Genomic DNA, 72,089 nt, shown 5'->3' with positions numbered 1-72,089 from the left:
AAGATAGCACCATCGCCTAAGAGACACATGAACTCTTGTCAAACATGCAAAGAAAACAAATTAACTAAGCAACCTAAGTCAAACGACGACTGACCAATACATGCCACAAAGCCCTTACAACGTATACATACCGACATATGTGGACCTAACGACCCGGTATTGAAAAAAGGGTACAAATATATTGTGAACCTTATAGACGAATTTTCTAGTATGCTGTTTGTATATGCAATACGCTCAAAAGATGAAGCTAGCACAGCACTAAAGACGTTTCTAGCCGACATTGCACCGATTGGAACCGTACTCAAATTACACAGTGACAATGGTAGTGATTATCTGAGCAGTGACTTTCAATCTATTCTTACAGAGAAAGGTATTGTAAAGGTTTTGTGCGACCTTCACTTTCCTCCACTAGTACAAGACTCGTGCATGAGTACAATACATATATTTCTGCTTAGTTCATCAAGGTGTACAAGAAATGAATCAAGTGACAAGCAATGAACAGGCCCAGAACAGCTCTGCTCTACTAGACAAATGTTCGGGCTTATATAGCTGATAAACTCCGCCCCTGTTCTGCTTGGTCAGACCCAGCATGGCTCGGCCCAGCTCGGTCCAGCTCGGCTCGGTCTTCAGTCGGTATGGCTCTGGCTTGGCTATGCTTGACTCGGCTGTACATCAGCTTGGCTTGGCTACATGTAAGGGGACGCCATCCACCACACACTCCACCTATTGGCGACTAGGGTCTCCAATTCACATCCTGTGGGAGAACTAGCTGGGCCAGAGCCTCCTGTTTGCGGGCTCCATAGCGGAGGCGCTCTAACTCCTCCAATAGTAGCTGGTGTTCCCGGCATAACTTCATTCAGTGGCTCCTCTACGCTGTCCTCTGTCAGAGTGGCATCCAGCAGCACCTCTGCTCCCTCCTCAGTAATCTCTAACATGGCAGAATCTGGCCGTCGTGCCTCGTCCCTCTCCGTGTTACTCCCTTTGTAGGCCACCACGTTTGCCGGTGTTGGCCTACCCACTCCTTCTCTAGTCAGGGTTCTGTCCAGGTCCTCCACATCTGTGTCTGAGGCAGCTGCCCCGGGGCAGCTCGTGCCGGCCTTGGCGGCCGCCTTCTCCCACTCTCGATCTCCCTGGTCTGCTGCAACATCGACTGGCTTCGGTGCACTTAGGGCTTCCTCAGCTTTTTCCAAGCTTCTGGTGATCAAAGCCAATAGTTCCGGCAAAGACGCATCACATGCGTCATCCAAGTTCTCCAACAAACTGAGGGCGTCCGGGGTGAGCGAGCGCTCCAACAGAAAGGCCCTGGTAGCGGCGGTGAGAACTACCTGGTTGTCCTCTTGTCCCACCTCCGGGTCGTTTGCCGGTGACTCCATCGAGTAGCACACCCCATTCCCGTACCGGTCCGGCCTTCTAGTATTCCGTGCCGGCCTTGGGTTGTGACGGACAGGTTCCGATGAAGTCTCTGGTGTCGAAGCCGTTCCGGTCTCCTCCGGGTTTGATTTCGGTTTTCCCAGAACTTCATCTAGTGGAACCAGATTGGCTTCTACCCAACTTGGAGAGCGTCCTTGGCATTCTCCTTCCTCCGGTCCAGCTGAGTTTTCTCCTGGAGTTACCTCCTGTCCTTGCTTTTCAGCAGCCTCCCGCAGCAACCTTTCCCAGCTGGGGGGCGGCATTATCGGCACAGGGTCCACTCTGGCCTCTTCCTGCCTTTTCTCCGGCCTGCCGTGTCGAGCTCCCTTTATGTTGGGACCCCTCCTTGGCTCCAGAGTGGCTGGAGCCTGTCCCAACCTCTCTGGGCAAGCATGATAGGGTTTTAGCCTTCCTTCGCTCTGGATGGAAAACTGGCCTGCCATTTCACCAGATATGTGTGGTTCCCCCAGACTTTTAGGACCTGGTATGGTCCCACGAACTTCGTCTGCAGCTTGGGATTTTCTCCCCGTCTCCGGCGTTTGCTCGTGAGCCATACCCAGTCGCCTGGAGCGTACAGCGGTGGCTCTTCCCTGTCTTCTTGCCGTACCTCCATCTGGCTTCGCCGTAGTGCCTCATGCACTGTCTGCAGTCTCCGCTGCACCTCCAGAGCGTGCTCGTGGGCAGGAAAGAACTCGGTCGGTGGGGGTGGCTTTCCAGCTGATCTGGCAGCCTCAGCTTCCGTCCCAACATTAGCATGTTGGCCATTTCTCCAGTTGCAAAGGGGGGGGATGCCTCTGTATGCCCTCATCAGCTGGGGAGCAGTAGGTCTCACTCGTCCTGTCCCCAAGCCAGGAGCAGCGCCCTCAAGGAGTCTCCGAGTCCCCGGTTATTCTGCTTCACGATTCCATTTGCCTGTGGATGATACGGAGTCGTGTGGGTCTTCTCCACATTCCAGAGTTGGCACAGTTCGGCCATCAGTTGGCTTTCGAACTGCGCCCCCTGGTCCGTGTGGATCTGCTCAGGCAATCCCAGGTAGCAGAAGACCCGCTCATCCAGTGCGTTGGCGATCACCGGGGCCGTGGCGTCAGGTAGTGCCAAGGCGTCCTGCCACCGGGTGAAGTGGTCGGTGAAAACCAGCACCCACTTGTTCCCCCTTGGCGTGACAGGAAATGGCCCCACCAGATCCATGGCCACCTTCTGCCAGGGTCGTCCTGCGCAGAGCCTCCTTTTTTCTCCGGCCACCTTTGTCCCTCCATGCTTTGCGGCCTGGCACACCTCGCAACTCTTGATGAGTCGTCTGACTGTGGACATCAGTCCGGGCCAATACCACATCAGTTGGAGGCGACTTATCGTCCTTCCCACCCCAGAGTGAGCCAGGGTGTGCGTTTGCCACACCGCGGTTTCTCGCATGGCAGATGGCGCACCATCTGGCGTGGCCCTGCGGGGCCACGTGTGCTTCTAGCACGTCGTCCTGTCGTATGCGCAGAGAGTCCCGCATGCGATGCAGGATGTCCAGCTCTCTGCTCCCTACCTCCAGGTGTTCTGCTGGCACCTCCTCTCCTGTGGCGATGGCACTGTACATGATGGCCACTGGTCCCTGTCCAGTAGCCTGTGTCCTTGCCAGTTCGCCCTTTGGTCCTGTCACTCCTGGCGGGGCTGATAGCCCCTCGGGGGAACCTCCGGCACCCAGGTTCAATCCCGCCACTGTTGGGGCAGGAGTCCCATGCGAGTTGCCGGCCAGCCCCCGGGGTATGCGACGTTGCCCAGGGTCGATCCCGCTCTATCGAGGGCGGGAATCCTATCCAGGCAACTGGTCGGTACCCACGCGGCAAATGGCCCTTGTTCCTTTGCTAGCTCTTTCCGTGAGGGGCCCCCATCCCTCTGTTCAATGCTCGCGCATTGCCGGCAGTCCTCGCAGGTCTGCCTGCTTAACCCATTCGCATTCCCGTGGCGAGTCCCTGACCGGTGCTCCAGGATGTAGCGGAACTCCCCCAAGATCTCAAGCCACCGGGCTACTTGGTTTGAAGGTTCCCTCCGGCATAGCCACTGGAGTGACGCGTGGTCTGTCCGCAGGAGGAACTCCTGGCCATACAGATACGGCCGGAAGTGCTTGACCGCCTTCACTACTGCAAGTAGCTCCCGTCGAGTGACGCAGTAATTGCGTTCCGAGGGGGTGAGGGTCTTGCTGTAGTAGGCAATGACCCTCTCACAGCCCTCCTGTACTTGAGACAGCACGGCCCCTACTCCACATCCGCTGGCATCCGTGTCCAGGATATACTGCCTCTGAAGATCCGGATAGCCCAAAATCGGGGCGGTGCTGATGCTTTCCGTCAGCGTGTCGAAGGCGGCCTGCTCTCCTTCCGTCTATCTCCAGGGCTCTCCCTTTGCAGTCAGTTAGTGCAAGGGGTGTGCTATAGTGGCGAACTCCGGGATGTATTGTCGGTAATAATCGACCGTCCCGAGGAATCCTTGGAGTACCCTTACTCCGTGCGGACTCGGCCACTTCGCTACTGCCTCCACTTTGTCAGGGTCTGTAGAGACTCCGTTCTGGCTTACTATGTGCCCCAGGTAGCGAACCTGCGGTTGTAGTAACTCGCACTTGGAGGGCTTCAGCTTTAGTCCGGCCTTGTGGAGTCTCTGGAAGACCTCCTAAAGCCGTTGTAGATGCGTATCAAAATCCGGGGCGATGACGATAATATCATCTAAATATAGCTGCAGCATTCTCAAGTGGAGGCCATGTAGGACGCGTTCCATGAGTCTTTGAAAGGTGGCGGGGCGGGCGTCAGTCCGAAAGGCAATACCTTCCACTTCTACAGCCCGGACCGTGTCGAGAAGGCTGACTTCTCCTGTGCTTTTGCATCCAGGAGCACCTGCCAGTACCCGCTCACTAGATAGAGCGTGCTAAAATAGCGACTGCCAGACAGGGCGTCCAGGCTGTCGTCGATCCTGGGTAGCGGATAGGCATCCTGCTCCGTGACGGCGCTGAGACGCCGGTAATCATTACAGAAGCGCCATTTCCCGTCCTTCTTCCGGACCAACACTACGGGGGAGCCCCAAGCTCCTCCGGCGGGCTCGATGAGTCCTCGTTTGAGCAGGTCCTGGACCTGCCTCTCGGCCTCCGCCTCCTTTTCTGGTTCGAGTCTGTGAGGGGGTTGTCGGATTGGCCGAGTACCCTCTTTAAGTGGAATAGAATGTTTCACCTTCGAGGTCCTTCTTACATCGTCATCACCCATACTAAATATGGTGGCATACCGACGCAGCAAGGTTGCCAGCCTGGCATTTGTCCCCTGTCCTCACAGTTTGGCCGGGCCGACTGGAACAATTCCTCAAGGTGAGCCGGCACTCCATTGATTGAAGTCGGACCGGCATCACACAGTAAGGAATCGTCCTCTTCAACCTGTGGGGTCTCCACTCCCGTGTAAGTGCCGATAGTGGCTCCGGAACGGAAGGTCAAAGGTCGCTCCGTAGTGTTTATGCAGCAGGTGATGACCTGTTCCTGGCTACTGGAGGTCCGTCGGGAAGTCCCTCGATTAGTCCCATGGGGCAATTGTTCCGCGTGGTGATGTGACAGTGTATCGCTATTTCTGTCCAGGCGGGAACCACTACCCCCCTTATCACCTGTACTTTGCTCTGTAGCAGCCGCCCATACCGGTCCGTGCAGACTATCTGTCTGCCATCTACTCGGACCAGCGGTTGCTCAAACTCGAGAGCCCGTTGATGGGCCACGAAGAACGGCATTCCAAGTATGGCATCTACGCTCAATCGGCTAACTACGAAGACTTCCTCTGTCTTCACATCCCTCAAGCGGATAGTCAGACGAATTATCCCATAAAAAGGAGCCGTGTTCCGTCAGCCAATAGTCCGTGGCTGTCACTCTCCTCGAGTCGGTCCCGCACGGCTCCTGGCAATCGATCAAATATTTGTTTATTGATCAGATTGGTGGTGCATCCGGTGTCCAACAGGAACTGGATGGGCTGCCCCTCCACTTTTCCCGGGAGGAAATAGCTGGTGGAGTGGAGTCGGCTGAAGGCTTGCGCCCTGGTGGGATCCTCCAGGACATCCTCCGTGAGGCCTGAAAGGCTTCCTTTTCGTGGTGGGGCGAGGTCGATCCCTCGGGCCATCCCACATTCGGAGTAAATCTGCTGCTCCCATGATTGCCACCCTCAAGGTGGAAAAGGGGGTCAGCCTTGCCACTTCCAAGGCAGGCTTCCGACTGTCCGGTCCGGTGGAGATGGTTCTCAGTGTCTGGGGTAGAGGGGATTTGGGGGTCACCCTCCTGCGTTTTGGGTTGCGTCCCTGCCGTTCGCACGAAGGGGCGTAGGCAGTGTCTGGGACAGAGGGGCTGTCCAGACTAGTCTCACCCAAGGACTGGTAATAGTTCCGTGTCACCACAGGCCCTTCCTGTGCTCGAACTTTCCTTGGTCTAGTCCTTGCTGGTTGAGACCAGCCGCCAGCAAGTCCCGCAAAATCCTATTGTCTTTCCGTGTTTGCTTGGCCTTGACACAGCCAGTAGTCGGAGCTACTGCTGTGGTCGTACTTCGTTTCCCGAAGCCGGTTTGGTGTGGCAAGGGCAATTTTTCCATACGTGCCCCGAATGACCACATCCCTAGCAAAGAGTAGCTGGCTGGCTCCTCCTCTCGGTTTGAGTGCGAACCTGCTCCTGGAGCCGTTCCACCTTGTCTGCGAGAGTTTGAACCAGCTGGGCTAGTTGTCCTATAACATCAGTCTTGGCCGAGTTCACCTGGTTAAAGGCTCCTCCTTCCAGGGCTCGTACTGAAGATCCGGTGGGTCTACACTCGCCTCCTTGAAATTGGAGGAAGTCATTCCCGGCCCGTACAGCGTCCGCCAGTGTGGGCAAAGGTACGGCCAACAGATGTTTCTGCAAGACAGGGTCCCTCAGCGAGCTTCAGAAGGTCTCCATAGCCATGTTATTTCGGTGGCAATTCGGTAGGTCCCCGTTCGCAAAGCGCACCAACCTCTCGACCTCCATAGCATGCTCCTGCAGTGTCGTCCCTTCCTCTTACCTAAGGGTGTTGAGCTGGCTTAGCGCCTGCCTGGCGGATAGCCTAATTCTTGCCCGGAGGGCATTGAAAATGGCCTCCTGGTCATCGGCCCGCCCGCAGTCCTCAGCTTGTTCGCCCAGTGGTTCCCGGAGGTGCAACAGTGTTGCTCCGTCCGTCCACTGGTTAGCATCGGCTACCTCTGTGAAGCAAGCAATAAAATACTCCACATCTCCTTTCCCAGTATACCGGGGAGTCCTGAAGCGTGGTGCCAGTTCCTGAGCTCTTGGCATCAGTAACACCCGCTCTAGCGCCTCGACTAGTCGGTCGGGTCTCGGGTCAGCGCTCCTGGCTCTCCTGTTGGCCATGTCTGGCTTCCAGTAGGTTTCTGCTTTTCTCCCAGAGCAGTGCCTCTACTGTGTCCGCGGCCGTTGGCCTCTTTCTGGGTTTCTTCCTGTAAGAAGTTCTTCCAGTAGGAGCACGCCGCTTCTTCAGGCATGTCCTGTCGGAGCCCTCAGTAGGTTTCTGCTCCTGGAGCAGTGCATCTCCTGGATCCGATTGGCAGGCTTTCCACAGCTCTTCCTGGGCTTCTTCCGGTAAGAAGTTCTTCCAGTAGGAGCTTGCTGCCTCCTCAAATAAGTCCTGTCGGAGCCTTCAGTAGGTTTCTGCTCCTGGAGCAGTTTATCAACTGAATCCAATCCTGTAGGGCTTTTCACAGCTCTCTCTGGGCTTCTTCCTGTTGCCAGGAAGTTCTTCTAGTAGGAGCAGTGTCACTGTTTTGCAGGCAGCCCAGTTCATCCAGAGTCCGGTGATCCAGATGCGAGTCCTGTGGTGGAGTTCTTGGGATCTTTACCAATCCCACTGCTGCCACCAGTGTGAAGGTTTTGTGCGACCTTCACTTTCCTCCACTAGTACAAGACTCGTGCATGAGTACAATACATATATTTCTGCTTAGTTCATCAAGGTGTACAAGAAATGAATCAAGTGACAAGCAATGAACAGGCCCAGAACAGCTCTGCTCTACTAGACAAATGTTCGGGCTTATATAGCTGCTAAACTCCGCCCCTGTTCTGCTTGATTAGACCCAGCATGGCTCGGCCCGGCTCGGTCCAGCTCGGCTCAGTCTTCAGTCGGTACGGCTCTAGCTTGGCTATGCTTGACTAGGCTGTACAGGCTTGGCTACATGTAAGGGGACGCCATCCACCACAGTATTAAACAAGCGACTACGACACTAGTGCTGCACGATAACACGATATAATTCGATTTGACGATATATTTCAGTGGATGATTTTATATTTGGTCAGTTTTCCAGTTGATATGAATATCGAAGCCGATATTTTATCGAAATATCAGCTGATTTTATTTTGCAAAAACGGAGTTGTCTATTCTCTTTATTGTAATGAGGTGGCAACTCCTGTTTTTCAACCGATATTAACCAATATCCTCTCATATCGTTCATGTTAAAGTCTAACACTATATATCGAAAGAAGACAACTCCAATGTTCGATATTTTTCGATATTCGATATATTTTGAGACTAAATAATCGAATGTACATGCAAAGATAGCGTGCAGCACTATACGACACCGTACTTGCCGTACCAAAATGGAAAATCTGAACGTTCTTGGCATACTATTTTAGAAATAACAAGCTGTCTGATCACGGGAACTACATTACCGAAATCGTACGGGTCATACGCCGTACACCATGCTGTGTATATAAGAAACCAATTGTATAAAAGGAGAACTAAATCAGCTGCTTACGAACTATTCTAAATCAGCTGCTTACGAACTATTTACAAACATAAAACCTGATATGACCAAACTACACGACTTTGGTTCATCGTGCACATTCTACACAGAAGGACGCAAGCAAAAGCTACAGCTTAGGGGTCAGGAAAGTATCTACCTAGGTGTTAATCTTAGAAATCAAGGTCACTACATCCTTGATACACAAACCAATAGAATTTTAACGTAGAGAAATGTACACATGTACAGACGACTCCCCGACAACAACACAGCTGACCCACAGCCTCTGACTGATGACTATAGTACCGACAACCCGCTACCACTACAACATAAAAGCAGAAAGCAAACAGTAGTAAACAACACCGAAACTACAACTTCAAACAGTACAGAAAACACCGAAGCGCCTCGTCGATCTAACGGTGAAAGAAAGCCACTTACATATCTAACAGATTACTAACTGACGACCTCAGTAGATTATGCATATGCTGCTATACCATTTATACCTAAAACCTACGATGAAGCAGTAAGCTGAGAAGATGCTTCAAAATGGAAAGCAGCAATGGACAAAGAGATGACAACTCTGACAGACAATGACACATGGAACATAAAACCGTTACCGAAAGATCGTACCGAAACAAAAGGCAAATGGGTGTATACACTCAAACAAGGTACAGTAGCCGATGAAGTACAATACAAAGCTAAATACGTCGCCAAAGGCTACACACAACAAGCAGAGATCGATAAAGACAATACATACTCACCTACTACACACACGACGTCAATCCGCATACTGCTACAAAAGGCGTTTAATGACAGGCTACAGCTACATCAAATGGATGTCAAAGGAGCTTACCTCAATGCTCCTATCGATAAAGACATTTACGTTGAGCAACCAACCGGGTACGAACAGACCGATGACAGTAAACGCCTAACATGCCATCTTAAAAAGTCGCTTTACGGACTAAAACAGAGTAGAAGAAATTGGCATGCTACGCAGACAGACTTCCTTAAATCTCAAGACTACACACCGAGCAAACCGACTCGTGCGTATACATCAAACATACTACCGACGACAGCTCTCTAATCTCATTTTGGGTAAATGACATAATAATCGCCGCCAAAAACATAGAAACCATAAACTCTAGTAAACAAACTTTAGACAGCAAACTCCAAATAGATGACCGAGGAGAGCTGAAGTGGTTTCTTGGTATCGGCTTCAAACATACTGAAGATGGCAACTACGACATAAGTCAAGAAAGATATGCCGAAGCTATTCTAAAACGCTTCAACATGACAGATGCTAATGCAGCAAGTACACCCGCCGAAAAGAACATACAACTACAAAAGGCAACCGATCAAGAATATCAAGCCTTCCTATCGAGTTAGTTTTCGTACCGTCAAGCCGTTGGTAGTCCAATCTACTTGAGTGCCACACAACCAGATATATCTTGAACTATATCCAAACGATCACAATACCTAGATAAGCTGAGTATGAAGCACGTTACAGCTGTCAAGCACCTGTTCCGGTACATTAAGGGAACGAAATCGTATACAGTAGTATACAAACCTACTGACAACAATCTGAAAGCATATAAAAATTCAGATTAGGCTAGAAGCATAGAGGATAGAAGATCAACAACTGGCTACGTCAGTACACTAGGTAGTGCGCCAGTATGTTGAAAAACACTCAAACAGCCAACAGTAGCTCTATCTCGCTGCGAAGCTGAATATATGGCTCTAGCTGAGTGTACGAAAGAGATACTTTACCTACAAAGCCTCTGTGCATCGCTAAGCATAACAGTCCCTACAATCAATCTGACAATCATACATTGCGACAATCAGGGCACGATTGCTATAGCTGACAATAATGCAGAACATCATAACCGAACTAAACACAGATATCTGCTACCACTTCGTAAAAGAGCAAAATGACATTACCTACATATACGTAGAAACTCATAACAACCCTGCAGATGTGCTCACTAAACCTCTTAGCAAACTGCAATACAAATCTGCAATTAGTCTGCTCTATATTGAGGGGCGTATTGAGAGACAATCTACAGCTGATTGACTAATTAGGAGTTACCCTCTCTGTATAGACAACTCCATATATTATCCATTTTATTACACTTACCGTATATGTTTATCTACATTAGCCAATCAGATTATTAAGTTAATTAGCTGCCGACTTAACTCTCTTCTTGTTATGCTGCAAAAGCCGATAGTTGTACAAATAAATACACGATACGGTATGTTAATCTGAATATTACATCACTGATTCCTATCACCTCTACTCAGAATGAGTACCCAAAGCAGAAAACTCACTGACTTAACAGTATTTAAGTTGTGAACAACTCTCTAGATTAAGTGGTTTTTTGTCCTGTTATTTTTTAATTTAAAAGTTGTAAACTCATTCTACTTTCAATTAATTATGCGCAAATAAATATACAAAGGTAATACACGAGCCCTAGTGAAAATCACGGCAAAGTGGTAAATGTACTCTGCAACGTAATTAACCTCAATTTAAGAGCTTCTCGTATAACTATCACTTTTTTTCAATCGATAATAATCCGAGTACATGAATAGTATTAATGGCAGCAGCTAGAAAATAAAAAAAGCCAAGTCTGAAACTAATAAAAACGAAAAACAAACCAACGTTTGCTAGATCACGTGGTCTGCAGTATGCTAGCTGGAAACTGCCCCGTATAAACGCTTGTAGGTTTCAGAGCCGTATAGCTCAGTCCCGTGCTCAAAACCGGAAATAAAAACACTCGTTTTTAAACAAACTTACCATTTTGTTTAAGCATTAATACATGTAGAGAGCTGATAACCATTGAACTTAAAACCCCTGAAATGGCAATCACGTGACTTTTGTTGATAATAATACGTAACGTATGCGACATATTGGAGAGCTAATCAAGTGCTAGTTCCGTTTGTAAACAAACGGTGAAAAATGACAGAAATGTACATGTTGAATAGATATTTTCCAGCTGGGTGTTAATGAAAACTCCTCCTACACAACGTTTGGAGTGCCGTGATAGAAGAAAACCTATTTATAACATATGGAGCGGGATATATCAAATGATAAGTAGATGTAAAATAGATTTTCGTGGACCATGTTATTCATACAAACTGTTGTATTACAAATGCATAAACCCAGCAAATGATATATTCAGGCAAATAACAACTGTTCCATTATATTAAAATTTATATTTCATATGCATAAATGCATATGAAAAAACTTAGCACATGAAGTATTTCGATAAAAACAACACATAGGTATGCCGCCAAAACAGAAACTGTTTTCAAGATTTAAGTGATAATAGCTTATGAATGTATGATATGTATAATACAGTATCTGTTAAAGATGGAATGAACTACTGCAACAACTAAACGGAAATTAAAAACAGTTGTAATAGAGGATAATCAAAATAATGCAAACAAGGAAATGCAGGAATTAGTGTAATCAGATGATTAAACTTATACATACATGTTACAGAAACTGTGTAAAAGGAGATTTGTATAGCACTGGATATTGAGCCAAAGTGCATCAGAGTTTCTTAGAACTAAATCAGATTAGGAATAACAGCACAACAACAGCTGCAGATGAATATTACAGTGATTACATTGTTACTGGCCTTTAAAAAGTACTACTTTAGTATTGTATGCCACAAGGATGCACCTTGCAGTTTAAGTGTAGGATTTTAGCATAATGATGCTGTCAGAGATCATAAAACAACTGAATAAGATTTTTCATCAATGACGCAGTGGTTGGATATGCCATCTGCCGTATCCGTAAGGTGTTTCCCAAAGCATAACACATTGCTAGATCTTACACTACTGATAAAATACACCACACAATGGAGCGGATCTGGCTTTGTATGAATACGAAAGTATTGATCTGCAACTAGCAGGATCCTGATGACATCGTCTGATGGACGCACCAATCCTCCATTGTTTTGTAGCTTGAGTAGAGTATAGAGATGTCGGTACTGGATACTTGACTTGGTGGTAACCAGCAACTGACGGTCAATGTCACGACAGCACTTAGAGTTGGTTTTTGCACAATGTAGTTAGCTGTATAGACTATACTGTTACCTATAACAGAAATTTGACATCTGAAATCATTGAGTTCCACAAACTGATCAACTTCTGGAGTAGCCTGTATGATGAGAATCTCGTTTTGAGCAGTAACATTACCTGTCTTACTAGCATCTGATTCTGCACCACATTTGCTGATAAGCTTGCGAAAGGTAGCCTTAAACTGAGTAACAGTAGGATTATTATTCCAACCACCTAAACAAAAGCATCAATTATAACAATTACATAAAATCAACAAAAATGAATGTCTTATTCACATAAACATAGTAGGCCCTACCCTTAATATACAACAATACAACTAATAAAATAAACGAAAATAAAACAGCTCAAAATGCTACCATATCGCTATGTAAAATGAAAATGTGGCAATTTTCGCTAGAAGTCATTCATAACCCATCTTAGGCATAAAGCTTAAAGGTTGACTTGCAACAAAATTCACATTACAGTTATTTGATATGAAAAGATTCACCATGTCTTACTCTGTTGTGTTGTAGGCAGGATTGTTAAGAATCGAGGATTATTTTTTAAATCAAAAAAATCGATTTGTATTGATTTATTTGATTTTTTTAAATTTAAATCAATTTTTTTGATTTTTTTTTGTTTCAAAAAGATGTTTTGTGTTCTAAATTGCAAGTTATTGCTATCAATTTGGAATTTATGATTTGCAGGGGTATTATGTAGTTTTATTACGACAATTAGGAAATGAAAAAAACATTTACACAGTTAACACACGATAAAAAGGACAGCATAATTTATGCGTTGGACATTAAATCTCAGAAACAAAGATGAAGAATCACAGAGAACAGATCAAACAACTGCTAAGCTGCAGACATATTCATAGGCACTTGCTGTGGCAGCTGTCACTGTTTTGCGTGCTGTTTGAGGTTTCTAAATTTTTTTTAGATATATCTGCTTTAAGTTGAGCAACCTTGCAGCACTGTGCTTGACAATTTGGTTTTAAATTCAATCATTGAAAAGTATCATTCAACATTGAAAAATATTACTTTTAAATGACTTCAGTCGAACGTTTTAACCTGCTGTCAAAACAAGGATCATTGAAATGTTCGTTGCAGATAAGTGCTCAAGGATCAGGCTTATTCACTCTTCTGCGGTTGAGATATCATTGTAAATAACGAGAGTTCTCAGTTGCTTTGTTTGGAAATCTAAAAATTAAAATGAAACTGTTTTAGTTAGTTAGCAACAGTAGTAATAACAATAGTATTATTACTCTCATCTCCTTACTGCTAGCTATATCCAGGTACAACAATAAATAATATTATAGGCACGACAAACAGTTCCTTCAAATATAAATATTTAGAAATAACCTAATGGTTTGTAGTTCCAAAATATTAATATAAAAAAATTCCAAATTTAAATAATAAAAAACCTTCGTTCTGAAGAAAGAACATTTCACTCGCTAGCTTATAAATTTATCTAATCACCGACAAAATACAGTCAAACTCGTACACTCAGTAGTGACACTGATCGACTCTCACTCACCCAGTGACTAATGTAGTAGAACTAACTAGTGGCAGTACTAACTAGTAGTAGCACAACTAGTAGTAGTCGTAGATTTGAGTAATAGTAATAGAACTAGTAGTAGAAGTGACTCACTTGTGAAATGTCATGCCTTTTCCTTTAAAAGTCCATTCTTGCGGTTTTTGCAGTTCATGGAATAGCAATAGCACTGTGCACCTACACCCTTCTTCTTCTAAATTATTATTAGTAATCTCAGTAGTCTGTTCCTTTGATTGAGTGGTGTATTCGTGATCTTCCATAGCTGTTAAATCTGAAATTAGATTTCTTTCTCACATTGAACACAATGACATTAACTCAAACGCTACCTGAAAATGGCGTTGGCCGAATTTCTGTACTCGCAAATGACCTTTGCCCTTCCAGGGTTTTTTATTTCAATGATTATAACATTAAGAAACAAAAATAACTCCTATTTTTCATTGATCTAAAATTTGTTGTTTTATTATACACCAATTAGAAAAAACAAAATTCCCTATAAGATGGTACCAATAATTAATACTTTTATAATTTTAAGTCTAAGGAAAGGTTTTACCTAAATTGGCAAATAGCTCAAATTCTGAAAGATTTTGCATCTGCAACCAGTTTCTGATTTGGGTTTCCAGAGGAATTATGTGTTTTATAATCAAATTAAACAATTAATTAATTTTTAAACATGCATTAAATTACCAAATTCTTTATCAATAAAGCACATTCGTATATATCTATATACTAGTCGAATGTCCGGCGTTGCACGGATAATAGAATAATTACCTAATGAATTTGAGTAACTTACCTAAAAAGCTAGATATTTACTAAAACACTTGCTAAAGCAATACTGTGTTTTGGACCAGCTTAACAATCATTACGAGTATAGTAAACAGTCCTAGTTATTAAACCCCAAGTGCTTTAAGCGTGTATCTTAACCAATGTAATGACTATTTGCACAATGAATTTATTGTAAGTAAAATCAATTAATTGGAATGAAACGCGTAGAATGTGTATTTAAGGAAGTAGACAATGGTTTATATATAGCAATATCTTTTATCCATATAGAATACCAACAGTCCGTTTCAATTAGGAACACTTAATGACTATAAACGGTATGTGAGATGCAAAAAGTTAGATTGAGATTGTGATGGCTTTTGACTATGGTCTAATAATATGAATAATTTTATGGATTATAAAGAGTAATAAAGATGTTTAATTTTGTACACGGAACTATTTTGAACTGGCATGTGAAATGCATTACACATACATGTAATTGTAGATTCATTAGTCTTATATAATGCTGAGCAGTCTTATTGGAGTATATTTGAAGTGTGTGCATATCGATGCCTGTATAATAATATAATTCAACTTCTACTGGACAACAACAGGCGCCCATAGTTAGCCCACAAACCAGGCCTCAAACTTCAGATTGCGGCTTTTGTAAACGCATCTTTGGAATTTATAGAAGGTGTAAATTCGTTGCTAGAAATTTGTTATCAATTATTTTGTATCATCAGTAATTATCACATCCAGATATTAATAAAATTATTAAAAAGTATGAATGGAATAGCTGAGCTTGTGTTCATAACACAATGTCCATGAATGTATGATGTCGCTCGAAGAGAATGCTGTGGAGTTGTTTTGTCCATTGACATTTTATCTCCCATGTAAGCCAATGTTACAATGGCCAACTACCATTTATGTATTTGTAGTGTCTAACCCAAGATAGAAGCTTACCTTTACCGCGATAACAAATACAAAAATTATACTCAATGCAGAACATGTTTGGCACTGATGTTAAATATTAGCTAGTCATAGCCAAGTTAAAAGATGTTAAAGAGAGAAGTTCCTGAATCACTGGCTGTGTTTTTAAAACATAGAGATAATCTTTGTTTGAAAACTTTGACCTCAAGTGCCTCAATATTGAATAATGGCTTTAAAATGGACTGTATGTGCTTTTTAACTATTGCCAACTTGAAGTAAATATTTTGCAAACGTGCAGGATGTGCCAACGTTATGCACAATGCAGTAGATAAGGTAGGAGAACACAAGCTATGAGCTCAAATTTTTCACATAAAAGTCAACCAATCATGTGAAAGGCCTACAATTATGGATGATTAGTCCGAAGACCCGACTTAAGGCCCGTTCACACTATTGCTCAAATCGACACTTAGCGATTAGCGAAGGCCTTACACTGCAAGGTATTATTTAATTAAAGCGCTGAATGACAGTCACTGCCTTATGAATAGCATCTGATTCACTGCTAGCCTTTGTTACATTCTAACTGGTTCATTTTTCAGTCAACCAGCACCAGAACTTGTATCACCGTATGTTTCATCTTCACATATAGTCTTGTGACTGTTTTTGTAATTTATGTTCAAACCGCACTCTTTTGATCAACTTTTGCTACTTGTTGCAGCTTATGTGGCGTGTTTATGAATCGTTACTTGTTAATAAGTACCAGGGGTTAATGTGCAGAAATAGCATTCTCACCAAAATTGCACGAAAATATCAGCATTTGCTCAATGGTATGATTATGCTCAACTATGTCAGTTATTGTTGATTATCTGTATAACAAAATTAAGCAGCCGGCATACATTTCAGATCTTCAGATGAAGTTTGGTTTGTGAAAACAAAATTTTTGCTAGTGAACCACCCTCATTGCAGCGAAGTACTTTTTGTTACTGTTTTCAAATAACAGAGCTGACTGTTTAGTCAACAGTCAGCTGGTATAAATATGGAATGCTTTTGCAAAAAGTTGTACCAGCTGCTACGGATACGAGATAAACCTTCCTGCTTTCCTGAAATATGAGATTTTGGCTGAGTCCATCCTAGCTGGAAACTCATTTTTTTATGAGACATTAGGTAGAACCATCATTACCTTGTGCCTCATACAAACGGTCTATGGTGTTACCTACAATTACTGCTATGACGATAATTATCACAGCTGTTGTCTAAGTGTATCAGCATTGCTTACCTCCCTACTTCACTGAAGTCTTCTGCAAGACTAAACATCCCTTTCAATTCTTTTTGGATTCACTGGAGTTTTCTCGTGAGGTAGCTTTGTTCCACTATTTCATAATTTGACAGAAATGCCTACCCGTTCCGACCAGGAAAAACAGTTTTTGATTATCTGTGATTTCACTGGCCCTTTACAGAAATAACTTTCTTTTCAGTTATCTCCTCCTTCACTAAAGTCTTTTGTAGAGACAACTTCCTTTAGGTTAACTCATTCATGAACTGAGGTTCTGAGGCATGTCTTTTGCTGAAATTCAGGAATAAATTCACTTTGTCATATAGGCACATATACTACCACAGAACTTGGTAAAAGGGCTACATTTTGTAGTTTATATTTTCCAAACTGTGATTCTGCAATGACACTTGTCACTGGCAGTATCATGCTTACCAAAATTTTTTTAGTTACACTCGACAGCGTAGAGAAGAATGAGAAAGGTTTCCTCTACATGCTTGATGACAAACACATAGCTGGAAAACAGGTGCAGGCTATGGAATACACCAGGGGTTTTGTATTTAGTTAGTTTAGGTTATAGGTAACCTACATGTACACTATATAGCAGCTCTCAACAGAGGCTTTCTTGTAAAGTGATTGTTACGCACAACACTTCCGAAGCCAATTATATCGAGAACTTCGTGCTGTCGGGAAAGCATTTGGAAAGTTGACATCTTAACTGATTAGGTTGAATATTCTAGCCTTGCTTATAGCCACTTCCTGGAAGAAAATCGATAAAGTTTCTAAACAAAGTTCTTTTAATTACATAACCAAATCATGTGACTTTGCTGGTTATCTAGCTATATTCTATAGACTAAATGTCATATACATTGGTTTGACTCAGCAGTTTAGATAGACACTGTGACAAAAAGTAATTATGGAACTCATGCCACTATAATTGTGGCATAAGTTCCATGATAATTATAATTAATAATTACACATGCAATAATAATTATTCATAACTAGTATAATATTATTTTACTAGTACGATGGCGGTCCCATGCGCTGTGAGAGATCATTATGTGTAATAACTATGTGCACAATTATTCCATGACACTGTAAAGTGCTCCAGTGGCGCAGTTGGTGATGTGTTTGGCTGCAAGCAGGATATTTGAGTTGAATTCATGAGTGATACATTTTTGCTAACCTCTTCAGTGTGTCTACGGACATGACTAAAATTATAGTGAAGATTACCATGACGCATGTAATGCAAAGAATAAATTATCTTAAACTATTAATTTAGTTACATACTGCCAACCTATAGAGTGACACATGCAATTTCCAACTCCTCGTCATGCCGTAACAAGTAGGAACTAAGCTTTCATTTACTGTGTTTAACCTAATCAATATTATAACTATATCTTCATTTTGCTTAATGTTATATTTCTACTAATTGATGAAATAAAATACACACACAATAAGAATAACAGAATATGAGTTGTCAATACCGTAGTTTTAAATCTCTTTTAAGCAAACTATCTTTTGTTATTGCATTCTGGTTTTTTCGTTTTTGTCTTATATGTTTGTCTTTGATAGTCAGTAAAAAATACACATATTTCTTGTCAGCATTGTTGCTTCTACTCTTCTAGAGAAATTTATTTGCTTTTTTGTTTTTTTTTACTGACACGATGAATCTTTGACATACTACATGTGAAGACTCTGTACACAGCGCTGTGAACATTTGTCATATAATAACATGCTAATATGCATGTAGGTGACCTCAACCATGTAAGCAAGCATAAGACACATTGTTCCTTTATTCTGTAAATTCTTGTAAGCTGTGAGAACATTAAAATAGAACTCAAATAATTATAAATGATTGAGCAAGTGAACTTCAAGAAAATGTATAAAATATCTTCAGGCGCTGAAATCCAGATCCAAATATAAGCAATACTCATCAAACTATGTCATAAAAATTGTAACACGAGGTTATCAATTATGTTACTGAGTTGTGACTAAGGTAATATAATGAGTATGCAATACACGTATGTAGGCTATAAGATACAAATATCTTGAGAAATCTTCCCACGTGGCAAAATTATGAGGAACCACATGACAAAAGATAGAAAAGTTCTGACTAGAGGAAATTGAGAAGAAAGGCAGTGAGTAGGAGCAGAGAACTCAGCATTGCCTGGACCGGCGCTGAACACGTCTCTGCAGCAATTTCTTTCTTCGGCAGTTTATCATACACATGCACCTTCCAGCCCAAGCTCTCATGTGTGTAACACTGGGAGAAAAAAAGAATGTGTCATCGATACAATATGATGGCAGATATAGACAGGTGACCGGGTATAGCAAAAATAAAGAGAATCAGAGTGGCCTTGTCAGATAGATGGAATGTGATACACTATATCTGGGTGCATTTATGGCAACGTTGTGCTTGCAGTTGTATAGTTGTAAAAATGATCAGTGTAACGCAACTATCTATGGTGTATGGTCCATGAAGAGAGTGGAGTGAATAAAACTGTTCTTACCAGCCGTGTCTAAATTAGCAAGCCTAAATAATTTTGTAGCGTGTCCCAACAGAACAAACCGTAATGGAGCAATTAAATTTCTGGGTTATTATGGCTGCCAAAAGCAGAATTGTCCACTTGATTGAATTTATATATGCGTTTGCTCAAAATCTTACCTTGTCAGGAAGAGAATATAAAAACTGAACGCCAAAAATGCACTTTAAGAAAACAAGATTTTATAGCTTCACGAAGTTCAATGTTGGCTTATAAAACTGAGGATTCTAACAACATGTAAAATTTTTATATCGCACCTCTTTGGTAAGAGATTTTAACTCATGATAATTTTTTAAAAATTAGTATATGTAGTTGTGAAAATGTGCAATTTGTTAGGCTGTTTTACAGGGCCGTATTGTTCTATGAGGCAGCCTCTGCTGTGCAGAGGCAAAATTTCAGCACCCAGAACAACCAAACGGTGATTTTCTTGTTGTTTAGTGTCGACAATGTTCGGACGAAAAGTGCGAACGTATCGTGCAGAGCCCGTTTTCAGGACATTACTAGTGGTTGCGAATCCATTTCGACACCATTTTTTACTGCTGAGAAGGGAACGGAAAACAGACATTTCGGTTTTGTCTGTTCTGGATTCACATATTTAATAATAACGATTAAGTTTAAATGTGCTAGACGCTGTTGAACTGAAGAAGAGTTTTGATTTTGACGACTACCATAAATTCTGGTCTTCAAAACATTTACTTCCACTTAAGATGAATATCTTGATAGTTATGGGAAGCCAATTACTTACGGGATCATGTAGAGTAATTCTTGGTTGGCTTTACTAGCCTTATTCATATTTATTTATTTATTATTATTCTTTATTAATATTCTGACGATAGTGGATAGTCACTGGACTGATTATAATTTGCAAATGATATTTGAAATGTTTTCTTTATTATTATTGTTATATCGACGCTGCGCGAAGCAGACGTGTTTAGAACTATCTTGAAACTTTCAAGAAAAAAATGAATTTTCCGCGAGCTTTCTTCTTATTGCTCATATATCGAGTATGCTTGCTAATTTTTTTCACACTATCTTTACGTGAAAACATCTACTTCATTGCAAAGAAATCAATTCAGGATTTTCTGAGGCTGCATACACGTAACAGCTGATTTAAACTTTTCGTAATTTTGTGTTTTTTTTAATATCTGCTTGACAAGCTCTAGTCACGTATTATATGTCTATAATTTTTTGTTTAGTGAGCTATGTTATTATTTATATTTGCATGGAAATATTTATTGCAGTTTTTATTTTATGCTCACTCGTTGAACCTGTTTATCCATGGGTTAGGGTAGTACCATCAACGCCAAACCTGATCACCCAAGGCTAAAGAAGAATCTTTAACTTTGTTAAATTCCAAGTCTACCATCTTCAAATTTAAATAATCTTCAGGAAAGAACTTTGATATCACATTGAACTTTGAGTCACCCAGTGACTGGTGCTCTTATTATAGATCTAGATAGCTTAAGTTAGTTTCATTGTTCTACCATTATTTCTTCTCAGCAGAATCTCAAACCTTCTAATATTTAATTTTAAATAATCTTTAGTCTTTTATTTATAGATTTGCTGTTTAGAGTTTATTATCAAATCTTAATCAATAGTCATAATATTTTTCTTTTTTACCTCTGGCACAAGTTTACATACCACATGACATGTATTCAATAATTCGTATGGAAGGCGATACACAGCAATCTTCATGATTTTTGAGAAATCTTTTTAGTATTATGCTTGCTTGTATAAGTTGCAATAATACAATTAAAACTGCTCTCAAATAGGGTTTCTTGTGTGTGTTCTGTAAAATTGGTTCGATATTCGGGAGGGCGTTGCACACCTCTCGAACCCACCCCGCTAGCCACTCGGGCCTACAGCCCTCACAAGTCGCCTAAGGGGCTACTCAAGATATTGGCAGAGGCATCCTAAAAATGAACAATACAGCCCTGCTGTTTTAGACGTTTCAGAAATTAGCAAGCCGAGCTACAATACTCTATACCTCAAAAGTGCGATGGTGATATTATGGTCGATTTGTTTGAAATAGTGGCACATTTCCTAGCATTTTACTAATAAAATGTTACAGATAATATACGATTAGATTTAGATTAAGTTACAGGAATGAAACCCATTAGAACTATCCACGCACTTTTCTGGCAACCAGCCTTCAATGAAGTAATGCTGAACTTATTTGGTTATGAGAGAATGCCTTACGCAGTCTAATCCACAGTAAAAAAACAAATTCCTTACAGCTTACTTTATTGATATAAAATAGGAACCAGCCAAAAGTAACAGTAGCCGAAACAAAGGTCATCTGAGTGATATACTGAGTGCCGAGGATAAAATGGCATAACATAGAATGCATCAAGATAAGCCTATTTCTGCCTTATGAGCATGTTGAAAAAAATGAAAATTTCATCCGACCTAAAGGCGAGTCTCATGCATGTGATTAGCTATAACAAATATATACCTTAGGAGACAAGCGTGTATCTTCGGGGTCAAAACATTATTTGAGTTCAAATAACTATGCAATTTGGTTTTACCTCTTATCTTATAAAACAGTGAGGCAATTTATTTAATGCGTCAATGAATAAGCAAATCGGAAATCTTTGTGGGTCGCTGTAAATTTGAATTGGAACAACTATGCCGCATGTGGCACAACTTTAGTTACAAAACTGTTTACCAGAAATTAGAAAAATTACAACTAGGTTAATAGGGGAGAATTTATAAGGAACTAAACCAATGATGCGCAGTCTGAAACTAGAAGAATATATACAGTTTGACTGAGATACAGTCAAACGTCTACATTCTAAGCTGATTTGTTCCGAAATCTACTTCATATCTTAAAATGTCGTAAGTTAGAGTAACTATTTCTATAGGGATGCACTGTAATTCATTTAATCCATTCCACAGCTAGGAAACCAATAATAAATACTCTTCAATACCTCCTTAATAAATACTGAAGGTGATTACAGATTACATTATAACAAATACACTATACAAAACTATGAAAAAAGGTAAGTATAGAATTCTCAACTATATGCAAAAAAGACGTGAACAGAGTGTTTGTTCACTTATTTTAAAGACACATGAATGTAAGTTCAGAGGTGAAGGTCGTAATAAAGAAAATAGAATAACTTACTCTATCTTCACTATTTGCAATTTAAAAATTTAAACTAATTAAGTTCACATATTTATTATTTGTATATTTTTATACATTTGATTTTCAACTTTCATTAGCCTTTTCACGTTCACTTACAAAACTATAATGTTTAAAAAACTGTGAACGCTATTTGTTGAAAACTACTTCAAATGTTGGGTCAACTATCTGCTAGCCTTAGATTGAAGTGTTCACAATTAGAGGTTTGGTAAATGGGTTAAAATCGTTGGATTATTCGCTAATAGTGTTTGAAAAGCAAAAGTCAGCCAATCTACAAACTTACATTTTGAGAGAAAACTAATACAGTCAAGTGATCCAGTAGACTAGACCAAAAAAAGAGCAGTACCTGGTAGTACAAGAGATCTGGAGTATTACTATCAGGAGTGAATACAAACTCTGTGTACTCCTCTGATCCATCCGTACAGTCGAGGTACATGTCAGCTTTGAATGTCTCAAAACATTCATAAACATTGTCATTGTCCAGATCAGTGATAGCCTGAGATGTTAACTTCCACTCGCAATATCCCCCAACTGCATAATAAAGACAATAAACCAATGACAAAATGCATAACAAGGCTGCCACATTCAAAGACGTATCTACTGTATGATATATTCTAATGCTCATCTAAAAACCTATCAGACACGGTAAAAATGAAATAACAGTACAGTAATACTTCAATACTTCGCACCTCATTTTGTACACCCTTAAGTGCATCACAGATTTTCAATAGCCACAGTTTTATAGAATGTGACATGAAGGTGGGGTGAGAGTCCACATGCGCATAAAAATTGTTCAAATGAATAAAAGAGCGAGCTATTAGTCTACGAGCCTCTTAGATTAACAACTAGACTAAAAACACAAAGATCAGTGGGCAGTTATACGTATATCAAAGGCTACATAAATGAAGGTTATTGACAACAATTGCTTCAGTCAAAGGTTTCCATTATCATTAAAAAGACGAACAAGTAATAAGTTTTCAGGTAAAGCAACACGAGGAACCAAATAACTTGGCTCACAATATATAAAGTTTTTGATCTATTATATTATATGTAAAAAGAAAGGTTGATGCTACTTTGTAGCTTTTTACTTTTAAGGATTGATGCTGGACTCAATAACCATGATAAATGAGGGACCACTGTTACAGTATTCCTCTATAATATTCATTTCATACAGCCTTCTATGTTTGCACAAACAAGCTCAAACAATTATACTTAAATAAATGAAGTCAGCTTGATCTTAGAAAATGACTTACTATTCACAAGTTTCTCAATATGACTTTTATAAATGTACATTGTAGGTTATATTGATTGTTCAACCCAGAGATACATAATATACTTCATGGAGCTAGTGAAGTTATACATATACAGTGGAACCTCAGTTCTCGAACGCTTCGGTTTTCGACCAATTCGGTTTTCGACAAAAGAAAATTGAGATTTGTTCATCTCGGATTTTAAACATAAATTCAGTTCTCGACCAAGCCAGAGCATGCGCATTAGCATTAAACTTTCGGGATGCTCCGGAAACAGCATAGAAACATTTGTTAATAAAGGGAAAGCAAGTTACGCTTCATAAATTTTTTACAAAAAGGAAGGAACATCTAGGACGATGTCCCTCTACCGAAGAGATTTGCTAGAGAAAACTCCTCCAGTCAAGTTACCCTATATTGTTTTGGAGGAGGATTCTTCTTTAAAGATGTGAAGTAAACGTGCCATTGCTGTTTATATTTTCTTTTTCACACGATTTTTGATGTAACTGATCTGTTGTATTTTTCACTGTTTCGTTATCAATTTCTGCAATTTTTGGTATTATATCTTAACGTAGAATGTTTTCAATGTTTTAAGAGCAAAACATACGAAATGTTTACTTTTTGTTTGCTGTTTTCATCATCATAGATAGAAAATCTTTTATTAAAAATAAACATGATCTATATCTACCCGTTTTTATTTATAGTATGCAGTATACAGTACAGTTTATGGTGTAAAATGTTAAAAAAATACTTGACCGAAGTTGTTATTTCGGCTTGGAACGGATTAAAAGTTACATACATTAACTCTAATGGGAAAAATATTTGTTTTGGATCTCGGACAACTCGGTTTTTGAACAACCTTCTGGAACGGATTATGTTCGAGAACCGAGGTTACACTGTACTCTACATACCTAACTATAATATGATAACTTTTGACACACAAAGGTTTTCAGCATTACCTGCATAATTTACTGTCTCCCCGTCGACTTTTCCTGGATAAATAGTTCCATTAGAATTCTGCAACAGACAGGCGAGCAGTTATGACTTTTTATCGGAACTAGAAGCAATACAGGTAAAACAAATTTGTGCACAGCTTCACAGTCCGAGATATTCATAGAGACCACATCAGCTAACTCACTGTCGCATAGCCTCCTTTAATGTTGTCTGTGAAATAGAAGGGGTGATACATAGACCCCTCTGAAGGGTCTGTTCCACCACCAACAAGAAAAGTATAGGACACACCCCTCTCTAGATGCAGCTCCGGAATAAGGACGCCGTTTATATACCAGGCAATACCCCAGGATGGAAGTCCTGGAAAAGTTAACAGTTGTGCTGAACTGTTGTAAGATTTAATGTAGGATATTAGAAGGTATATCAGAACGTGTAGTATATACTCAGAGGTATATGCGAAATTGCTTAAAGAACACCGCCAGTGACATACATTAAAAAGCTTACCATGTAGTAGAAGCATCTCATTGCTGTCGAGAAGTAAATAATAAAGTCAGTTTACAGAACACTTTTGAAGCTTTGAAATTAAATGTCGAGCAGCTTAAAGATAGACTTTCTAATTTTTAAAACATTCGGAAAGGATAAAAATTGAAGAGGTTCAATTGGCAGAGAATTTTGAAACAACACTTCTGAATTTTACTAGCTAACAATTCAATTGCGAAGAGCGACAGGCAAAGAGGTGATGAGAGGCTGATAAAACGCCAGGTGGTACAGGAAATATTTGCACACCGTAAGCTATGACTGGTTTTATCCTTGGATATGAAACTAGTAGATATTACTATCTAACAGCTTCCTAAATTAAGCTTACCCGTTAAAGCCTTATAGCCTTGTTCAGAGCCAGCTTGTCCGATGTCGACGGTGAACACCTCCTGCCCCTTCTTACCATACAAATGATGAGCTGTGAATTTAGGCAACTCCACTTCGGTTTCAAGAGTAAAACTTGGGCAGTTGTCGGCAATATCACGGTTAAAATCAATTGCCATGGGAGCTATTGAAAAGATAAATTAGAGCGAGTTTTTTTTTGTAACACTTGACACCAAACCTAAAAGTTAACTGCATATCTTTTTGATATCACTAGATAAGCATAACATGTAATTGTATTAAATTTATAACTTTGTCAAAAGACAACATTAAATCATACCATAATAAATACATAAATAACTTAAAATACAATTGCGAACTGTACTTTGCAAGTAAACCACAAAACTAAAAATACAACTCACAAGAGCTGCGGCCATTAGTATAATGTTTTGCTGCCTCCATCTTTGTGTTAAGAGGTCCGACAGCCCAAACAACCTGTTGTTCAGTGCCATCAGCCATGTACTCTTTATCCTTCGAGTCACCTGAAGTATGATACGCTTGAGATATAGTGAGCGATATGGAGGTCAATGAGAATAGGCTGGCTTGATTCACAGTAAAGTTTGTGTTAGTATATTGTGGGTATTCAAAGGAATAAAATAGCTCTATATAGGCTTATAGAAATCAGATGCAATTTTCATAGAAAGGGACTTACCTGTGTTAAGGGCTCGGGTGTATTTCACTCTGGTTATACCGTAGGTAACTTCAGCAGATACATCTGTGACATCATCAATGGCAGCATTAGCAGTACTTGTATCAGGGCAAGTTCCACCGTTAGATGAACACTGATGAATAGACAGCGTGTAACATGCACATCATCAGCAAGAATAAACATAACAGCAACTAGTTGTTATGTTGTATGTTATTATTAATCAACATAATATCAACTAGTTGTTATGTTGTATGTTATTATTAATCAACATAATAACAACTAGTTGTTATGTTGTATGTTATTATTAATCAACATAATATCAACTAGTTGTTATGTTGTATGTTATTATTAATCAACATAATAGCAACTAGTTGTTATGTTGTATGTTATTATTAATGAACATAATATCAACTAGTTGTTATGTTGTATGTTATTATTAATGAACATAATATCAACTAGTTATGTTGTATGTTATTATTAATCAACATAATAACAACTAGTTGTTATGTTGTATGTTATTATTAACCAACATAATAGCAACTAGTTGTTATGTTGTATGTTATTATTAATCAACATAACAGCAACTAGTTGTTATGTTGTATGTTATTAATAATCAACATAATATCAACTAGTTGTTATGTTGTATGTTATTATTAATCAACATAATATCAACTAGTTGTTATGTTGTATGTTATTATTAATCAACATAATAGCAACTAGTTGTTATGTTGTATGTTATTATTAATGAACATAATATCAACTAGTTGTTATGTTGTATGTTATTATTAATCAACATAATAACAACTAGTTGTTATGTTGTATGTTATTATTAACCAACATAATAGCAACTAGTTGTTATGTTGTATGTTATTATTAATCAACATAATATCAACTAGTTGTTATGTTGTATGTTATTATTAATCAACATAATAGCAACTAGTTGTTGTTGTATGTTATTATTAATCAACATAATATCAACTAGTTGTTGTTGTATGTTATTATCAACCAACATAGTCAGCAAGCTATAACATAATCGATCATCAGCTCAGGCTTAATATACTATTTGAACAAACTATCAAGCAACGTGATTTACAGTTATGCCTCTACACGCAAAGAAAATTTGGTTCAAAATTTTTTTTATATTAAAATCCTCATACGTTGAAGCAGAGACTTCCATAATAATACACTGTAATTTGTTTAATTCATTACCTCTGGTAACTCCTTTATAAATACAACAGGTAATTACACACAGCATTATGTACAAACTATATTATATATAAAAAATACACTGTAATTTGTTCTCCAGTCCAAATACCTCTGGTCACTCCTTTATAAGTACAACAAGTAAACAGTCGTACATAAACCTTTTAAAACCTTATAAAAAGCTCTATACACAACAATGTGAAAGATTAAGGTAAAACCTACATAGGACATACAAATACTAGAGCATTTGAGTGATAGTCAAAAGATGGTTTTTTTCCTGTTTAGAGATAGATTGTTCAGCAATATCAATAATGATGGTTAGGAAATAGAAGTAGTAAAGTTTAAACTAATTTAGTTTATGTATTTTCCATGATTTTTATACCTTTTATTTTAAAGTTTCTTCCCTCATGAAACAGCTTAAGAAACTTCTGACTTCATATGTTAGAAATTACTTCTCAAATCAAGTGAAATACTTCATATGTTGGAAATTACTTCTCAAATCAAGTGAAATACTTCATATGTTGGAAATTACTTCTCAAATCAAGTGAAATACTTCATATGTTAGAAATTACTTCTCAAATCAAGTGAAATACTTCATATGTTGGAAATTACTTCTCAAATCAAGTCAAATACTTCATATGTTGGAAATTACTTCTAGTGTAAAGTCAAATATTTGCTTCACTATGACAACAAATGTTGCAAAATGCGTGTTGAGGTTATCGTAAGTAGATTTTTTTCTGTAATCAGAAACTATCGATTGAATTCTAAAAAATTTCAAAAATAACTGAAAGCTAAGAAAATGCTACCTGTGCCTTTGATGTGATAAAATAGTCAACTGCTCTCGGGGTGGAGCCTTCTCTGTAGTCAGCTACAACCACATCAGCGTCATTCATTTGTGGTCCAGCCGTGCTGCCACTCAGCCCAAATGCCATGTAGTCTTCATTTCGATCTGTAAAAATCATGTAATAGAACTAATTAATTAAACTGAAGGCAGAAATAGTAATATGAATCATAAATGGTTTATATTGACAAGAGCAATGTTATTTACATAATACACTGTCCTTTTCATAGACACAAAACATTGGCTAAAAAAAGAACATATTCTGCATTTACAGATTGATATTATCTATTGATTGACACATAGTCACGATTGACATATACTGCAATACTATACTATGGCATCACAATATTATATATACTTTATTGACATATTATACTACTATACTATGGCAGCACAATATAATATATAGTTTATTGACATATACTACTATACTATGGCAGCACAATATAATATATAGTTTATTGACATATACTACTATACTATGGCAGCACAATATTATATATAGTTTATTGACATACACTACTATACTATGGCATCACAATATTATATATACTTTATTGACATATGCTACTATACTATGGCAGCACAATATTATATATACTTTATTGACATACATGTATACTACTATACTATGGCATTACAATATTATATATACTTTATTGACATATACTACTATACTATGGCACCACAGTGGTATATATTCTTTACCAGCCGAATGACTGGTATTGCACAAGTATTAAAAACAGCTTATAAACAGTGGCAAGTAAAGTCTGGTATCCATATCGAATGCGAGACACTGGCGGTAATCTCATGCAAAAAAACACTTGCGGAACTAGGCTCAGCGGCCTAGCATAGAAATGGCCGCTAGCCATGCTGTCTCGAAAGTGCTGACCTTCACCTGTACAGTGCATTTTGGAAAGGTTTTGCCTGCGGCTCTTCGCGAACGTTGGACAGCGCTGAACTGTCGCGCTGATTGCTGAGAACTACCAGCAGTATTCAGTGCGTAGGTTCACATTTCACCGCTGATAGCCTGCGGTGCTGTCGCTGGTGCTTGCGGGGTATATGGTAACTGGGCTTCATGTAGTTGCCGGCAACTTGGCAATAGCCTGGCACATTGCCGATGACTGATTAGCGTAAGCTACTATCCCTTATGCTAAACTTACTAATAGAAGCCGTGAGAGCAAACTTTAGTGATGTTGCATAATGCAGAGTGCTATGCGTATTTAGACCGGCACGACGACTCTTATCGCCTAATCAATTCATTGCATTTCGCGTAGCTTAATTGGTAAGTTTAATGCCTGATGAACAAAAGGTTCCGAGATCAAACCCAGCACGAAGCGGATCTTTCATTCCTAGATTGTAATAGCTATAGCTGACCCACCGAACGGCGAACTCTGAGATTCATATAGATTAACATCTATCTGGCAATGTGCCAGGGTAATGGCAAGTGGCAGGTAACTACATTACCTGTCACTGTTTATAAGCTGATTTTTAATACCCATGCAACACTGAAAATTCTGCTAGTATACTACTATACAATGGCATCACAATAGTACATATACTTTATTTAAATGTATTACTATACTATGGCAGCACAATAGTATAAATACATTAATGTGTACTTACTGATATTGCCAGCTAGCTCAAATGTAATGGAGTCATTGGTGATGAGCCAGGAGACCTGCAACTGTTCACTCATTGCCTCACAGTTAAAACCTTCTCTGTTTATATCTGAAACAGTCACTAGAGAGTTAACTTAATCAGTTGAATACTTCTCTGTCTATATCTGAAACAGTCACTAAAGAGTTAACTTGATCAGTTGAATCCTTCTCTGTCTATATCTGAAACAGTCATTAGAGCGTTAACTTAATCAGTTGAATCCTTCTCTGTCTATGTCTGAAACAGTCACTAGTGAGTTAACTTAACCAGTTGAATCCTCCTTTGTCTATGTCTGAAACAGTCACTAGTAAGTTAACTTAACCAGTTGAAACCTTCTCTGTCTATGTCTGAAACAGTCACTAAAGAGTTAGCTTAATCAGTTGAATACTTCTCTGTCTATATCTGAAACAGTCACTAGAGAGTTAATTTGATCAGTTGTATCCTTCTCTATCTATGTCTGAAACAGTCACCAGAGAGTTAACTCAGCCATAGCTAGCTCCCTTTCAATGACTTTTATGCTTTTAGTGTCATCAGACAATCATACCCTTACTAAAGAAGTGTCTCAAAGGTCTCATTGAAAAGTTGGCTGATGTATTACTACCTATGTTAGTAAAGTGTTTCATAAAGATGCCCTTTACCAATACAGCCTCAATGTAAAAACACTAGTGAGTTTTTGCCAGCAGTTTAGCATCGAGTAAGTGCACTCGGCGTGATAAAAATGTTCAAATATAGACACAGACAGCAAGGCTGATTAAAATATATCCATTGGAAACCAATCACACAGTAGTCGATCTACGTTAGCAATCTTGCCTTGCAAAGAATAGACTAGAATTTCTTTTGCTCATTTTTTGCGGCATGTTTCAAGAAAAAGAAGACAAAAAATAGAAAATTTAGTGAACCATCATAAAATTAACTAGTAAAGCATAACAAATTGTTATAAGGAATAAAATGAACAGTGATTATGTTGTTTAAGTTCATCAAGTTTCAGTATCGCAGATGAGCAAAATACAGCTATTCGCTATTGTCTAACTTGAGTGTTTCAACAAACTACATTGTATGTCTAGTTGTTAAATTTTACAGAAGTATTTTTGTAGTCAGAATTGGTTAGATTGTATAAAGACAGGTCGCTCTCTCACCATTTGATAAACCTTTAGATATAAATTGTTTTGTTAGTTACGGCACAGTTGGTTAGGTTTATTCCCTGGTTAACCAATCAGTGAGGTAGATGCTTGAGCGATTATCATGAGTAATAATAGATGTGCCAGAAGTAGAGTTGGTTAAAGTCAGTGACATGTGTTTACACTTACCGCATTAGCAAATGTTCACAAATCTGTTAGTATGTTCACAGTTAGAGAGAGAGCCTAGTTTTGAGCCAAAACTTTCATACCAACAGAAGATAATGGCTTATCAAAAAGGCAACTGCAATGCAAACATTGCAAAAATACAGCGCAAAAGAAAAGGCTACCAAGATAATCGCCACAATGCACTGAAAAAGTTTAACACAAAAATGCAGTAAAATTTGAGCTAACAATTTTTAACTCAAAAAGACATTCTATATACAAAACAGCTTTCCAAACACAAAACGAATGCTCCGTCTGTTGCTGAATAAAGCTAGCTCACAAAAATGTCAATATCACTACTTCATTGTTAAATTGTTGTGCGAATTGTTTTAAGAAAATGTAATGGTAGTTTGCATAAAGTAACAATCCATCAATTTTTCCTAAATTGGTATATTTGAATTACGGAATATACCTATTTGTCATTTCCTCTTTTTAGAGTGCTAACCTTATTTATATGTTACTTCAAACTACTTAACAGTCTACCTGCTGCTGTAGCATTCATGTGCCGGTAACAATATAGCTTCGAATGCCGCGTAGAATTCATGTGCTGGTAACAATATAGCTTCGAATGCTGCATAGCATTCATGTGCCGGTAACAATATAGCTTCGAATGCTGCATAGCATTCATGTGCCGGTAACAATATAGCTTCGAATGCTGCATAGCATCTGTAAACTAGAACCTCAAGGACAAAATTATTCTTAGCAATATTAGCTAAAAAATCCTAGTCAACAATTGTATATGGGGTTGTCTTCCCGATAGAAATGAATTACTACAACATTGTTCTGAATCTGTAATAAAAAATTGTTAAGGATAATTAATCACATCAATTAATTATTGCTCAATGGTGACTTGCATTTCTTCAGGGAAAAATGTGGTTTAGGTGTTGATACGGTTTGTGTGCTTTATGAGCGAGAATGAGGAAGAATGATGACTCAAACATGCCAATTCCAACATGTTTTGAGTGTGTCACGCTACAGATGAAAAGCAAATCCAAATACATCTCTGAAATGTGATTTGAGCTGCAAATTGCAATTGCAAACCGCAAATTGCAGAAAAGCAAATTCTCTCACCTATTTGTCCTATGTGAGGAGGTACATTGAGGTCATCTGGGAAGGTGACCTCACCGAAATTGTGAGAGTAGGATATGCAGAACATGCTGAGCCATTTTAGCTCTGTTGCCGAGATGGCACTGGGTAGGGTGAGCAGCACATCCCTGTCAGCGTACTGGGTTGCCTTTCGATCTCTACATGGTATAAACAACGGGAATATAGCACATGTATGCAGTTTGTCATCATCAGAAAATAATGCTAGGTGGAGAGAATGCCTAGACGAATCTTTCTGTTTATTTGAAGGACAAAGCAATGCAAATGAACAGCGACCATGAAGACTACAAGCCACCACTTTATGGTCACACATTTAGACCCCTTTACAAAGTTCAATTTACTATTGATGACAAATGAAACTGACTTACGACCAAAAATGATGCTTGACTTCCACTCGGACTTACCAAACGAGATTTTTTTAATCAGAAAAGAATCAAAAAAGAATTTTTCTCATAGAAATACTTATAAGCAACATCGAATTAGAAGCCTTTGTTAAATCATAAATTAGGTGTTGTTAGCCAACTTTTAAGACCATCATCAGCACTGCAGTCATCCCCAAGCCTCAGATTTGTCAAATAAAAGGCCAACTATATAATCAGCAAAAGTTTATAAAACTTATGCTTAAAATCTACTAAAGCCTGATAGCTTTTCTTACAAACAGACAGAACTCAAAATACTTCTTATTTGATAAGTCTCTTTCGCTATACAATGTTTTGTATTCAAATAACATACATGTACTTCTAACCTAATAAAATACACAACAATATTTGACTGATATCAAAACTTTAACAGCTCGTTATACATCAGAACACATTGATCTCTCAAAACACAAAACTCACTGATAATACAATCCTTTGCACCTCAAACTGGCTAATAGCTTTGGCAGATCTGAAGACCTATCTGATAAAATTAAGACTAACTCAAACAGTTGTAAATGCAATGTTCTAGTCTAATAGTTGCACGTAAATACTGTTAAAATAAAAATTAGGATATTAGTTCATAACTTCATATACTTACACGATACCATTCTCATCAGGAATCTTTCCATAGGGAGCTTGTTGAATCTTCACCTGATCAGTCACACCGACATAAAAGAATGCATCTACAAACGATACCCTTCGTGTACACTTTAGACCCTACACTTGTCTTGTATGTATGTGCAACTTTTTATTGGCATTTAATTAGTAATCATCAACAAAATAGAAATCTCACGAAAGACCAAACAAGAACAGCAGCAATGTATGATATACGAATAAACGGAGGCTGGACCAGAAGGCAGTTCTTTGCATCGCACCATTGAGCTGTAATAAGCAGCTTTACAAGCTGCAGATGAAGTCATCCACATGTATTTAATCTATCCATCGACTGAGACATCAAACCAGTTATGAGCTAGTTACTCCTTACTTTTTACACAACATTATGCTAGGATACCAGCTCTCAAGGCCAACTTGATTCCCTTCAATATATAACTGTGCCTAGTCTACCTTCAGCACAAGTAGCAAGGGAACAACATATTCACTTATACTTGAAACAATGACAGGCTAGGTAGGGGTGAGAAATGGACATGGCTGAAAGTGGTCACAACAATTTTAAGATTTAAGTATACTTACAGATTTTATCACATTCATCCACGAAGAAAGTGAAAAATAGACAAAGTGGAACACAAACTTCCCAAATACTAGTTGAAGAAATGGGTGACAAGCATTGAAAACTCCTACATAGAAAATAGTACCTGACCTATAGACTTCAATGCAGCGCCCGTATTGGGTAAACCAATCCAAATGTCATCAAATGCACAGCCTCAATTGAGGTGATTAAGCTGACTTCGAGCAGTTAGCCATCATCTCAGATGTCTATGCAACTAGAATTCTCAAGTGTTTTTATGTACCTGGTCCTTGTCCATCGTACCGGAAGCTTCTAATCAGAATTGTTCGATCATCAATAACGGTTACTTCCTGAGAGCGTACCTTGTGGGCCCGAGAAGTGAATGTGCCGATATCCTGCTGAGCTGGTGCTACAAAGCCTTGTGGAATGGAAGCTCCTCCATACAACTCCTGAAATGAAACAGTGAGATACCGAGTATATTACACACATTCAGATGAGTAGAATAAAATGCTTGGAATGAATAACTGCAGTGAGAGAGGAATGCTAGAGTATATGGTGTGAAAGAAAACAACTCTGGAGAAAACCATGGAACAACAAAATTGGCTAACAAAACAAACATAGCAAATGGCATATAACACTATACGCATACATACTAGCGCAAACATCATAAAAAACTACATGCACCTGATGTAGTATGAGCACACTACAACTATATGATACAACCACACTATAACTACACGATAACCACACTATAACTACACTATAACTAAATTATTAACTACACTATAACTACACTATAACTACACTATAACTACACTATAACTACACTATAACCACACTATAACCACACTATAACCACACTATAACTACACTATAACTACACTATAACTACACTATAACCACACTATAACTACACTACTAATGAGACGTTAAAAGGAAGTGTAATATACATGTGGTAAACTCATTTGTCCTTCAATGTTGCCAGCTGAAAGCCAGTTACAGCACCGACTTTCCACTTAATCATCGACTTTCCACTTAATCATCGACTTTCCACTTAATCATCGTCAAAGCCACCCTCCAAATAACACTAATTTACCTCATAATATGCCATACTAAGTACCGCATACTATCGATCCTTGTATTTATTATGCTAGATACTGAAGCCTATTCCGAACTAGTTACACCAGGGATACCATAAATCTACATGTTGTGTTGTATGTTATGGAGCAGATAGCGCAGCAGTGTACCCACCTGGCTGTCTGTATTACCAACAGCGATGTAACTGAAGTCTGAGATCTCATCCCCGTCGGACAGGTCAAATATAATGTCTTCACCGTTGTAGCTTTTCAGCGGGCCCCTGACAAAGATGACACAAGTTCATTCATTGACTTTATACTATTTCATGAATAGCAGCAATATTTCAACAGCCTTCTTTAAAAGCTCGCTATAAAAAAAGTTATAAAACTCTAATGTGGAAACTAGCTTTTTTACACTCAAATTGAACAATAAATACAAACAATTCTATTTCTTTTTATATCAATGGAACAACAGCTCCTACTAAACCTTCTATATTCGGATAGAAATTAATTACGGTTCATAACATTATGTTCATGAGCCTACAAGACCAAAGCGGAACAGTCCCTAGGTATGAATAAAAATATTGCTGCGTCACGAATAGCTTGCAAATTCAATTGATGGTCTTATAAAAGAGCTCATTCATGAGTGAATACGCATGTATTGATAATTATAATGACATCAGTGTTGTACAGCTAAAGATAAAGAACGGTGTAGGAAAAATGGAATGCAGTTTGGTTAAGAAGAATAGCCCATAAACCTTAATCATATACCGTACTCATAGAATATAAACTAGGATGAGATTCAGAATTTACTGAAAATACACGCCTGACTATGACTACTCCCTATACGGATGGCAGAATAGATGGAATGTTGAGTCAAGTAACCATGAAATCAACATAATAGTTTCCTCTTATTCAGAGCCATTTTTAAATCCATAGTTTCATTTCCACACTAAGAAATAAAACTTTTATTTTTCACACCTTCTCACTGATCAATTACACATCTGATAGATGTTTATCTTCAGCCATAACAAACCATGCAGGAGATAAAAACAGTCTTGTATCAGCAATTGATTGTGTTAGCAATAGGACTGCAACAACACTTACGCCATTACTGTAACTGTATTACTGAGGTCTCCTGAGGTCTTTGCATTCTCAAATGTCTTTCCTTTACCCATGAGAATCGCAGTCCCTGTAAAAAATTGTATAACTCGTGTAATTCTGATGTAAGTCTGTACATAGAGGAGAAATTTACTTGTTTTTTACCAAGATAGTGACAGACCATGAAATACACATTCAGAGATCAACATTTACAATTTACTACGGCCGAAGAAGGTATCAACGCATGCCAACAAGCAGAATGCATTGATAGCGTAACATTTCAGCATGGAACTCTGAAGCTGAAATACTTGTGGAAGCAAAACCGCAAGTATAGCTGTTAAAACCAATCTCATGGTTACTAATGACTGTTTTTAAGCCATCAATTTGCTCTAGTTTACCACAAATGCCTCTTATTAAAAAACTGGTAGGAACAAGGAAGACGAATTGCTACCAACTTACCATTTGTGATTACAAGTATAGAAACCTATACCTGTAATCACAAAAAATGAGCATGATACGTTCACAGCATTAAAATTATGAGCTACTCATTCAGCCAAAGAAATCTTATGGAGTTTCAGGTCTCGGAAGCATTTTCGTGAAAACTGCTTATGAAAAATGGTTATTAAATTAGGCATCAGATGTATTTACATCATAACTGCTGTCAGAGAAACATCAAATAGTTGACAGCAATCTAATACAGAGTAAAAACTACCAACCTCCAGTGGTGATATAAAAACCCTCTATTCTAAAATATGGTAAAGCCAAAGGAGAGCACCAACAGTAGAGTCCTATGCTTCAGATACAAAATGATGCGCCGGTAAAATTTCCACTAAACCTAATTTTTGAGTTTCTACAAAATGTCCACAATTGAGCTAGAAATAATGTTATTGTAGTCAGCACAATAGTAATATAAGTGTTGACAAGCTGTTTAAATGCTTTCATACAAAATTTGTGTCGACATTCAAAGATAATTCTCTGTTTTAGCTAAAGGTGCTGGGTTCTCTGGGTAATCGTTTAGCGTATAGTTAAAATTATCTATTGTTGACAGAGACCATGCAGACATACAAATAAACTTGGAGTTATCGGCCGCATGTGTCACTTTCAACAAAAAGCGATTGATACGGGAATTACCCTATTAATTAGAGGACAGTTCACAGATGCATCCACTAAGAGAATGTTTAACATCCGCCACACAGATCTAATAAATAGCAAGAAGTGGTTGATTATTTTAGCCTAAAAAAATTAACTATTCACAAAGACCTGGGCCACAGCTTTAGGGTTCTTGCATTGTAAGGTGTGCCTCACAGAGAAATGCAATAGATGCTGCCTTTATAAAAACTGAGTAGAGTAACGCCCATTGATAGAAAACATGCATGCACCAGCAAGAGCTGTCATCCGGGATTAATAATTTTGGGATCAATTATTGGATTAATTTTAGGATAAATAATCTGGGATTTACAGACTTCGTAATGCTTTTAGTCCACTATAACCAACGCTTACCTTATAACAACTGTCTTCGGTGTATGTGTTTTATTGGGTCTTCGATAGGGTAATTATTGTGTAGGTCACATACCGCTGAAAGCGACATGCAAAGGATAACTCCCTGTTTAGGAATAAGCATGGGCCTTAGTCTATAACAATTCTTCCAATTCAATTATTATATAGCTGTGAAGAATATGCTATTGGAATCCAAATGGCAAATGCTTACCTCAAATGCATAACCTTTATGCATAGAAAATCTGAAAGCGCCATTAATTTTATGACCATAGACTAAAAACTTCAGTTTATATGACAGACTTTTATTTAGAATAGAACTTTAAAAGGGATGCCAGCAATCATTATCACAACACAGCTACCATGTTATTTTATATTTACACATGGGTTTATGTGAATGTACAACAGTGTGCAAAAACATATACCTGTATAAACATACAGTGGACCCTCGGTTACGGCATCCCTGTCTTACAGTTCTTTCGCCTTAAAATGTGGAACACGAAGCGCTTCCGACCCTTCATTACGGCATTTTCGCCACCACACGACATTGACATATCTCTCCAAAATTCAAATTCGAACTGCATTGCTCAGTTTTTCTTGTTGAAATAGTTTGAAAAAAAAGTTTTAGTAAAGTCGGCTGAAAGATACAGTGAAAGCGAGGCCAAACCGGAAACAGATAATAAAAATGAAGATGGTGATCAAATTTAAGTTTAGTAAAATATTAAAACTTAGCTTAAAGTGTGCGTGGTTAATAAGCTAAATTTATTTAAGGTAAATTCAGAGCTTATGTTATGTTACGTAGAGTCACAAAATGCTGCACTGAATGCACTGCTGTTTGAGTCTCTCACACCGCGGTTAGCGACTACGTCTGTCCCGAAGGTGAGAACTCCATACTGTACTTTGCAATGTCACAATTTATTGCCGACCATAACTACTGAATAGGTAGCTATAGTTACTAAGGTTAACATACTATTTTGTTACTAATTTTTAATATGTACAGTACTTGTATGTAAATTTTTGATGATTTTTACCGGAGGAGGGGATTTAGATAATTAGATAATTACTATTGGTTCCTATACCCCTTCATACAAAATTTTTGCTTTACGATCCCAACACTAGAACGAATTAATGTCGTACGGTGGGGTTCACTGTATTTTTATTGTTTATTAATCTACTTCCAGTTTCACCTCATGCCCTTATTTATAGAGAACCCAAACCTGGAGTTACCAACCTGCACCATCTCCAGAAGGTGAGAAAGAGAAGCCTATTATCTGAATGGTATTCTTATCAACTGCGTAGATGCTGCCGGCCAAACCATTAGAAGCGCTGCTTCCCCAGCCCGTCGCTATCTCTTTTCCATAATACTTCCCATCAACTGAGAGAACAGTCACTATAAAAAAGTGAATGAATCGTAAACAGTCCATTATGTGAAGATGAAATACAGTACATAATTCGGAGAAGAATTTTACACAGCTAAAGTTAATGTACTAAACATAAATTTTAAAATCAAATAAAATTCCATTTCATTAAGTTTATTACACAACAACCAAAAATCATACAACGAAAATCAAACTCACCGCACAGTACAGCCAACTGAATAAGAAGTGCCATGACTGTAAACATACAAACAATTCAACATGTCAGTAATATGTCAGAATGAGCTAGACAGTTCTTTATAAAATCAGGAAACTCATCGCAGATATCCAAGTAATGAACAAATTACTATATAGTCAAAGTCATTGAAAGTTGCAACAAGTGGTAGTTGTTGAATGTTGCAATAAGTGGTAGTTGTTGAATGTTGCAATAAGTGGTAGTTGTTGAATGTTGTCGCAAACAGATACAACAACTGATATCTATTGAAGCTATATATTTCTATGAGTAAAAGATTGAAACAGTGTTCTAGAATTAACATGCCAGTTGTTGAGTGCAGCTATCAGTTTCCAATAAAGATTTTAAACATTCTCTTGCTCACAACACCAACAATTATCTATTTTTTAATATCATACAAAGAGAAAACCACTGAGATATTGTCAAGGTTGAGATATTCCCTTGAGTAGTGACACTAGGCCATTAAATTCATTGCCCTGGTTCAACCTCAATCAAATACTGGACTTCTCCATGTGTTTAGCAATATACTGCCAAGGATACTCGTTAGTACTATACTTTGGCTCAGTCTTACCAACAAAGAAACAAAAATATATTCATTTTACTCAAGTACAAACATAGTTTCCAAAGGTTAGTCAAATTTGATGCAAGATACAATTCCTTCTTTATATAATAGGGATACTAGCATACCAAAGACCAGCATACAGCTTCCTCTTTAACTAGATAAAGCAATAAATCTAGTTTGCTATAAACATGGCTATAACAGAAGACCTCCAGAAGATATTTTAATTGCTATGACTTGACACAGAGATGAACAACAAAAAGACAAACACTGAGATTTATATATATAGAAGAAAAATGCTTTACAAGTGATTCAATATTATTGTCCACCTGTTAAAAATTAGATGGCATCTATCAACAGACCCAAAGCATCCTCATCATTGTTTGCTAGTTATTGAGAACAAATAGCAGAAATTTAGTTTGAAAGTAACATGCTGAAAATTTGCTTGACAGTTGCATAATATATTTCAGAATGTTTACAAATTTCAAAAACCAGAGAACTACAACTGCTTGGAAATTGTGCGTTAGGGTTTTTTCTTTTAACATTTCTCGTGTACTAACAACAGGGTATTTATGAAAAAATGGCACCTTAAAGATAATTTTAATAGCTAGCTACATTTGAATATGTATCATAAAAGGAAGTAGTAGCAGAATAGTAGAAAGAGTATTGGTTTGATATATATACGTTTTAAAGATGAAAAAATATAATCAAGCGAAGACCAGCTGTACAACTGTATAAAACTAATAGAGAGATGAGAGCTGTAAGGCTACGGCCAAACCAACACAGTAGACCTCGTGCTAAAAAGATGACATTAATGGAGAGATCAAGTAATTCAAAATGCAGTCTAAACCTCAAGGGCAAAAACATGCAGCTCTCTAGTATAATTGTATTGAATTTACAAGTGGGGTTGATAAATTGTTTATAAAAAAATTTAATAAGCGAAATTTTCAAGCCAAGTACGCTATACCTAGTTTGCTGACATCTTGACATACCTAGCTATAGCTGCTTCTTGAATAACCTAAACTTAACTAGCAATTACATGTACAAAGAAATAGTACATATCCTCGCTGATGTGATTGGAACTTAGCAAATGAGTATTTCTCCTCCTGAGCTAGGCATCTATATCGACCCTTATAAAATAACTAATAGAAGCAACCTTCATAAAATACAAAATAACTGGGTTAAGCAGTGAGCAAAGAGTTACCAGGAATATATATCATTACTAATAGGACATCATCCTATTACAAGTATCTGCAAGATATTTAATTATTTTTAAGAACACGAAATAGTTAGCTTGACAATTCAGCTTGACAGCCTATATCACAGTCTTTAATTGAACCAACTACAAAAGTGTTTGTTCAAACAAAATGTCAATGGAAATGTGATATGCTACAGAACCACTATGGGAATTTGTTAGAAACATTAGGACATCCACTGCATTGAATCTATGGTGATAGGATACAGCACACCTTTTTTGGGTACTAATGAATGGCTTTAATTGGTGAAGTTATTTCACCAAATGACTCGAAAGAAAGCAGACATCGTTGCTAAGTCTTGAGAACGGTTAACTTTTCTTTATTTTTGGTAGAAGATTGCTAACAGATTAAGATATGGTTAGCCTATGTATTCCAAAATTTTTAGGGTTTATGTCTTGTGGCATTATAGAAGGCCAAAAATTTGCTAAATACGTTACCAAGATTGCAGGTTATTCTCCTATTCCGTGCATAGAAGTAAGGCACCGCTGCGACTCGGCCACTCCGAATCTTCCTAGATTTACTGCCGCAAATGCTCAATCGCTACAATACACTGTATTAGTCGAACTAAGCTTACTGAATCCTGAATTTCCTGACTCGAATTGCCTAAGATTCAATGGATAAAATATAGCCCAGTGATCAGAGTAATACCTACAACGTCACGTGTTGGTCTAGCAAGCCGATCAAGTAGATATTTTTCTTAACAAATATTTAGAGCAACCGGGCGACAGGGAGCTGTTTGATCAAGATGGTTTTTAGAACCCATACGTTTGGACTAGCTTGCGTAATCATAACTTATTTATGCATTGGTTATGCTGATTATGTGGTCACTGTACATATGATTGGTGGCTCTTTGTCTTACAGGTACAATACTTAATTTATCAACCAAAAATCGAGTTTGCTTTTGCTTTTTACCTGTTGAGCTTTATTTGGTCGATGAACTAAGTATATATCGGTGTACGTAGCCATTTAGAACAGATAGTTTGGTTTTTTATTTTAATATGTAGTAATATGTATGTTAATAATGTACGATCTTTACAATGTTTCGTTTTAGCGTGTTTGGAATGATGAACATAATCGCATTCAATGCAATTCTTGGCCTGATGGTTCTCTCGCACATTCGTGCGATGACATGTGATCCTGGAATTGTTTCTACGCTGCCAAACAATCAAGCTGATTTAAACTTGGTTCAATCAGATAAATACAAACAGTCGGTAAGTTCACAATAATTATTATTCATTGTTCACTATTCTCTTAATCGATCACAAGTTATAACATGTTTAGATTGAGAAAAGTCGAACAACCGCTGTCGAGATTGGACCAACAGTTGTCGATATATAAACTCGTCGAGCTTCAAATCCGTCGAGGTTCGGACTATAATCTGTTTAGATCACTTAAAAATGCATTGTTTACCAGATTGGCAGAACTGTTTGTTAGCCATGTATGATGAAAATTACTATTTTTTGTCATAATATGATTGTAATATCTCCTATAATCTGGTTAGTATTTAAAATATCTATAGATATGTCTTGATGCATAATATTTTTTTGAAATTACTTGTTCCTGATTTTACTTGGAGAAGAAGTTTTATGGCAAACTTTACCATAAAATTTCTGCACTAATAACTGCTGCACTATGAAAGTTGAAATTAGAATATTGTTATAATACATTGGAAAAAATTGCAAAAAATAACAAACTAATCAGGATTTGATTATTCTTTACAGTAATGATTTTATTACTGTTCTATCGTATTACAGCGCACCCTCGAGATACGATTACTCTGATATTCAATTTTTTTCACTTTACGATGTTAAACATTGTGAGATTTTTACCTCACCATACTAATTTTATTTCACCATACAAATTTGGGAAAAGTTTCATCGGAGTTAAAATTTGGCGATCGGTGTGCTCGTAACGCACGTTGAAATAACAAAGACGCCGAAATACAGTTCGCCGAAAACATTTTCGGAACGATTATAATAGACATGATGATCGACTTCTCTCAGGTCAGCATTCCGCGTGGGAAATTTCATGTAAAATACGCAAGCGAGAGCAAATATTCATTTTTAGCGTTAAACAGTGCACCCTCGAGATACGATGTTGATCCGTTCCAGGGTTGGCATCGTATGATGAAAAAATCGTATGTAGGGGTATAGAGACCATTGGAATTATACAATGCAAACATCCCTTGGTAAAAATCGTCAAAATTTTATAAAAATGTGTATATATTGAAAATTAGCAACAAAATAGTTTGTTAACTTTAGCAATTATAGTTATCACAGTAACTGTATTGTATTTAGTGGATTTTAATGGTTATGCTCTGCAATAAAATGCAAAATTATAATGTGTGTACCAAATGCAGTACGTACGGTGAGGAGTTCTTACCTTCGAAAGGTACGCATAACATAAACTTTGAATTCACTTCAAATAAGTTTAGCTTGCCAAACAGTTTTAAGTGTGAGTTTAGCTAAACTCACACTTAAAACTAAGTTTTAATATGTGTTTTGAACTATTTTACTGAATTTCAACTTTTTATCATGAAATTTTATCGCCCATCAGTTTCTGTTTTCACTTTCACTGTAAAATTTAGCGTGTCTGTATGAAACCTTTTTCAACGTAATTCAATAAAAAGGCCAAGCGATGCAGTTATCGAAAGCGGCCTCTCGCACACTTGACCATTTAATGGCTACCGAAAAGAAAAACGAAATTTTATTTACTATTCAGGACGCACATACCTTTGGATTAACGTGACTTTAGCTGGTACATGTAGCGAGTAAAGCAGAGAGGAGGCCAAATACGTATCAATGCTAATTATGTTGCTGTATACTTGAAAATAAATTTAATACGTAATGAAATGGAATTTTTAGCAGGCTAAAAGAAGTTGTCTACTCCTGTCCAATTTTTCTACTGATTTAAAAGAAAAAAATGCTGTTGCAATGCAGAAAATTGCTTGCTAGCTAACGCTTGTAAAATAGTCCAGAAAAGATGGTACAGTAGTTTGTCTTGTATGAAATGTGCACAAGAATCAATGTAACCATACATACAAAGTTTGTCCGTATTTATAACCTAGAGGACAGGGCTTTAGCAAGTTCTAGAAAGTTATGTAGATGGATCAACTATCATGAGTAGCTAGTTATATATGAGTTACATACATACAATAAATTGTATTTACGTAGTAGAGAACAAGCCCGCTTGCAAAGACATGGTTAAACAAGAAAATAAACCATAAAATCAAAATGAAATAAATAAAACATAAAATGAAATGAATAAAAGATAAAAAACATGCCACACAAAGAAGATAAATAATGATATACATTATACATGCATTGTTCGTATGTACCAGTCCACATCAGTGAATTAAACACTTGAAATATTTCTGCGCCGATGTAGGTTTTTCTGTATCTTCTACTTCCTCGTCCCACTAAATGGTTGCTCCTCTTGAATGCTGATCGCGTGCATGGCCTTCCATTTCCTTCAAATCGTCAGTCAAAAGCTCCTCCTTGTGCTTGCTTAATGGAGTTTTTGTTTTAACAATAATTGCAAATGTTGAGTGGTTGCGACCATATTTCTTGGCAATATTAACAATACATCGCCTTCTTATTTTTTATGACCTCCAACGTTGTTGACACGGAAATCACTTTTCCTTCTTTTTGTAACATTTGTATTAGTCTCAGATTCCATAGCTAACGAATTAAATATAGGTGAATTAAATAAACGTATGCTGACTAAAAATTGTAAAAAGTAGTAAAAGAGTACAATGTAATATCAAAGCTATTTTTGCTTTAATGTTATGAAAGTAACGACAACCGTATAATTATAACTGCTAGGAATTCATATAAACAAATTGTGGTGAGCGCGAGAACTCAACTTACGCAGCTTATTTTTAGATACATGTAATTGGTTTTATATCATAATCAACACATTAGAGTCTGTAAGAAAAGACCAATGGTTTTGTATCATAATCAACACATTAAAGTCTGTAAGAAAAGACCAATGGTGACCATGATCGAAAACAATTTTGAGAAAAACACAAAATGCCATAACGGAACATTTAACCAACTGTTAATTAAACTATAACATACTTGCGTCACTCACATTTAACACAAAGTTATAATAACTAGTCTGCTTGGCGGTCCCGTGGGCTGTAGAGATCACTTTATTCATAATGATTTCATTCTATTTATAATGATTTCACAGCGAGGTGACGGAGTTGTGCAGTAGTATTGCTCCTTTGAAGTATTGCTGATTTGAAGCCCAGATTTTAATTCCCATGCTAGGCAATCTTTTTTCCTAATGCTGTTAGCGTGGCTTTGGATGGACACGGCTCTTATTATAGTAAAGATTTGTGGCAGAAATTGTAATCAAACAAACATAAAATTTACTTCACCACTTGGTTAGAGTTAACAGTTTAATGATCAGAATGAGTTTCTATCATACTAGGTTGCAATACTAGGTTTCAAGATTGTTAGCTTTTAAAGGTGTTAAAAGTTTACAAATTGCTTGCATTAAGAGCAGGCCTTCAAAAACTGCTACAGTAGTTTCTGAAGTGAGATGTAATTTTGGCCAGAATTCATGTAGTAATAAAAAAAATTTGTTCGTAAATCTTTTGTTAGGAGGGTGTCAACGGATGGACAATCTGCTCCAAATGTGATGCCGTAAGACCGCCTCAAGCTCATCACTGTAGGATATGTGGAAAGTGTATCAAGAAAATGGACCATCATTGTCCTTGGTTTGTATCTGCGCACTATGTACTTCCACTACACCTTTGTTCATGATCTCTCACCCAATATCTTTCTTTATGGTTATTACTGCTCCTGCAAACAAGCCAGGCTTGTAAAGACTGTGGTAGTCACCAAAAAGCCAGATGACATCAATTTGTTGCTATATGTTCTACATACATTGATATATATATATATATATATATATATATATATATATATATGACTATAACTATATCAGACTATATAAAACAGACTATAACTTTAGATAAAACACTGTGTTTTATCTAAAGTTAGAGTCTGTTTTATTGATTTTAACTTGCTCTGATTTTATCATTGAGCACTCTGCTCGGATCTTAAGCTTTTACTCACGTATATACTGTACTGTATATATATATATATATATATATATATATATATATATATACAGTACAGTATATACATGAGTAAAAGCTTAAGATCCGAGCAGAGTGCTCAATGATAAAATCAGAGCAAGTTAAAATCAATAAAACAGACTCTAACTTTAGATAAAACACAGTGTTTTATCTAAAGTTATAGTCTGTTTTATATAGTCTGATATAGTTATAGTTGATACAAACAGATAGTTTGTATAGCATTAGCTGTATATATATATATATATATTTATATATATATATATATACATATATACAGTACATAACAATAGTTATATTAACCTAGATTGTGATGGCATGTATGGTGAGAAGTTTTTCACAAAAATAAATATAAGCATTCAAAAATAAACTTCATAGCCCCTCAAGCGGTGGATTTATCTTTTGGTTACAAGTGAATGTTAAAAGATACTTTCTATGAATTTAAAATAAGGAGGCATGCATTTAATTTGTAGGATAAATAACTGTATAGGAGAGCTGAATCAGAAATACTTGCTTATGTTTCTCTTCTACGTTGGTAAGTGGTTTAAATTCTCACTGTAGATGGCTTGCTAACATCTGTTTAGTCTATATGAAACGCTGTAAGGCAGCTCGCACGCGCAATACCTAATTTTTGATGAATAAGTAGGGACAATGAGTTCCAATCAAAACCCTGTGGACACTATTGCAAATCGTAATTTTGTATGGATGACACTGGAGATGTCCATAAAAAATTGTGTTTACACATAAAAGTTTTCTAACAGATTTAGCTTCTTAGACCCAAAAAGCGAATCATTGGGTTATAAAATCTTGTTTGAGTCACTGCTACAAGTGTTGCAGCTCACAAGGTATTGTCTATAAACAAGGCGGCAATTAAAAATGTATCTTCAGCTTTTATATCTTCATTTTCATAAGCTCGATAATCTTAACAGCCATTCATATACCTTCAGCCATCTTACTTGAATATTAGCACGCTGTTTCAACTTGTAGCTAAGTATTTCTACCGTGAAACTGTTTTGCTAGCAAAAGCATTTAAATGTGTAACTTTAAAAACAACTTTTAATTTCATTTCAGAGAATACATCAGTCCATTGGTCTGGATTAATACATAAAGTTTTCCAGCTCATCTTCCAAAACAAAAAATAAAATTAGCATCAACTGGTATAGCATTAGCTGTTATATCACCAGTTTGTATAGCATTAGCTGTTATATCATCAGTTTGTATAGTATTAGCTGTTATATCATCAGTTTGTATAGCATTAGCTGTTATATCACCAGTTTGTATAGCATTAGCTGTTATATCATCAGTTTGTATAGCATTAGCTGTTATATCATCAGTTTGTATAGCATTAGCTGTTATATCATCAGTTTGTATAGCATTAGCTGTTATATCATCAGTTTGTATAGCATTAGCTGTTATATCATCAGTTTGTATAGCATTAGCTGTTATATCATCAGTTTGTATAGCATTAGCTGTTATATCATCAGTTTGTATAGCATTAGCTGTTATATCATCAGTTGGTATAGTATTAGCTGTTATATCATAAGTTTGTATAGCATTAGCTGTTATATCATCAGTTTGTATAGTATTAGCTGTTATATCATCAGTTTGTATAGCATTAGCTGTTATATCATCAGTTTGTATAGTATTAGCTGTTATATCATCAGTTTGTATAGCATTAGCTGTTATATCATCAGTTTGTATAGCATTAGCTGTTATATCATCAGTTTGTATAGTATTAGCTGTTATATCATCAGTTTGTATAGTATTAGCTGTTATATCATCAGTTTGTATAGCATTAGCTGTTATATCACCAGTTTGTATAGCATTAGCTGTTATATCATCAGTTTGTATAGTATTAGCTGTTATATCATCAGTTTGTATAGCATTAGCTGTTATATCATCAGTTTGTATAGCATTAGCTGTTATATCATCAGTTTGTATAGCATTAGCTGTTATATCATCAGTTTGTATAGCATTAGCTGTTATATCATCAGTTTGTATAGTATTAGCTGTTATATCATCAGTTTGTATAGCATTAGCTGTTATATCACCAGTTTGTATAGTATTAGCTGGTACAGATAGAATTAGCTGGTACAGATAGCATTAGCTGGTACAGATAGCATTAGCTGGTACAGATAGAATTAGCTGGTACAGATAGTATTAGCTGGTACAGATAGAATTAGCTGGTACAGATAGCATTAGCTGGTACAGATAGCATTAGCTGGTACAGATAGCATTAGCTGGTACAGATAGCATTAGCTGGTACAGATAGCATTAGCTGGTACAGATAGCATTAGCTGGTACAGATAGCATTAGCTGGTACAGATAGCATTAGCTGGTACAGATAGTATTAGCTGGTACAGATAGCATTAGCTGGTACAGATAGCATTAGCTGGTACAGATAGCATTAGCTGGTACAGATAGCATTAGCTGGTACAGATAGCATTAGCTGGTACAGATAGCATTAGCTGGTACAGATAGCATTAGCTGGTACAGATAGCATTAGCTGGTACAGATAGCATTAGCTGGTACAGATAGCATTAGCTGGTACAGATAGCATTAGCTGGTACAGATAGCATTAGCTGGTACAGATAGCATTAGCTGGTACAGATAGCATTAGCTGGTACAGATAGCATTAGCTGGTACAGATAGCATTAGCTGGTACAGATAGCATTAGCTGGTACAGATAGCATTAGCTGGTACAGATAGAATTAGCTGGTACAGATAGCATTAGCTGGTACAGATAGTATTAGCTGGTACAGATAGCATTAGCTGGTACAGATAGCATTAGCTGGTACAGATAGCATTAGCTGGTACAGATAGAATTAGCTGGTACAGATAGCATTAGCTGGTACAGATAGCATTAGCTGGTACAGATAGCATTAGCTGGTACAGATAGCATTAGCTGGTACAGATAGCATTAGCTGGTACAGATAGCATTAGCTGGTACAGATAGCATTAGCTGTTGTATCATTAATTGCAGTCTTCATTGTCTTTAAATTGTTTTCTTTCTCTGATCTGTAATTTGATTGTTATAATGATAATTCAGTGGTAACAAATTATCATGTTTTGATTGACTAGTTTGTATTTCAGTGGTGGCTTCGGTATACGCAGCCTCTATGGTAGCCACCTACTGGCTGCTTCATCCTCCACACCTCAGTCCATTAGTAATGCATAATAAGACGTGAGTATGTATGCCTCCTTTAGGTATCTCTTGTGGTCGTGCCACTGTTCACGAGAGCTATTTTACTTGTGTATCTTGAATTCGGTTACTAGCATAGATGCTCCTATAACTTATACCTGCCTTAACGTAAATTTTACATTCCATAGAGGATTTATGTGAAGTTTTTGCTTCATACTATGTAAAAAAACATATAACGTAAAGAGTGAAATCGGGGCAAGCTCTCAAAATTGATTTCAATAACACGCATCTATTGGGTAGCCTTGAAAGTATCGCTTTCCCTCTTGTCGCACTTGAGAGAGAAAATGACGCATAGGGTTATCTCTATTATATATGCTTTACTAGTGCCTTGGCAGTCTAGTTCACCGTGAGAATTCATCGGATGTGTCGATAAAGCACAGATAATAAGTACCTGCGCAATTCCTCGATGTAGATGTTAGATTTGACGTGTTAGATGTGGTGTACATGTCGGTGTAGATGATCAGTGTAGATGTTTCTACCGATCTGAATGCCACGAGGTGGAGTATCATTGAAAGCTGATCTTTAATCGTAGTCTTGAACCTTTTTGATGGATAGCCATACTGACGGACAGACATACTGACGGACAGACATACTGACGGATAGACATACTGACGGATAGACATACTGACGGATAGACATGCTGACGGATAGACATGCTGATGGATAGACATGCTGACGGATAGACATGCTGACGGATAGACATGCTGACGGATAGACATGCTGACGGATAAACATACTGACGGATAGACATACTGACGGATAGACATGCTGACGGACAGACATACTGACGGATAGACATACTGACTGATAGACATACTAATGGATAAACATACGGACGGATAGACATACTGACGGATAGACATACTGACGGATAGACATGCTGACGGATAGACATGCTGACGGATAGACATGCTGATGGATAGACATGCTGACGGATAGACATGCTGATGAATAGACATACTGACGGATAGACATACTGACGGATAGACATACTGACGGATAGACATACTGACGGATAGACATACTGACGGATAGACATACTGACGGATAGACATGCCTATTATTATAGTAAAGTTATATTTTTTATGGTCTTTTAGAGACATAAAACATTTTTATTGGTTTCCTTTTGCAAATTAGGCCCCGCTGTCTAGAATAAAAAAAACTGTTTACAGTATATGTATGCGTTTTCCTTATCTCATTTTAAAATTACCTTAATCATGGACCATGAACCGAGGGAAAGTGATAAGGAAAATGTGAAAGATTGTCGATGCAAACCCATAATACTACAGTTACGGTAGTCATTAAATTAAAAAGTTTTCTTTTTCTTGAAAAACTAATTTTTTTTTCCATTTGAAGGACTAAAGGAATGGGTTTGGGAAGATTTTAGAACAGATAAGGCAATTTACATGTATGTTACTGTTCGTATAGCATAAATTTCCTATAATATGAACGTTCCCGGAATGAATTATTTATGTCATAGGAGCGCCTACTGTATTTATCTTGCTCGTTAAATTTTGCCTTGAAATTTTAAGTAATGATGACCTCAGTGTTTCAATTGGCTGGTCTCTCGTTTGTAGTCGAGCTATTACATAAGGTATTGTTGTCATGACAACTGCATAAAATTTGCTGGTCCAAATCTTTGATTTTTGTTTACATTTAGCTTATTCTACTATCAACCAAATCTTCTCTTGAGCTTCTGTATCTAACTATGGAATATAGAAGCCATTCGTGGTGGCTGGTTCACTATTCCATGTTCCTATGTTGGGGTGTGGCGCTATCTTCTGATTGGCTATACGCTTATTGGTTCATGTGATTGGGCCACCTGCTCTGTAATCATCAGCTAGTAGCAAAATATTATGATTGCTGTCATTTCTTATTTCATCCAGGATGCACACAGCGGGCCTCTGTTCTATCGCCGGACTTTTTAGTATATTCTCATTCGTTGTCGGCTACGACAAGGTAGGTTTTACTTTGTGTAGTGGTACAGCTCTAGCTACGTCGCATAGCCCGTATCCTATACATTCCTGGTACATTACGATGATTTCATGGTACTGTTAATACAGTGAAACCTTTACAAACGAAATTTTCTTTGTTCTGGAAGCTACTTTGTAAGTAGTAGCCCATTTTACCACATAAATGTCCTAATCTGTTCCAAGCCCCACAAAACTCGGACATTAGATTGGTATAAATTATAAATACATGTAAAGGCTAAAACCTGTAACAAATACATGTTAAAATTATATTATTTCATAATAAATAGAAAAAAGACACACGGAAAGAAGAAAGAACAGTAAAATAATGAATAAAAACTCTGAATGGTGTGTTTGTTTGGTGTTGACCGTGTAGAGGAAGATAAGTGGAGAAGACAGGGAGTGGGAAGGCCATAGAATGGGGGTATTGCATTGTTGTTTTGGTTTTCTTTTGCTCATAATAATTGTCTTTACGAACATAAGTAGAAACCTCAGTTTATGTCAGCACGAACTGAACAACTATTTCATCATAAAGGAACACAGAACTTGAATTGCTAGCAGTGAAAGTTGTCCTACTCTGTATTGTGATAGATGATTACTCCAAATTACGCGATGTGCGAAGACAAACATTTGTCGTATATTGTTTTTGGGCTAGCAAATGAAACTAAATGAGGCGCGTTTTACGGCCCTTTATATCTAAAATATCTTTTGTAAGTTGAAGCAAAGTTTCTACCAAAAACATTTTGCGTCTTGAAAATTGCATATCTAGACTTTTTTATAAGTAGAGGTTCCACTGTATGTTCTCTCCTAACCGCCAGTAAACCTTAATCTCTTGTTACAAAGGTGACTGTTGTACCGGCTAAGCCTGTCTATTACCTCATTCGGGTAGAGATATATGAAAGTTACTCCTACACACAGCATCTTTAAGCATCACACTGGTTGTACGGTCAAACCTTTACATATGAATTTAATTTATTTCAAGATCTGCATTCTGTGTTAGCGCTGTGGTACGCTGCAATGAATATTTTTATAAACATGCTTTGTAGTTCGTTCATAGTTGTACAGCTCAAAGCCTGCTATAACTTTGTAATAACCACTGCAGTAGCTTTCATGTATAGTTTAGGTTTTTACAATTATTTTACTTAGTTATATTATTTATCATCTGTCTTTTAATGTTACTTATAGCTAATACCCCGGCAGCCCAGTGCGCTGTAAGAGGTCATCAGGTGTCACAATATAGTACGCCGAATAATTATGTGTGTGGTTAGGTGTCAGCAAGTTTGGCTACCAAGCTGAAAGTCACTGGTTCAAATTACACGGGCTGCAATTTTTGTTCAATTCTAATCGTGGCTTCGGACAGAGGGACATGGCTTTTACTAGAAGATGGAAGTATTTTTTGTTTTGTGGTCTCCAGAAAAGATTATACAAAATACGACAAGAACATGTGCTCTCACATACGACAGTTGTGAGATTCAAAGTAAATATTGGAACAGGTCAACACGCTATGTCGAGGTTTGATTATATAAGGTATTGTAATTAGATTTTGTAGCTGAAAGAGTTAACTCGATGCAGACTGGATATTTTTATAAATCCTCTGTTGCTCGTGGGATGTCATGTGCTCTTTGGGAATCTTTAGTAGGAGATGTATGGAAAGCGGGCTAGTTTGTGTCAAGAATTTTGCTATCATGAGGCAATTGTCAAAAAAATTTGCAGTGAGAATGGCTGTTTTGAATGCATTTCAAAGCTATTTAATCAGCAACCCGACTTCAACCTTTTTCATGAAGCCACGAAACATAATTACTATTATTTTTCAGCTGGCTGCTGTTCGGATCCGTAAGGAGCTGTCTGGAACGGCGACAGGAGAGACAAACAGTCAGATGTCCACTAAAGAAATTTGCTATGAGGTGTTTGGTGATGGTAAGTTTTAACATTTCTGGCTCCAAATTCAGGTTTATTATTAGTCCTCAATGATTGTTAGACGTTTTTTAGCAACAGACAGGGGTGTAGTCATTTATGTTTCCACTATTGCAAGGTTTCAATTTCAGTACAGCGGCTACGGTGGTGATGTTAGTTATGGGTAATTTTTTTGGTAATCTTTATCATTTATAACACAAACTCTTTTTATTATCTCAGACCATACATACTATACATATTTCAAAAGCAAGTTTGTTGACACTCTGTCTGCTACCAAAAGTATTCTAAAAGATTGTAATCTATTTATTGGGCACTCATTTTATCCTATCCTGTGATTGATAATAAGGGCTGGCCAACTAAACGTTCAAGTACACTAATTTAATTTTATATAGCTACATTTATGTGTATGTTCAGAATACATATTAAATTTGGCCAATTTTTTTGACGAGTATAAACTTGGTTTTTATTGAAGTTTTTGTCATAATGCACAGATACAGCATGTTACACCAAAACCATGATAACAAGGCAGCTGATATTGATATTTATTTAATCAGTTTATGTAGTTGGTTAGTTGATAGTAATATTCATCTTTAGCTCTCCATCGGTGTGCATATTGCAATAATTTAACTAATAAGTACTTAACAAACTATAAATTATAACAAGAAATGTGTTTATTTCAAGTGATTCCATAATTACGATCACCACTAGATAATGCTGCTTTTAAGCATCCAGCAACTGTTTTCAGTTGACTTGATGCAATCAAATTTTAAAGACAAAGCCACTTATTTAAGCTTTCACAGACTGTATTAAAATAATTTTTTCAACTTTATTCATACTAATGGGTTTTTGAAGTGACAAAAGACAGTATATCATAATATATGTAATTAGATGAGTGTGTGTTGTTGTAATTGAGGACTTGTGTGTGAAGATCGAAAGGTTATCAAAAGGCTGAAACACTAGAGACGAGATAATAGATGTTCAAAGAGTTTACGCAATGGTCTTTATTAAAAAATTTTTTTGCAAGAGCAGACAACTCTGAAATTGTATTTGTTTCCAGAAGCATCTATGCATGCGAATTGTTTTTCAATACAAACGAATGTATTGAATGTACAAATATAAACGAACGCATTGATCTGGATTCTGATGTTTTTTCAAATCTTCAAGTTTGATAAACTAATAGTAATAGCTGAAGTGTTGATGAGACTGCTTGACAACAGTTGAATACTTGTTCGTGCGATTGCATTATAATTCATACCGTATCACTGGCTTTTGATGTGTCTACCAGAGTTTTTGTCAGTTTTTTCCTTATTTTTTTTATTGTATCTTTTTTATTCTTGTAGTTGAAGCAGGGTTGGAAAAATCAGGATTTTTAAAAAAGTCGGATTTAAATCGTTTTTTTTATTTCAATCGAATTTTTTTTAAACCAATTACCAGCTTTTTTTCATAACCGTTAAGATAATATTATTTTATTTTGTTGAAGTGTTAGCATGGAAACATTAGCAACATAACAACACAACTTTGCATCACTTTGATTTATTAAAAGTTGTTTTTACTTTAATTTTGATCAAGTTGTGCAGTTCATATACACAGTAGACCCTCTATAAGTTCCATTTTTAGACATGGAAAAAATCAAAAAAATCATCAAACATGATTTTTTTAGGATGATTTAAACCATTTGATTTTAATCGGCCCTGAGTTGAAGTAAATACACTTAAATCTAAACGAGTTTTATCCTAAACTACGCATGTTTCAGTTCACCCATTCCTATGGCTGATACCTCTGAATATAAACAAGAGAAGAAATGGTGCAAGGCAAGGGCTCCTCACAAGTTGATCTAAAACCTGATACACTGCCGCTAAGGGTCATTCGCAGAACTGTCCTTGGCGCCACAATTGTATCAGGAATATATACCCATGAGCCATAATGTTAGCTTATTATTATAAGCAGAAGAAATGAGATTATTATATAGACAGAGGAGAACATATCTCATCCGTTTGTGTAAACACTGTTGTATTATTTAACCTTATACTATACTAAATGTGATGCAAACCTTTCATAATAATGTAGCCAGATCGGCAAAGATATAGTCTAGCCCTATTATTCTGTTATACTCTTTTGTCTTATGGCTAAAATAGTTCTTTATTTTAATTGGTTGTCTGAGCATGTCTAGTATCTTTCATGTTTTGAATTGCTCTTATCTTTTACAGCAAGCTTTAATCATGCAGGCGCCGATCAGTGCATATTTATCTGTCACTTCCAGATCATAATTGCGTCGTACATCATTATGCATTCTTGTATGCGTGCGATGCTTGCGACATTGTTAGATTTGCTTTGTTTTAAATCATGTGTTTGCTGACAAGATTCTTGCTCATTAAGCTTCATTCAACAAATTTTTTTTCATATCATATGCTGGATTACCACAGACATAAACTATGTTTGTATTTGGCTTTTCAATGTGTAATATTAGTAATTGCAATATATTGTGATGAAATGATGTTGTTGTTTTTAGAATTAAAAAAAGTGGCATAATTTGATTGTGGTCAAGGTGTGGATGACAAGCTAAGTGTCCAACAATTTCTTCCTATGTGAAATACAAACATGAATATATGTATGTATATAAATGGTTTAAAGAACGGTTTGTACTCGGCTTTGCTTTCAAATACTACCAGTTTCAAAGATGCAAAGCCTTCGCTTGTCTGGCTGTATTTTTAATTCTTAAAAGGATACCTCCAGATGAGAGAAATGAGCGATATATAACTAGCTGCTAGAGATAACATCACAAATTGAAATGATTATCCGAGACAGTCATGGATTGGTAAAAAGAAAACATCAAGTTTGTGGTTATGAAAGACATGAATGTTGAATTGATGTAGCAACCTAACTACGCAAAAACCTAAGGTCTAAATGAAAAATAGGATCAGAGACCGATTAGTTAGAGAGACCTTTTCAAACTGGCAGCACTGAAGTTTGCTTGACACCTAGCTTTTCGACTTCGGGAGTTTGCTTCTCTTCTTTTGACATTATTTGCACATAAAGTAGTAGACGTCGCGAAGTACGTAATTGTTTTAGCTATGTCAAGGATGAATGAACCTGCGCACTCATTTCCCTGCTAATAGCTGTTCCGAATAGGTTTTATGAACCTATACCTCTTTAGTACAAAATAAGCTATAAGCAGTTTGTTTTCAGCATATGATTGCTACAATATTATGAATGAATAGCAGATATGGTAATGTGTTAATATTATTTACGTTGGACTAGCTGTGTGAAATGTCTTGGCGCTAGGTACGGCAATGCGCCTAACCTGGCAATCTCGCGACCTTTGTTTCACGTTTAACGGCTATGTAAAAGTGGGATTATGACAGTTGTGTGTGTCAGTTAATTTTAGATTGTAAGTGTTTGTGTTCTAGATTTAACAAATGTCAGCAACTTATTGGGATAGAAGTACACAATGAAAAATTATAACACTAATTAGTTCCTTCACCAAGTCTGACCATGGTCGTTTCAGTGTCCTTAAACTTTTATTCCTAGGAATACCAGATGTGCTAAAAGCCAATAACTCTGTTAGTCTATTCAATATTTGTTTGTCATTAGCATGTTACCACAATATGGTCAGCATAAAAGTTTTGGGATAATATACTTCATTAGTTGTGTGTACCTCACAGCAAGGACATTCAAATTAGCCAATATTTACGTAAAACAATATACTTCAACCTTTTGCATTGTGCTTCCAATTTGTCATAGCACTATTTTAAAAGCTTATACTGAGCTGTGAGTAGGTCTGCCATACATTTAAGTTTGGATTAGTCGGCTTCTTCCCTGCGTAGTTAACTCAATTCAAGCAAAGTTTGTATTTATCAAACAAGTTATATTTGTCAGAAAATATTTTAAAATTAATATCAATAATATCTCCACAATAAATAAAACCTTATTACTCAGCTATGTAACTATTCATTAAGTTTTCTGGCATATGTTAGTTAATTTCACTAGTCAATAAATGGGCCCATACAATCAGTGTAAAAAGGTCAGTTCAACTGCTAAAAGTAATTTTACAAAACAAAAAAACATTACAAAAACAAACTATAGCCTTGAAGCAACCACCTGGAGCATTTGGTAGATCTAGGGAAAGATGTCAAAAAGTATCCAATCCGTAAAATTTTTTAAAAGTAATATACAGTCAAACATGAATAACTCGCCCACGGATAGCTCAAATACATTGTTAACTTGAACAGATTTGTTCGGTCCGTTCCCACGAAATTATAAATTGCTTTAGATAACTTGAACTTATCATCATTAATTCGAACAGTTTTTTTCCCAATGACTACCGAGACAGTTGTTATCACTTTAGAATACCACTTGATTCCAAGCCATAGAGATGAACATCAACTTTTAGTAGTTCTTAGGCGTCATTATTATCATCATCAGCAAAATATTTTTCTTTTCTAAAGGTTTGCAAAAGGTCTAATTTTACCAGGCATCCGCTTTGCGATGGCCTCTCGAAAGCAAGGGAAAGCGTGGAAGCATTCGGATAAACTTGAAGTAAAATCGGCAAAATTGATCTTGGTTAAAACGCTCAGAAGTACAAAGATGTTTTTTTTCTTAGCGTTTCAACAGCGATCAAGTTTTGCCAATTTTAATCTAAAAACGTCCTGGCAGTCACATCACCTAAAACAACAAACAAATCTCAAGTGATAGAACAATATCTATACTTTCTGATAACATTTTTTAAAACTTTACTTGAAAGGCCCTTTAATTTGCAACAAGCAATCTATGCTTTTGATTTATATATACTTTGTGTATGCACATGTTATTGATAAATACATGCATTTGTGACCGTGTTCTGATAACTTGAATGCTCTGATAACTCCAACACTTTCGCTCGGTCCCGTGAAGTTTGAGTTATCCATGTTGGACTGTATTTTTCACTGAAAAATTTTAAATGAGGGCTGGCAATATTTTGTAGATACTACTATTGTAATGTACTTTGTTTTTGCAACAGCTCTTTTAGTTTTGACATGTGCACTTCTCGAATGCTCAGCTTCTATTAAGTGAGCTCTTGCTCTATTTATCATGTCAGCAAATAAGCAGAAAAATGCTCTCAATTGAATCATATTGATTGACATAAGTTACAATAATCCCTACTACTTTGCGGTTCATCTTTGCAGGGTGAAAAAATTCATTGAAATTCAAAGAAAATTAATGAACATAAAAATTAAATGCATAAAGTAGGCCTACATAAATCTGTCTTATACTCTGGCCGAGTGAGATACTTAGGAACATCATTATGCTAGCAGCTGGTGCAGTTTGCTATTATCCTGTTACATTTTATGAAGTGTAAAAGTATAGTGTGCGTGTGACATCCTTCATCATGCTTCTTAAACTCTCACGACTCTCAAAATCATCTAATGAACCGGAAAAAAAGAAAAAATGCTTATGATTAATGAAAAAGTGATTATTGGCTATGAGTTTTTATTTCACAGATTTTCACTGATCGCAGGGGCGCTAGTCCCGATCAACCTCGAGATTACTGCTTAACTCAAAAAATCATTGATAAAAGCCAGCTGCAGGCATTGTAGTGCCTGAGTGAACGAGATGACTGAGGCATCAATTCTACAAGCCACTTATCAAACCGCCTTTTGCCTTGGCAATCTGGTGTGCATTAATACTTGGTTATATTTTACTGCATAACTTTTTTACGTATTTAGTTAAAATTCAGTCTTCAGATTGATAAATCAAAACTAGGATCGATGCTTGCGCTGCAGAACTATGTAGAACTAGCAAACATTTTTATCTTAGCACGGAAGATTAAAAGTAAAGACTACAGAGGAACAGGAAAAAGCAAGACAGCTGGAACAAGATAAAAAGGTGAAGGCATATCAGACAGCTACTTCACGAATCTTTGCGAAGGTGATTATTGATAAATTTCCTATCTATAATGTTCTAAACCACCTCTTCAATCACTGTTAGCAATGTTATTATTACAGCTTAATTATCAATCTTATAGTACAAAATATCTAGTGATAAAAAATTTATGGTACTGTGCCAAAAAGTAGACTTAAGAGTGGTTTCCTGGCGATATTGCATGAATGAAATGTACACACATCAATGATCACAGGATATAGTTATTGAGACAGTATACTTTTGAGGTTTTAGCATTGTGCACATAACCACAGGTAGACCATTATGATAATGATGGTGCATTGTACAGGCTGCAGAAGATTGCAGTGGTTTACAGAAGTAAAGTTAATTTTAGTGCTCATGTTGAGGATGGCCTTTGATTGGTCAATCGACACCACATTTGTTACAACACTACAATCCAACTGCTCAGCTATACTAATAACTAAGCTACCTATTGTACAGTCAAAGCTACTAAACAGCGCATCAAATGTGGCTTAAATAATTTTCCTAAAAGATTCATTAATCCGAGATGATCAACTTCACAATAAATGATAAGGTTTTGCGAAATAATAATTTGCTGTTGTACTGTACTCTTCTGCCTTCAATGTTTCTAGAGAGTTGCCGGAGAGTTGGATATTGAGGCTTTGCAGCTTAGTGGGGCAGTTCTTGCAAAAAACCCAGATGTATATAGCCTTTGGAACTATAGGAAGGAGATATATCTCCATTTAATAAAGTCCTTGTAAGTTTCCGTGTTCGCTATTTGTGATCATTTGTGAATTCCTTGCTTGTTTTATTGGCGCTTGACTTTTACAATCAATTAACATTTGTTAGTGTGAGATGTGTAGTTGTAAAACACTTATCTTGTTGCTTGACCTATGATCTATTGATCTATGTGTCAATAATACTCATGCTGGAGGGATTTGTGTAAAGTGTATTTACCACCAAAATGTAAACAATCAGTGCTTATAGATATTTACTATTTATTTCAATGAAACAGTAATGCTTGCTATCACGAGGAATATCTGTTAGAATTTTTGGCCATTTTAAGTGTTTTATTATAAAGTGTTGAAGATGTCATCAGGGAAACAACAGCTAGTTGTAAAGCGAGGATGTTGGATGTTTTGTTATAGCTAAAAGATTGTAACCTAATAAATTAGTAATTAGTAACCACTGGTCTAGTTAATTGGTAGCAAATTAGTAGTTGGTGAGTTAGTAGAGTAAACAAATCCCATCTACTCGAAATTCTTTGATCTTCATGTCAAATACATCTTTGAGGAAGTGAAACGAGGTGCTCAATCATTGGCCCGATTTTTAAATAACGTGATGTCGCAGACAAATATCGTAACAATATAAATGCCATCCTCCATTATCATTTTTGAATAACAAAAAGGTCATACGATCCAAACTTTTTTGTTGTTCCACGATTGGCTGAATAACTTGCTTTTTTTTCCAATGATAATGCGGCTGTGCAAATAATTCATCATTCTTACTTAGATATGGATTGACATGTTATTCTCATTGCATGGTGCAAAGTGCTTGAGCTGTATTAGTCATCTTGGCTAAGATCTCCTAGATAGAAACATGATTAGATATAAACTTTCTGTTGGCTGTATCAGATCATTTAAATGTACTTTTTATGTAATTCTCCATGTTTAGACCCGAAACAAGGATATGTGAATTGTTTGATGAAGAATTATCTTTCCTTGTGAGTTGTCTCACCTACAATCCAAAGTCGTATGGAAGCTGGGAACATCGATGTTTTGTTCTGCTACATCATCCAAAAGCTGACTGGGAACGAGAGCTGACTCTTTGTAACAAGTTCCTTACATATGACGAAAGAAATTGTAAGTTTATTACTAGCGCATTATTTTTATTAAATTTTGAAAATCCAGAATGCCGTTTATACTACTTCACTGTTTTCCTTACCAAAACTTGATTACCTACAAGCTGCTAGTCGACTTGTTCACATTTATTACCTTTTGTCATCGCACATCTCACAGAAAAACCTCTTGATTAATTCTAAACTGTTGGAGTATTCCTATGTATGTGTTAGTGGTTGTAGGGATTTATAACATGTAACTAATACAATCATGCCTTGACTTACGAGCTTAATGCGTTCTGGCACTGAGCTTGTATGTTAATCTTCTCATGTCTCAAAGCAATATTTCTTATATAAAATAATTATCTACAAATTAATCCGGTCTGATACTATGAAAAAAAAACACCTAAAAACAGGATTGGAAAAATGTATTTTTAATTGTTGTAATTCACTACCTACGCTCACAAAGTAAACAAATACCTATTTAGCGGTTATGATCTGCAATAAAATGTAACATTACTATGTACAGTACTGTATAGCGTTCCTACTTTCGAGATAGATGTAGCAGCTAATGGCGGTGTGGGAGAGACTTGACAGCAAGGCGTTTGGTACACTGGACTTGTGACGCTACATAAGCTTTGAATTTATCTTAAATGAATTTAGTTTGCTAAACACACACTTAAAGCTAAGTTTTAATCTTTTACAAAATTAAACTCTAATTTTTTCTTCATTGTAATTATTCTATTATCTTTTTTCCGGCTTGGCAATTTTTGCCTTGTTTTCTCTGTAACTTTTAGAGAACTTTTAAAAACTTTTTTCAAACTGATTTGATGAGAAAGAACAAGCGATGCTGTTCTCGAAATCGGTCTCCTGCATACCTCGCCACTTAGTGGCCGGAACAAGAAAAGGCTCATATCTCAAAGTTGTTCCGTATCTCAAGGCGGAAACTTGCTCGAAATTTTGCTCGTATCTCAATTTTCTTGTATGTACGGGCACTCGTATTTCGATGTATGACTGCATATGATAATTGTGCAAAGTGTCCAATTCAAGCTGATTAGATTAAAGGGGTATAATTGCCCGAATAAGGTTTTTTCAAGGTTGAATAAGCAGTAAATATTTATTTTAAGTGTTATCTGTGAAAAAATGTTTTCATTGTTGTGGCTTTTTCAAAATTGTTTGTTTTGAATTTTAAACTAAATTTTAAAATTGAAATTAATAATGTCAACAATTTTACTTTTATGTTCCGCTGCTTAAATGGCATATTGATTTGGTCCACAGTATTTAGAAAAGCAATTTCTATGAAGTTCATCTAGTTGCCTTGGTTGCTCTCTAGTCACATGCGTATAGGAAGAGCACCTAGCTATGATTACTCATGTCCCATCTAAAAACAAAACCTCGTAATGTGCTATTGTGCATCCTTGGAAAGGCATCTAGCCACTACTGCTCCTGTGTCACCTAGGAAGAATGCCTTAGTATGGAATGCAACTACACGTATGTCACACAAAGAGAGCATCTTGATATACTTGCTTTCGTGTCTTCCAGAGTAATTTTGCTGTCGTTGGTGGGTGACTCGTGGAACATCGTTTCGTCATCAAATTATTTGTTTGCAGTCCATTGTTGGGATTATCGGAGATTTGTGATTAAGCACTCAAAGGTCACAGCCGAGGAGGAACTCAACTTTACATTCGAGAAGATTGCGAGTAATTTCTCCAACTATTCTTCATGGCATTATAGAAGCAAGCTTCTTCCTCAGATTCATGGTTCTTGCTCTGGTCACAGTTCTGGCTTGACTCAGTCCATTCTCCATCAAGGTAAGACAAGACCATATAAGGTATCATCTTATATGGCCAACTTTTCTCTTATGCAGTCCACACTCTTCTAAGGTATCATCTTATATGGCCAACATTTCTCTCATGCTGTCCACACTTTTCTAAGGTATCATCTTATATGGCCAACTTTTCTCTCATGCTGTCCACACTCTTCTAAGGTATCATCTTATATGGCCAACGTTTCTCTCATGCTGTCCACACTCTTCTAAGGTATCATCTTATATGGCCAACTTTTCTCTCATGCAGTCCACACTTTTCTAAGGTATCATCTTATATGGCCAACTTTTCTCTTATGCAGTCCACACTCTTCTAAGGTATTATCTTATATGGTGAACTTTTCTCTCATGCGGTCCACACTCTTCTAAGGTATCATCTTATATGGCCAAATTTTCTCTCATGCAGTCCACATTCTTCTACGGTATCAACTTATATGGCCAACTTGTCTCTCGTATAGTCCACTCTTTACTAAGGTATTGCCGTACACTCTCTGCTTGTCCTTGGTAGGATTTGTAAGATCACTCGAATTTGAAGCTAACCACTCAAACTGATTGGCCATTTAGTACTATTGAGCGTAGAAGTATTTTTGCAGCTATTGCATTGTGTTAGAGGTTTATTAAAAGTTCTGTTAGAAACATGTTCAATTACTTTTATTGTCATCACCTACCCATATCGTATTTTTCTTTGTAAAGCAGCGCAAGTGATGTTTTAGTGAGTAGGTATTTTACCTGTATCGCCCATGTTGCAGAGATGGAGCTTGTACAGAATGCCTTTTTCACTGATCCTAACGACCAAAGTGCCTGGTTCTATCACAGGTGGCTTCTCGGCAGAGGTTGGTCTCTTGCAGATTTCCATCAGCATTTTTTATGATGTCTTGTACACGTCATAGGTTCTCAGTGTATGTATTTACTACTATGTAGGTTTTGCGTACAGTCAAACTTTAACCTGCAAAGTTATTCTATATCAAAATGTTTGTTAGTCTATATATTTCTCAAAGTATGTCCATATGTATTAGTGTTGGGCCGGTATATAATTTAGTGTCGGATAGGATATCCTTGCACTTTTTTCTGAGGAAAAGTTGTGATTGCCAATGTGCGTTGAGAGACTCTTTTTTATTAGCGTGTTCGTCAAAGATGCGTTTTGCTATTAACCGTCACATCAATTGACGCGCGATTTTTCTCATTTCTTTCTCATTCCGTTACATAGCGACGTCAAATGAGCTCTTTCATAAGCAGCTGATTGTGCGGGAGATTCTCCCACGCACACACGTAGCTGGTAATGCTGTAGCCTGTCAAATACAAAAATCTATCCGGATAACCATTTACCGATAGGCTTTCATGGATAAATACCGATCATATCAAACCAGCCGCGGATAACTAGCTGTCACCGAAAATGATTGATTTTCCGGATACCGAAAACCTCTCGGTATCATTAAGAGCGGTTCTCACATCTCGTAACTCCTTACTGGCTTAACACTAGTATGTATGCATTCCGGCTATAGCTATTAAAACCTTGGAATAAATAATCCGCACCAAAAAAGATTTGATCTCAGACCCCACCGTTCACCAGTCCAACACCCTACCCAATAGGCCACAGAGAATGAGTTGATAGCATGCCGATATAAGTCAGTATATGACAGCACATACCCAATGGCTTTGCATACCACGCAGGGTGATTGCATAAGTAGGTGATTGTCATTAGTTAGCTTACTAAAATTTTCCATTGGCAATCTGCCAGGCGAATAGCAAGTGGCAGGCAACTTTGATTACTTCTCATTGTTTATAAGCTGATTTTTAATACTCGGGCAACGCCGGGTAACACAGCTAGTAGATCTACATTTATAGAAATGTGAAAGTCTGTCTTTTGGTCTTGTGTCCAGTTATAGCGATAAAGTCATAGGAACCAAAAAATCTACTGCCCATTGGGTTTGAACTCAGAACCTCCAGGTCTACAGACAGAGGTACTTACCACTAGGCCAAGCAGCTACATTGCTGTAATAAGGAATAATTGTGGCCATACTCATTACACCGATTGAAATACGCATGCTCGAAGCGTTTGTGAAAATACTATTGTGTACTACTAACACGCTTGAAGATCATTGTTATATTATACTAGCTATACTACCCGGCGTTGCCCGGGTAATAAAAAGGTCTTTACGTAGAAAATTGATTTGTATTTAATATACCCTATAACAACATTTTTCATTCTAACTTTCATACTACATATCATGAGAAAAGTGTTTTGCGTAATTGAAATGAATTAAGAAAAAATAAAAACAACTGGAAAGGTTTTCAAACTTTGTCAAACAACTTTTTTTTAACTTCATATCATGAGGAAAATGTTTTGTGCAAGTCAAATAAATTTTAAAAAACGAAACGACTATAAAAAGGTTTAGATGTAAATGTGAAATAATTAGCAAGTAATAGCTAAGTTAAGTCGGTTATGCTACGATTACAATAAAAGAGGATTCGGTAATGGTACAATTAATACGAACTGATAAAATAAAATAAAAATCCTGAATATGTAGAATTAATAATAACAATTCTTGCATAGAAATTTGTGTGTATAAAAAAGGTTACTGTTCCACCAGAAGCTATCCATCAAAACTTTGAATACGACGATACTGGTACCTCTCGATACCAGTACAAATATAAAATGAGATATTGTACTGTCTTTGTCTGACCGAACGGAAAGATACCGTGGAGGCTCTTCCTACGGAGACAATATCATTGTTCGCGTGAGAAGAATTGGCCTTGACCTCAGATATAGTAATTGAACCTTACGAAAAATATTTCTAAACGGGTGTTGTAACGCATGGCCGCATTGGTAAAATAATCAGTGTGCGCTATAGCCGGAATGGCACACATATCCACACACATACTTTGAGAAATATTTATATATAAATTATATAGATGATCATCTTATAGTCTTTTGTTATTGTAAGCTATTTTACTAGCTTATAAGTTAATTATAGTTAGCTTAAGTTACTACCAAAAGTTACTCAAATTCATTCGGTAATGATTTTATTACCCGTGCAACGCCCGGCATTCCGCTAGAATTCTCTCTTCACATCACTTTTTTTCTCACCATGACTATTACAACTTCTTCAGTCTTTAAAAGAGTTAATCCATATCTGTTTGTTAAGGTTTTTATATAATTTCCACTTGAATTTTAAGTAAAGCATCGTCGTCGTCCTTTTTCACCGCTACCACCCCTTGCGCTAGTCTTGCATCCACCCCTTGCACTAGTTTTGCATCCGTAATAAAAAAGAAGTTATAAAGCTCCCTTTCATTTTACACAAACACCAGAGAACCAAACTATGAGGAGAACAGGATACGCCTGTATTGATTTACAAAACTGCAGCAGTTTGACAAAATTGGGACATTGTATGTTGGAAATTGCTTTGAGTATGCGGCTAAATATTTCCCAAACCTTCATCGTATGTTTACAGATTTGTATATAGTGGCGATCATAGGTCAAGGTTTGACTTTAATGCTTTACATTTTCTATCAACTCAATCAATCTCAATCAATCAACTTATCAATCACTACACTTCCTTTTTGAGTTCCATTATTTGTGATCTAGCTATATACTATTAGGCATCTAGCTATACGCTATTAAGAATATAGCTATACGTTCATAGGGATCTAGCTACACGTTATTAGGAATCTAGCTATACGCTGTTAGTGATCTAGTTATACGCTATTAGGAATCTAGCCATACGCTATTAGGCATCTAACGATACACTATTAGGCATCTAGCTATACGCTATTAGCGATCTAGCTATACACTATTAGGCATCTAGCTATACACTATTAGGCATCTAGCTATACGCTATTAGGGATCTAGCTATACACTATTGGGCATCTAGCTATACACTATTAGGGATCTAGCTATACACTATTAGGCATCTAGCTATACGCTATTAGGCATCTAGCTATACGCTATTAGGGATCTAGCTATTGGCTATTAGGCATCGTGAATAGATGTCTTTACCAAGTCGACTTTATTCAAAATAGTCTTGTCTTTCAGTTGAACGGCCCATGAAGTTGCTCGATGTCAACAGTGATGGTGCTAGAGTTGTCCTCACCTTCTCTGTTCCTGTAAAGGTATTTCCAGACATCTACCACTACTATAGAACTATCTTCCTGTAAATACTGTCAGATTAAATTTTTCTGAACCCTGTATACTAAGTAATTAGTGTTGAATGGCATTAATATTATTCGTGATATCTGATTTGAATCTGCTAAATTGTAACTACTATTTTTTGTCAAGGATTTATTTATCCCACAAAATATAAATCTGCGGTAGATATTAGAGGTCGAGATAGAGTTGAGTTGTGATGCTAGGTAGCGCATGTGAACGATGTAACTGGCAAAAGTTAATACCATATCGCGATTGAATCATTTAGTTCATCGCTCTAGCAGTTAGCCTTCATCCGATGTGGCAAGTAAACCATGATGGTTTACTTGCCACATCTGATGTGGCAAGTAAACCACAGCTATTGTGTAATGCATTGTGCTTAAAATTCTGGTTTTATGCAATTACCCTAAAACCTCTTTTTGAGTGCCACCTTTATTATACCGCCACTTTGACATTCATTATGTTTGATTTTTGCGAATCCATAATAGGAAGGGATCAGTAGAAAATTTTCTACAAAATGGTTCTAATAATGACTCGGTAGTGCTGTAGTGGTTGCCATTGTTTTAGTGACCGTGTGCCTGAAAACATCGATTGTCACAATCATCAGAACTACACCCTGATTCGAAATCACTAAGATCTAAATTTGATCCATTGTTTTCAGATTTGTCCATAATGTAGTGTACAACCTGATCTGAAGACTCTGAATTGTTTTAATGCATGATGAAAATAATCATCAGGAACGGCTTACAACGTAATCGCTGCTTTTATTTTTGGCGTATCGAAATCCGTTTTCTAACATCAGAGATTTTCGGTTTTTTCTTGAAAACTTGAAAGCATCGACGTAAGTAATAGCTGTATCTGTTTAATATGTTTTATTCAAAGTAGTTCCTTGTTTGACTCGGTCTGACACTGTGACATATATGAAAAATCGTTTAACAAAAATGCTGAGGTCGATGACATTAATGTCGCTTTCCCAAAGGAAAGCGCAAAATATAGGCAATATTAGCATCACTTTGCTCGTAAAAGGGTTAAATTTATTTTCTCAAAATTCTGACCAGCTAGTCGAAAATAAAGTGTGTCACTATCTATTTGAGTGTCGCTTCAAATAGAACGCCACTATAAAGGGAGGGTTGAAAAATACAGCACCGTGGAGCTCAAATAGAGGTTTTACGGTATGTTAAAACATCTGACTTTATGCAATATATGTTAAAACATCACAACATATATTATTTTTAATGAGTTTGAAATGTTTTGTTATTTGTATAATTTTTATATGTTTAGACAAGTAGAGAGGTTTATTCATAGGTGTTAGATAATGAGTCGGTGTCGTGGACTGCGCCGTCAGACCAGGGGTACTCGTGTGTCTGGTTTTGCTCCAATCATACATCTAACCAATCAGTTCGTGCGTTGTATAACGGCGAGGAGAAAGAATTTGATACCTTTCATGCTGAGACAGCTACAGGCCTTAAGGACGCATACTTTAGGTAAGCTACTATTGGTTAGGCTGTGAACATCAATCATCACATACGAGTGGACTTGGAGTTGGCCGAAGACGTGTTAACAAATTTTCGCTATTTGCAGGCGCGATGTAACTGCAGCGACTACCGATGTGCTGGACAAGGAATTGGAAAGTTGCCAGGAATTATTTGAACTGGAGCCAGAAAATAAATGTAAGCATTTTTAGACCTTCACCTATTCCTGGGTGGTATAGTCGGTCCGCTTGTCCGGGAATTTGCCAGACTTAATTGTTTAGATAGCTTTCGGGGTCTGGAGAATTGTCCGATGCGGCCATGTCTGTTCGAGAAGTAACAGCCTTAACCGATAGGCAGCTCTCGCGAAACAGGAGGCGTGCGTTGGAGTTTCCTGCCAGAGTGTTGTAATATAATTTTTGTTTGTTATTATTACTGTTATTAACATTTTACAGGACCCTATTGTAGGTATAGCCAAATATGTACATTGTAGCCAACGAGTTTGTATGGGAGACAATATAAGCTGTTTAATGGACAGTATTTCAGTACTGTACTCAATTTCCGTATACTTCAGTACTGAAGTATATGGATACGAAAATACGAAGTATACGAGAAATACGGATATAGTATACGGATACGAAAATACTGAAGTATACGAAAGTACTGAAGTATTTTCGTATACTTCAGTATACTTCAGTACTGTACTCAATTTCCAATTTCTAGACTTTTTAAATGCCTGTACTAGTCTGAACAAATGAGGCTTGTCTGTACACATTGTATGGTCATCATAATGTACTGCTGATGACATTCTGTTTGTCCAGGGGTGCTGCTTACCATCGTGCTGCTCATGAACTCTCTTGACCCTGACAAGTATGAAGATGAGATCACGCACAATTTGCAAAAGCTCATGCTGGTCGACTCCTATCGAGCAAACTATTACAGAGACCTGCGTATGTTGTATTCACCTTGATTGGTTTGATCCTTGTGGAACAAGGATCATTCTTTGTTTCCTGTCTTTGTGTTGTTACAGCTTGCTGCAATATAACATTCATGTGCGAAGCCAATGTTTTTTGTTTCAATTACTATATGCAGTTTATCTATATATACTAAAAAGCTTTGAAAAGATTTTTCCGAAATTCTCATCCATTTTTTTGTCTTGTAGAGAGTAGATTTATCTGGGAGAAAACACTGATGGGTGCATCACCATCCATAGAGCTAGACTTGTCGCATAGACATCTGACTAGCTTATATCATCAAAACCTGCTTTACACCGTAGTTAAGTTAGACCTGTCTAACAATAAACTTACTAGTCTTCAAGGAATCAACTACCTGCAGAGGTTACAGTCGCTAAACTTATCTAACAACAGAATATGCAGTAGTAGAGGTTTGCGCAATATGTCAAATCTCGTCTACCTCAACATCAGCAATAACAGTAAGTTTTGTTGTTAGCTTCGCTGTGGTCTGAGTTATTGTTGCGTACATGTATATAATATATGTCAGCTATGCTTAGTCCATTGCTAAACAATACCAGAGCTATGCTTATTCCGTTGCTAAACAATGCCAGAGCTATGCTTATTCCGTTGCTAAACAATGCCAGAGCTATGCTTATTCCGTTGCTAAACAATGCCAGAGCTATGCCTCTCGAAGCTTTGTATAGTCAACTTATGTTTTTTGTAGCAAACACAAGCTGTATTTCAATTTTTTTAATTACTTGAAAGTTCATGACATTTTGCTCCAATTCAAGTTTTATTCTTGGATATGTTTATGTAATAATTGGAAATCAGATGTTGCCAATTACCTAGTATAACCACTCGACTGTGCACTTTGCTTCATCAAATCTATTTTTAATAGTATATAAACAAATCCAAATATAAAAACTTTGCTGCTTGTATTTAGTGCTGGATAAATATGCTTGTCAACTATAGTCATACTATAGTTCAGGGTCTCACAATTTAAAAAGAAATTCAAACAGATTTAACTTCTTAAAATGTTTAACCATTCTTCAGTAGGCTCCGAGGGATTTTCTTTAACTCTTTGTACTGTCATGCTCTTTAGGATTGGAGATTATTGTGGAGCTAACACAAAATTATTCTTTTTATCAGATATTTTAAAAAGCTGATAACAAAAAGTTTTTAAAATACAGCAGAATCTCAGGTATATTTATTTGTGTATTTTGTTTTAATTTGCAGTGTTGACCGATCGAGAGGCAGTGGATGAGACGATAGCTACTTGTAGAGGGTTGACTGAAATTCAACTTGATGGTAACCCTTGGACTCTTACAGATGGTTGAATCAAACTCTTGGTTGTTTTCACAATTTATTGTTTTTATTGATTTTTGATTATCTCATGTAAGTTACCTTGTAATGTTGTAATTATTATATATTGTATTATGTACTTTGTAATAAATAGTTAACACATTCCTCAACAGGTTTCAACCATAATTCTGTTCCAACCTCTTTGCAATAATTTTCAAACAGGTATAATCCAATCACTGAAGTGATACCAAACTACAAAAAAGCATATCACAATTTTGTTATTATCCACAATACTAATAGTTCTGGACTCCAACAAAAACCATAGGTAAGCTGTAATAATACCGCTGAAATATCACAACTCGCCTTCAAAAATTGCAACAATGCTGTGTTGAAGTTAATCAATGTATTGTTACCATATATAGGTTACCCTATCCAATAACTCTCAACCCACTACCTTCTACTAAAAATTATAGTTATGATTATCTTGGTCAAATAAACATCGCCCCAAGTGCACTACTTGTAGTGCCCAAGTGCACTACTTGTCATGTGTTACCAAATCACCTCAGTATTTAAAAGTGTTGTGTTCGTTATTAATGTGGTGGTAGGTGGTTAACAGAGTATATTGTAGCTCTGCCTGGCTATACAACAATTGAATTATTGTATAGTCATTCAATTGATGAGTCACACTAGACAAAAAATGGGTCACACTAGACAAGGCCACTAAGTAGAGCTAACATAATACAAGGAAGTAAGAACGTCTACTTACAGAAACAAAGCGAAGTGTGTATAACCTTTTATTGGCATTGGTTATCATCTACAGAATGATGTTTTTATTACGTGCTAAAAGAAAGAAAACAGAAATGAAAGGACAGAAATCAGGAATTACTGAGTGAGTTGAACAGACATGTTTTAAAATTTAATAATCTATTAGTATTGCGGAGGTAGGATAGTGAATTGTAGGTTGTAGTAACAGAAAGTTTACAAACTGAAACATGATGGTGGATGTAGTACGTTAGTGTCACGAAACAGAAAACAGTGTTTGTCATTTTTGAAAGGATAAATACAAATATTCTAGGCAAAGTTAATGCAGGATTTTGAAACCTAAAACACAAATGCGGAAACAAGTAGTTTTGGGATAAGGTAATATGTTCAAAGATGTAGTGATATGATTGGTGGAAGTGTGATAAGCTGTAATACATGATTGGTAGTACACAAGTCTTATAGATTCTTGTGAGAAGAATATCCTTTTCTGCTGTCATTATGGTGAAGCCAGGAAATATATATCAAGTCTTTTGATTACATGACAATGCACAAATTAAAAGTAAAACAACAGCGCTGTCTCTCTGTTAATGAAATATCTGCATTGCCTCGAAATGAATATGTTTGTGGAATAATCATCGCTTATGATGAAGCCAAGTAGTTTTGTTGATCTCCTCCATGACAGGATGTTATCTT

At 37.2% G+C, this 72,089-nt stretch overlaps 3 protein-coding genes across 3 annotated transcripts; 2 read left to right on the top strand and 1 right to left on the bottom strand.

Annotated features, from left to right (window-relative positions):
* Positions 1-18,510: 18,510 nt before the first annotated feature.
* LOC137410628 (protein Skeletor, isoforms B/C-like) lies at positions 18,511-41,617 on the bottom strand. Its single transcript, XM_068096081.1, has 17 exons — positions 41,472-41,617; positions 39,189-39,224; positions 38,843-39,001; positions 36,124-36,208; positions 35,192-35,297; positions 34,224-34,389; positions 33,353-33,437; positions 32,303-32,475; positions 29,859-29,963; positions 28,198-28,340; positions 26,192-26,321; positions 25,902-26,021; positions 25,487-25,666; positions 24,809-24,981; positions 24,630-24,687; positions 22,770-22,954; positions 18,511-18,998 (listed from the first exon to the last, which is right to left on the bottom strand). The coding sequence occupies exons 2-17, from the start codon at positions 39,220-39,222 to the stop codon at positions 18,849-18,851; spliced, it is 2,052 nt and encodes a 683-aa protein (XP_067952182.1). The 5' UTR covers positions 39,223-39,224; positions 41,472-41,617; the 3' UTR covers positions 18,511-18,848.
* A 134-nt stretch (positions 41,618-41,751) lies between these two features.
* Positions 41,752-55,838, top strand: LOC137407583 (palmitoyltransferase ZDHHC3-like). The gene is made up of 8 exons (XM_068094081.1): positions 41,752-41,895; positions 42,086-42,245; positions 45,645-45,760; positions 46,615-46,676; positions 49,235-49,325; positions 51,230-51,302; positions 53,128-53,230; positions 54,981-55,838. Exons 1-8 carry the CDS (start codon positions 41,780-41,782, stop codon positions 55,058-55,060), a joined length of 801 nt encoding a protein of 266 aa, XP_067950182.1. The 5' UTR covers positions 41,752-41,779; the 3' UTR covers positions 55,061-55,838.
* A 496-nt stretch (positions 55,839-56,334) lies between these two features.
* Positions 56,335-70,799, top strand: LOC137392053 (geranylgeranyl transferase type-2 subunit alpha-like). The gene is made up of 12 exons (XM_068078670.1): positions 56,335-56,453; positions 59,021-59,131; positions 59,737-59,861; positions 60,779-60,966; positions 62,552-62,752; positions 63,516-63,599; positions 66,800-66,876; positions 68,216-68,394; positions 68,492-68,580; positions 69,201-69,329; positions 69,542-69,811; positions 70,569-70,799. Exons 1-12 carry the CDS (start codon positions 56,451-56,453, stop codon positions 70,667-70,669), a joined length of 1,557 nt encoding a protein of 518 aa, XP_067934771.1. The 5' UTR covers positions 56,335-56,450; the 3' UTR covers positions 70,670-70,799.
* The last annotated feature ends 1,290 nt before the right edge of the window (positions 70,800-72,089 follow it).

The sequence above is a fragment of the Watersipora subatra genome, chromosome 1, assembly GCF_963576615.1.
Source record: "Watersipora subatra chromosome 1, tzWatSuba1.1, whole genome shotgun sequence".
In the NCBI taxonomy this organism is placed as follows: domain Eukaryota; kingdom Metazoa; phylum Bryozoa; class Gymnolaemata; order Cheilostomatida; family Watersiporidae; genus Watersipora; species Watersipora subatra.
The sequence above is the reverse complement of the archived record's forward strand: the minus strand, read 5'-3'. Positions and strand labels throughout refer to the sequence as shown.

Coding starts and splice junctions, on each gene's coding strand:
- LOC137392053 (XM_068078670.1), top strand. Junction 59,862..60,778: donor CTCCATTTAATAAAGTCCTT/GTAAGTTTCCGT, acceptor CTCCATGTTTAG/ACCCGAAACAAGGATATGTG. Junction 62,753..63,515: donor TCAGTCCATTCTCCATCAAG/GTAAGACAAGAC, acceptor CCCATGTTGCAG/AGATGGAGCTTGTACAGAAT.
- LOC137410628 (XM_068096081.1), bottom strand. CDS start 39,222: ATGGCACTTCTTATTCAGTTGGCTGTACTGTGCG. Junction 33,438..34,223: donor GTACGATGGACAAGGACCAG/GTACATAAAAAC, acceptor TATCGTTTGTAG/ATGCATTCTTTTATGTCGGT. Junction 25,667..25,901: donor TACTAATGGCCGCAGCTCTT/GTGAGTTGTATT, acceptor TCTTTTCAATAG/CTCCCATGGCAATTGATTTT.
- LOC137407583 (XM_068094081.1), top strand. CDS start 41,780: ATGGTTTTTAGAACCCATACGTTTGGACTAGCTTGCGTAATCATAACT. Junction 46,677..49,234: donor TATGTTTCTCTTCTACGTTG/GTAAGTGGTTTA, acceptor TTTGTATTTCAG/TGGTGGCTTCGGTATACGCA. Junction 51,303..53,127: donor TCGTTGTCGGCTACGACAAG/GTAGGTTTTACT, acceptor ATTATTTTTCAG/CTGGCTGCTGTTCGGATCCG.